The sequence below is a fragment of the Anomaloglossus baeobatrachus genome, chromosome 2 (assembly GCF_048569485.1).
Source record: "Anomaloglossus baeobatrachus isolate aAnoBae1 chromosome 2, aAnoBae1.hap1, whole genome shotgun sequence".
NCBI lineage: Eukaryota > Metazoa > Chordata > Amphibia > Anura > Aromobatidae > Anomaloglossus > Anomaloglossus baeobatrachus.
The window spans coordinates 221,261,147-221,331,320 of NC_134354.1; the positions used below are offsets into that span (position 1 = coordinate 221,261,147).

The 70,174-nt window shown below is 46.1% G+C and overlaps 1 protein-coding gene across 2 annotated transcripts; it reads right to left on the reverse strand.

Annotated features, from left to right (window-relative positions):
- Window positions 1–1,802: 1,802 nt before the first annotated feature.
- Window positions 1,803–58,631, reverse strand: LOC142289718 (omega-hydroxyceramide transacylase-like). 2 transcript variants are annotated; one of them, XM_075333643.1, is made up of 5 exons: window positions 58,311–58,631; window positions 34,296–34,528; window positions 24,526–24,591; window positions 16,658–16,867; window positions 1,803–2,360 (listed from the first exon to the last, which is right to left on the reverse strand). In XM_075333643.1, the coding sequence occupies exons 1-5, from the start codon at window positions 58,507–58,509 to the stop codon at window positions 2,169–2,171; spliced, it is 900 nt and encodes a 299-aa protein (XP_075189758.1). In that variant the 5' UTR covers window positions 58,510–58,631; the 3' UTR covers window positions 1,803–2,168. The 2 variants fall into 2 exon arrangements, with proteins under 2 accessions (XP_075189758.1, XP_075189759.1); XM_075333644.1 differs by lacking the exon at window positions 58,311–58,631 and adding an exon at window positions 43,096–43,227.
- Between the last annotated feature and the right edge of the window lie 11,543 nt (window positions 58,632–70,174).

Sequence of the window (70,174 nt, forward strand, 5' to 3'; positions counted from 1 at the left end):
ATCTGAACTTTAGATGTAGCAGAGCTGGAATCCTCATGGGACCTCATGTGGATTACATTGGATCTGGGTGGTTTGAGAGGTTAATAAAGGGGTGAAAGAGGGTGTGGTTTTTTGTATTTCATTTCAAATAAAGGATTTTTTGGTTGTTTGTGCTTATTTCTTTTAACTTACAGATTAGTAATGGGGGTCTCATAGACACCTCTCATTACTAGTCTAGGGCTTTGTGGCACCTGTGAGTTGTCTTTAATCATTTATTACCTTGATTGCCTCCGCACCAGGGCAATCGGAAAGAACTGGGTAAACTTCAATGATTGTCGCATCTAATGGATGCGTCAATTCTGGGAAGCTGCAGGCTGCTATTTTTAGGCTGGGGGGCAATAACCATGGGTCTCCACAGCTAGAGAATACCAGACTCCAGCTATCAGGCTTTATCATGGCTGGGTATCAAAACTGGAAGGGGACCGCAGTCCATTTTTTAAAATTATTTATTTAAATAATGTTTTTTTAAAAGCCACAGGCGCTTCCTCTTATGTGTTCTGGGTGTCATAATATAGGGGACCCTACGACAATTTTTTTTTATTGATTTAGTTTTACACCACGCCACAATTATAAACCCGTAGACAAGGTCTGTGATTGGTTGCTGTCAGACACACTCTTACTCAAGGTGGGGGTGCATCTGACTACAACCAATCAAAGAAAGAGGGGAGCCAGCACGATCTGAAATTGGCGTGCATCATATAAAAAGTGAAAATTCACAGATTTATTCCAACTGTACTACAATAAAAAAAATGAGATTTTTAGCAAATAATTGATCAATTTTTTGAGCCACCCCTGCCAACGTCACGGCAAATCTCAATAGGGGGGTCCTACTCTACATTCTGTATTTCATGTGCCATGCGGCCTCCTAGATAAAGTTAAAAGCAGAACCATAATAGAGCACACATACCTGTAACCTGTATATAACTGCTTCTATGTTGCAAAAAAGGCACTTATGGATAGAGACCAGCCCAGGTCCCAGCATGTGGAGCAAGCTTTGCACCATACCAGGACTATATCAGAACTGATCCTCCCAGTGCCAAACAGCAACCATTGATAAAGGCGGACCAGATCCAAGATGGTGCTTAATTAGCATTGCCTGTGGAAAGGGGTGAGGTAACTGAATCTGAACAGCCACCAACAGGAGGAATACATAGCAAACCAAAATCAGGCGTGCATGGCATGGTGGTGACCGGCCACCAGAATTTGTAGCATAACTACGACCAAACAGAGAGAGAGGGGAGCCAGCACGATCTGAAATTGGCATGCATCATATAAAAAGTGAAAATTCACAGATTTATTCCAACTGTACTACAATAAAAAAAAATGAGATTTTTAGCAAATAATTGATCAATTTTTTGAGCCACCCCTGCCAACGTCACGGCAAATCTCAATAGGGGGGTCCTACTCTACATTCTGTATTTCATGTGCCATGCGGCCTCCTAGATAAAGTTAAAAGCAGAACAATAATAGAGCACACATACCTGTAACCTGTATATAACTGCTTCTATGTTGCAAAAAAGGCACTTATGGATAGAGACCAGCCCAGGTCCCAGCATGTGGAGCAAGCTCTGCACCATACCAGGACTATATCAGAACTGATCCTCCCAGTGCCAAACAGCAACCATTGATAAAGGCGGACCAGATCCAAGATGGTGCTTAATTAGCATTGCCTGTGGAAAGGGGTGAGGTAACTGAATCTGAACAGCCACCAACAGGAGGAATACATAGCAAACCAAAATTTATTAAAATTTAATTTATACTCAGTGCTGTCATAATAATATCATATAGTCCTCGTACTTTGGTGTCATAAGGAACATAGAACACAGTTTCTAAGTATCCAAAATTACAATGGATTGCCTTGAATTTTGTTGTAATAATTTCAAATTTTTCCCACAAGACAACTATAAAACAGTTAACTTTCAGTTAAATACCTTGGGGTATATGATAGAAGTGTCTAGTTGTATTAAAAAGCAATATAATTGGACCACTTCATGAGGTGCATAGAAAATAGGCAGACGATAGTAGCACAGGTTGGATAGAAAATACAGTAACACCTGACTAGATGATCGTTGGTTAGAGATTTTGTATGATGCTGTAGGCACATCTCGAACTTTAGTTTTGGTAGCTTCTTATATACAAAGTCCAATTGGCAGCTTTCTCATAGTCATCTCTTGTTGTCTTCTTTTAGATTTCTTAGGTTTCTTAGGTTTTGTGAAGCAATTATCATATATCGGGTATGCAGGGTGGAGATGCAGTATTCCATTAGAAAGGAGATAAAGAACAGCATCTTTATAACCTTCGCAATAAAAATTATGGAGTGCCTGTGCGTGCAAGATAAAAATGAAAAACAGCATAAACCATGTATTCACATCTTCATTAAAGACTCTTTTAATATATCCAATCACCCAACTACATTTGCATATGCATGTGTATATATATATATATATATATATATATATAGTGTATATATGTGTAGATATATATACAGTGTGTGTATATATCTATATATATATTTGCCTTATTCTGTCTGTCTGTCTGTCTTGCTCCAAAATTGTGTCCTTACGGTGACACAAAGCTGATTGGCCGCTGGGCTCGCCATGGCCCCACCCCCCCGCACGGATTGGCCGCTCGCCCAGGCTGCGCCCCCCACTCGGATTGGCCGGCCGCTCGCCCAGGCTCCGCCCCCCCACAGATTGGCCTCTCGCCCCGGCACCCTGCAGGCATTGGCAACTCGGCCACGCCCCGCCCCCCTCACGCAATGCACGCTAGCTCTGGCCCCGCCACGACTACCAGGTGAGTACTGTACCCCTGGGAGCCCACATCAGCGTACGCCGCCAAACCAGCCGACACATACCCTCGCATTGCTGGGGCTGGCCGGTGTATGCTGGTGTGGGCTCCCATGCGAGCGGGGGACAAGATACGCTGGTAACCATGGTAGCATAGTTACCAGCGCATCAAGTTCCTGCAGCGGCGGAACATACACACACGCACACACATAACAGCACACACACACACATACACACACACACATCAGATCACACTCACTCTCACACACACATCACATCGCATCCACACACTCACAACATCCTGGGATATCGCTTGCTTCTCAGCGGCGATACTGTGCTGTGAGCTTCCAGGACCTGCCGGAGGATCACATGGCCAGAAGCATGTGGTATCTCCGGATGCTGTGAGTATGAGCGCGTATGTGCAATATCGTCAATGTGTGTGTGTGTGAGTGTATGCGATCGGGTGTGCGTGAGTGTATGCGATCGGGTGTGTGTGAGTGTATGCGATCGGGTGTGTGTGAGTGTATGCGATCGGGTGTGTGTGAGTGTATGCGATCGGGTGTGTGTGAGTGTATGCGATCGGGTGTGTGTGGGTGTGTGTGAGTGTATGCGATCGGATCTGTGAGTATCGGCAGAGGAGCACGGCGTGCTGGAGGAGGCTGGGAGGAGGGAGGCTGATCCTGGGGAAGGCTGAGGCTGGGGTAGGCTGGGAGGAGAGAGGCTGATGCTGGGGACCGAAAAGGCTGATGTTGGGAGGAGAGAGGCTGATGCTGGGGGAGGGAGGCTGATGCTGGGAGGAGAGAGGCTGATGCTGGGGGAGGCTGACGCTGGGGTAGGCTGGGAGGAGAGAGGCTGATGCTGGAGGAGAGAGGCTGATGCTGGGAGGAGAGAGGCTGATGCTGGGGGAGGCTGACGCTGGGGTAGGCTGGGAGGAGAGAGGCTGATGCTGGGAAGAGAGACCTCCCCCCAACACACACACACACGCGCGCACTGCACAACACACCACACACACACACTGGGAACCACAGACAACTGCCCTACACAGACACCCACACACACAGACAACGCTGCACACACACAACACCCCAACACACAAACACCGCGGCACACACAAATATACGCACATACCGAACAACACACACATTGCACAAAACATACCTTCCCCCAAAACACACCACACACACACAAACCGCGCAACACACACACACACACAACGCTACAGACACACAGCGCTCCACAAACAACGCAACACACATACAACACCGCTCTCACCCCCCGTCACACCCAGACAACACCCAGAACATGTACAGCGCCCTACACAAACACTTGGTAACTACACACAACAACATCTATATATATATATATATATATATATATATATATATATATATATATATATATATAACAAAAATCATACATGAACTACACAATACGTAAATTCTAGAATACCCGATGCGTAGAATCGGGCCACCTTCTAGTATATATATATTTATATATATATATATATATATATATATACAGTTAGGTCCGGAAATATTTGGACAGTGACACAATTTTCGCGAGTTGGGCTCTGCATTCTGCATGCCACCACATTGGATTTGAAATGAAACCTCTACAACAGAATTCAAGTGCAGATTGTAACGTTTAATTTGAAGGTTTGAACAAAAATGTCTGATAGAAATTGTAGGAATTGTACACATTTCTTTACAAACACTCCACATTTTAGGAGGTCAAAAGTAATTGGACAAATAAACCAAACCCAAACAAAATATTTTTATTTTCAATATTTTGTTGCGAATCCTTTGGAGGCAATCACTGCCTTAAGTCTGGAACCCATGGACATCACCAAACGCTGGGTTTCCTCCTTCTTAATGCTTTGCCAGGCCTTTACAGCCGCAGCCTTCAGGTCTTGCTTGTTTGTGGGTCTTTCCGTCTTAAGTCTGGATTTGAGCAAGTGAAATGCATGCTCAATTGGGTTAAGATCTGGTGATTGACTTGGCCATTGCAGAATGTTCCACTTTTTTGCACTCATGAACTCCTGGGTAGCTTTGGCTGTATGCTTGGGGTCATTGTCCATCTGTACTATGAAGCGCCGTCCGATCAACTTTGCGGCATTTGGCTGAATCTGGGCTGAAAGTATATCCCGGTACACTTCAGAATTCATCTGGCTACTCTTGTCTGCTGTTATGTCATCAATAAACACAAGTGACCCAGTGCCATTGAAAGCCATGCATGCCCATGCCATCACGTTGCCCCCACCATGTTTTACAGAGGATGTGGTGTGCCTTGGATCATGTGCCGTTCCCTTTCTTCTCCAAACTTTTTTCTTCCCATCATTCTGGTACAGGTTGATCTTTGTGTCCTCTGTCCATAGAATACTTTTCCAGAACTGAGCTGGCTTCATGAGGTGTTTTTCAGCAAATTTAACTCTGGCCTGTCTATTTTTGGAATTGATGAATGGTTTGCATCTAGATGTGAACCCTTTGTATTTACTTTCATGGAGTCTTCTCTTTACTGTTGACTTAGAGACAGATACACCTACTTCACTGAGAGTGTTCTGGACTTCAGTTGATGTTGTGAACGGGTTCTTCTTCACCAAAGAAAGTATGCGGCGATCATCCACCACTGTTGTCATCCGTGGACGCCCAGGCCTTTTTGAGTTCCCAAGCTCACTAGTCAATTCCTTTTTTCTCAGAATGTACCCGACTGTTGATTTTGCTACTCCAAGCATGTCTGCTATCTCTCTGATGGATTTTTTCTTTTTTTTCAGCCTCAGGATGTTCTGCTTCACCTCAATTGAGAGTTCCTTAGACCGCATGTTGTCTGGTCACAGCAACAGCTTCCAAATGCAAAACCACACACCTGTAATCAACCCCAGACCTTTTAACTACTTCATTGATTACAGGTTAATTAGGGAGACGCCTTCAGAGTTAATTGCAACCCTTAGAGTCCCTTGTCCAATTACTTTTGGTCCCTTTAAAAAGAGGAGGCTATGCATTACAGAGCTATGATTCCTAAACCCTTTCTCCGATTTGGATGTGAAAACTCTCATATTGCAGCTGGGAGTGTGCACTTTCAGCCCATATTATATATATAATTGTATTTCTGAACATGTTTTTATAAACAGCTAAAATAACAAAACTTGTGTCACTGTCCAAATATTTCTGGACCGAACTGTATATATATATATATATATATATATATATATATATATATATATATATGTGTGTGTGTGTGTGTGTATACAGTACAGACCAAAAGTTTGGACACACTTTCTCATTCAAAGAGTTTTCTTTATCTTCATGACTCTGAAAATTGTAGATTCACATTGAAGGCATCAAAACTATGAATTAACACATGTGGAATGAAATACTTAACAAAAAAAGTGTGAAACAACTGAAAATATGTCTTATATTGTAGATTCTTCAAAGTAGCCACCTTTTGCTGTGATTACTGCTTTGCACACTCTTGACATTCTCTTGATGAGCTTCAAGAGGTAGTCACTAGAAATGGTTTTGACTTCATAGATGTGCCCTGTCAGGTTTAATAAGTGGGATTTATTGCCTTATAAATGGGGTTGGGTCCATCAGTTGTGTTGTGCAGAAGTTTGGTGGATACACAGCTGATAGTCCTACTGAATAGACTGTTATAATTTGTATTATGGCAAGAAAAAAGCAGCTAAGTAAAGAAAAAGGAGTGCCCATCAGTACTTTAAGAAATGAAGGTCCGTCAGTCCAAAAATTTTGGAAAACTTTGAAAGTGTCCCCAAGTGCAGTGGCAAAAACCATCAAACGCTACAAAGAAACTGGCTCACATGAGGACTGCCCCGGGAAAATAAGACCAAGAGTCACCTCTGCTGCGGAGGATAAGTTTATCCGAGTCACCAGCCTCAGAAATCGCAGGTTAACAGCAGCTCAGATTAGAGACCAGGTCAATGCCACACAGAGTTCTAGCAGAAGACACATCTCTAGAACAACTGTTAAGAGGAGACTTTGTGCAGCAGGTCTTCATGGTAAAATAGCTGCTAGGAAACCACTGGTAAGAACAGGCAACAAGCAGAAGAGACTTGTTTGGGCTAAAGAACACAAGGAATGAACATTAGACCAGTGGAAATCTGTGCTTTGGTCTGATGAGTCCAAATTTGAGATCTTTGGATCCAACCATCATGTCTTTGTGTGATGCAGAAAAGGTGAATGGATGGACTCTACATGCCCGGTTCCCATCATGAAGCATGGAGGAGGAGGTGTGATGGTGTGGGGGTGCTTTGCTGGTGACACTGTTGGGGATTTATTCAAAATTGAAGGCATACTGAACCAGCATGGCTACCACAACATCTTGCAGTGGCATGCTATTCCATCCAGTTTGCGTTTAGTTGGACCATCATTTATTTTTCAACGGGACAATGACCCCAAACACACCTCCAGGCTGTGTAAGGGCTATTTAACTAAGAAGGAAAGTGATGGGGTGCTACGCCATATGACCTGGCCTTCACAGTCACCAGACCTGAACCCAATCGAGATGGTTTGGGGTGAGCTGGACTGCAGAGTGAAGGCAAAAGGGCCAACAAAGTGCTAAGTATCTCTGGGAACTCCTTCAAGACTGTTCAAGACCATTTCCGGTGACTACCTCTTGAAGCTCATCAAGAGAATGCCAAGAGTGTGCAAAGCAGTAATCAACGAAAAAGGTGGCTACTTTGAAGAACTTAGAATATAAGACATATTTTCAGTTGTTTCACACTTTTTGTCAAGTATTTTATTCCACATGTGTTAATTCATAGTTTTGATGCCTTCAATGTGAATATACAATTTTCAGAGTCATGAAAATAAAGAAAACTCTTTGAATGAGAAAGTGTGTCCAAACTTTTGCTCTGTACTGATATATATATATATATATATATATATAGTACAGACCAAAAATTAAGAGACCACTGCAAAATTGTTAGTTTTTCTGATTTTTCTCTTTAGGTATATATTTGGAGTAAAATGTAAATTGTTTTATTCTAGAAACTACTGATATGTCTCCGAATTTCCAAGCAATAAAGTTTGTATTTATTTTCTGAAAATGAGAAATGGTCAAAATAACAAAACAATGATTGCTTTCAGACACCTCAAATAATGCAAAGAAAACAAGTTCCTAATTATTTAGAAACAACAATACTAATAATGTTTTAACTCGGGAAGGAAGAGTTCAGAAATCACATTTACATTTCACGCAAAAACATACCGTACCTGTAAAGAGAAAAATCAGAAGAACTGAAAATTTCACAGTGGTCTCTTAATTTTTGCCAGAGCTATATATATATATATATATATATATATATATATATATACATACATACATACATACATACATTATATAAATATATATATATATATATATATATATATATACACACACACACACACAGTCATGGCAAAAAGTGTTAACATCCGTGTAATTGTTCCAGATAATGAAGTATTTCTCCCAGAAATTTATTGCAATTGCATACTTTTTATTATACACAAGCTTATTTTCTTGGTGTGTATTGGAACAGCACAAAAAAAGCAGAGAAAATAAGGCAAATTGAACATATATTCACACCAAACTCCCAAAATGTGGCAGACAAAATTGTTGGCACCTGTCCAAAACTGTATGTAAACAACTTTATTTCAAGCACACAAATCTCGTCCAAACTCCCCTGTGGCAAGTGGTAGGTGTGGGCAATATGAAAATCACATCTGAAACCAGATAAAAAAGGGAGACGTTGACTCAATCTTTGCATTATGTGTGTGTGTGCCACGCTAACCATGGAGAATAGAAAGAGAAGAAAACTGTCTGAGGACTTGAGAACTAAAATTGTTGAAAAATATCACCAATCTCACGGTTATAAGTCCATCTCTAGAGATCCTGATCTTCCTTTGCCCATGGGGCACAACCTAATCAAGAAGTTTACAACCCATTGCACTGTGGCTAATCTCCCTGCAAGTAGATGGCAGAGAAAAATTGATGATAAGTTGCAACGCCAGGTAATCTGGATGGTGGATAAGCAATCCCAAGCAAGTTCCAAAGAAATTCAAGAGCTGTCCTGCAGGCTCAGGGTGCATCAGTGTCAATGCAAACTGTTGGTTCACATTTGAATGAAATGAAACGCTATGGCAGGAGAACCAGGAGGCATAAAAAACCTAAACATTTATGTCAAAGGGTGTTCAGCCAAATATTATGTTGAGTGTGATAACAATTTTGTTCAGCCCATTTTTGGAGTTTTGTGTGAAATTATGTCCAATTTGCCTTTTTTCTTTTTCTGTGTGTTTTTCCAAAGACTTGCACAGTTGCTAGATTTCAATACATTAGAGAACCATTGGAGACATTTTGGTTATGCTGTCCTAACAGTAATAATGTTGCAGGTAATTTCCCTCCCATTTGCCATTAATGCAGCAGCACTGAATAAACATACATATATGATGATGATCTTTGTGGAACCAGTAGAGATGATCGAATCAATGCAAATTTAATTTGTTGACTTATTATATTTACAGGTTCTGGAGAATATGAACAATTTCAATTCACAAAAAAATGCCCTCTCCACATACAACACATTGTATCAGTCACAAAAGTCTGACATAACCTCAGGCACCACAAAGCAGGCTTATTTATAATGCCTTGTAGCTATCATATCACATGGTATAGCTCAGCCAATCAGGAGGGACTGCAATAGTCTGTATGAAAACCTAAGTAGTGAATGCAGCAGCCATTTGAGGATGATTATAAGATAATGGGAGGATGACAGAGCTCACAACTCTGAAATAGAGACAGGAAAAGAAAGCTCTAAAACATTTGACAGATATTCAAGATGGTAATGTATTAATTTGCTGCAGCACTAAAGAAAATGAGATTAGTAGTTTGGGAATAATAAAAAGATTCAATTAATAGGAGTAGATAAATATAGAGGAGGTGCTAGCCACATTGTGATTTAGCGTGATATGGTATAGGTGGCATGTGACCTGCCGCATTTGAATTACAATTACACATTTTTTCTTCCTTCTTACTGCACTAAAAAGCAGACGCAACACAGCACAATAATTTTTCCAGAAAAAAAGAAATCTGAAATCTGTGTCAGATGCTGTGCATGCTTGTCACAAGCGACTGTACTGATATTTTGCTTTTCTTGAGCAAGCATTTTTATGAAGAGTAGGAAATCATTCTTTGTTTAAAAAAATAAGAATTATTCTTACCGATAATTCGGTTTCTAGGACCTTCCACGACAGCATAGGAGGTTGTCTCTCCACGCCCTAATTGGGACAGGAAGTTCAAGAGGTTTAAAAGGACCCTCCCACCTCCCACAGCCAGTGTCTTACAAAGAATCCATAGCATATGAGAAGTACCACACATTCAGGAATATATGAATACAAAGGGGAGGGAATTACCTGCTGTTGTGGAAGGTCCTAGAAACCGAATTATCGGTAAGAATAATTCTTATTTCTCTAGTCCCTTCCACAACAGCATAGGAGGAATACCAAAGAATTGATACCTAGGGGGAGACCACAGCCTGCAGGACCCTCCTGCCAAAGGCCAAATCCCTGTTGGAATCCAGATCCAACCGATAATGCTTCGTGAAAGTATGGAGCGAAGACCACGTAGCCGCCTTGCAGATCTGCTCAGGGGAGGCCCCTGCCCGTTCAGCCCAGGAGACAGAGGTAGCCCTAGTGGAGTGCGCCGTGAATCCAGTAGGTGGAGAGAGATGCTGAGCGAGGTAGGCATCTCTAATTGCCCGCACAATCCAGTTGGCGACGGTACTCTTAGCCACCTTCTTGCCCTTATTGCGGCCAAAGGGCTGGATGAACAGGTTAGAATCAAGGCGCCAAGAAGCAGTAACCTCCAGGTAGTGCAACACTATCCGACGGACATCCAAAGAATGAAACACTTCCTCACCCGGAGTCCGAGGATTCTGACAGAAGGAAGGCAGGACGATGGACTGAGAACGGTGAAAATCCGAAACCACCTTGGGAAGGAAGGAAGGGTCCAGCTGAAAAACAATGCTGTCATCTCTGACGGTCAGGTAAGGTTCCCTAATAGACAAAGCCTGAAGTTCTCCGACTCTGCGAGCAGACGTAATAGCCACAAGAAAAGCAGTCTTGTGAGAAAGAGAACGAATGCTACAAGAGCACAGAGGTTCAAATGGTGACTGAGATAGTCCGGTAAGGACCACATTGAGATCCCAGCGAGGCGTCAGGACCCTCTGACGTGGACAGAGTCTACTAGCGGACACAAAGAACCGACGGATCCAACGATGATCTGCCAGAGCCGTGTCAAAGACTGCACTGAGGGCTGACACCTGAACCTTCAGGGTGCTAGGCCGAAGGCCTAAGTCCAATCCACTCTGGAGGAAGTCCAGAATCTGCGCAATATTAGGCCGAAGTGGGTCAGGAGGCCGAGAACCACACCAGGAGGAAAATCTCTTCCAGATTTTGTTGTAAATACTATTAGTCACAGGTTTACGGTTCTTGTGTAGGGTAGCCACAACTTTGTCAGAAAGCCCTTGGGCCTTCAGTGCCCGGGCCTCAGAAGCCAGGCAGCCAAGTTGAGTTTCTGGGGAGCCGGATGGAAAATCGGACCATGTGACAGTAAGCTGGGGTCCGAACCTAAGAGGACTGGGCCGTCGATTCCTAGCGTCATGACCAGGCTGTACCAACTCCTCCGAGGCCACAGCGGGGCTACCAGTATAGTTGGGACCCCCTCGTCTCTGATCTTCCTCAGGGCCCTTGCGAGAAGAGGAAGAGGGGGGAACGCGTAAGCGAGGCGAAAGGACCACTTGTGGCAGAAAGCGTCTACCCCTAACGCCTCGTCCCGTGGGTTCAGGGAGAAATATGTTGCGACCTTGCGATTCCCTGCCGAAGCAAAGAGGTCCACCTCTGGAGCACCCCACCTTGCCACCAGAGAGCAGAACACCGCCTGATCCAGACTCCATTCCCCTGGATGAACATCCCGACGACTCAGGAAATCCGCCTGAATATTTAGGGAGCCCTTCAGATGGACCGCAGAAAGGGAGAGCAGAGATTGTTCCGCCCACTGAAAGATTCGGGAGGACACTGACTTCAGGGCGCCTGAGCGTGTACTGCCCTGATGGCGGAGATGTGCCACTGTTGTGACATTGTCTGAATACACCAGGACGTGAGAGTCCCGGACGAGGTCCTGAGCCGCAAGGAGGGCTTCCTTGACTGCCCTGAGCTCTCGGTAGTTGGAGGATTGGGAGCTGACGTAAGGACTCCAGACCCCTTGAAATGGGGAGTTTGCCACCATTGCCCCCCATCCTCGTAGGCTGGCATCTGTGGTCAGTGTAACCAGGGGTGTCTGAGTCCAGGCAACCCTCACCTGCAGGTTGGCGGGACACAGCCACCAGAGAAGGGATGAGGAGACGGACCCCGAGAGGCGAAACCGTCTGTTTAGGGATGACGGGAGTCTGTCCCAATGTGCCAGGATATGATCCTGGAGACACCGAGAATGGGCCTGAGCCCACCTGACTGAGGGAATGCAGGACGTCATGGAACCCAGAGCTGACATAGCCGCTCGAAGCGTCGGGCGAGCCTGCCTGCGAAGCTTTGATATTTTGGCTAACAGAGCTACCCTGTGGCCCTCTGGGAGAAAAGATGCCTGTCTGTCGGAGTCCAGCAGCACTCCGAGAAACTGCCGAGTGGAGGAGGGGGTTAACTGTGATTTTTTGAGATTGGGAATCCATCCCAGGGACCGAAGGATTCCCAAAGACCTTTCCACATGGCTCCGGAGGGTTGGAGCAGATGGAGCCATGAGAAGAAAGTCGTCCAAATATGGAACCAGACAGATACCCTGCAATCTGATGAAGGTGACCACCTCTGCCATGATCTTCGAAAAGATCCTTGGAGCCGAGGAGATCCCGAAGGGAAGTACATTGAATTGGAAAATGAAGCACTTCCTCCCCGTGTAGCACCGCAAACCTGAGGTACTGCCTGTGCCCCGGATGGACGGGTACATGGAAGTAGGCGTCTTTCAGATCTATAGAGGCCATCTGGTGGTGTAGACCTATCAGGGGAATAGCTGATTTTACTGACTCCATCTTGAACCGCCGGTACCTGACCTGACGGTTTAGACGTTTTAAATTGATAATTATTCGGACGTCGCCAGACGGCTTCTTGACAAGGAAGAGGCAGGAGTAGTGTCCTACCCCTTCTTCCTGACTCGGGACTGGGGAAACGACCCCCGAGTGCAATAGCTCTATAATCTTTGTGTACAACAGAGCCTGTGAAACCTGCGACGCCAGAGCAGTGACTCGGAGACCCGGACGAGGGGGGGAGAGGAATTCTATGAGGAGACCCTCCGAGACGATCTTCAGAACCCATTGGCAAGTGGTTATGGACCGCCACTGGGGAAGAAACGCCGAGAGTCGTCCCCCCACCCGGGCCGAGTCACTGTTTGTCCTGCTGAGGACGTTGCTGATGGGGAGGGATGAGGATGTTTCTCCCTCTACCCTTGGGATAGCGCCACCTGCCTGCCTTCCCTTTCCCTCTGGGCTGGGAGGCCTGAGGCATCGAGGGACGAAAGGACCGCTTCCTGTTGGGTCTAGGATCGGGCAAGGCCTTACGATCGGTCACCTTGTCCAGAATATCATCCAGGGCAGGCCCAAACACCAAATCCCCTTTAAACGGAAGGGAGCAAAGCCTCATTTTGGAGGTGGAGTCTCCACTCCAGGCCTTAAGCCAGAGGGCACGTCTGGCAGAGTTAGAGAGGACCGAGGTCCTGGCCGCCAGGCGGACAGATTCCACCGAGGTATCTGCCAAAAAACTGGTAGCCTTCCTAAGCAAGGGAAGGGATTCCAGTAATTCCTCCCTAGGGGTCCCCTGGGAAATATGAGCCTCCAACTGGTCTAACCACCTAATTAGGGACCTGGATACACAGGTGGAGGCAATGTTAGCCTGAATAGAAGAAGACGATGCCTCCCAGGACCGCTTCATCAGGCCTTCTACCTTCCTATCCATCTGATCCTTCAGTTGGGAAGTATCTTCAAAGGGAAGAGCCGTTTGCTTAGCTACCCTAGCCACCTGAACGTCTACTCTTGGGACCTCCCAATGTAATCCAGAAGGTTCCAGAGGAAACCGGCGTCTAGGGTCACTCCGTACCCGCCTCTCAGGAAATTCCCATTCTTGAGAGACAATATCCAAAATATTGGCATGAACTGGGAATCCTAACTGTTTGACTGACTTCAGGCCAGCAAACATTTCGTCCTGGATTGAGGGAAGAGACTGCACTTCCTCTAATCCCATAGTGCTCCGAACTGCCCCAATAAGATCCCCCAAATCTTCTGAGGGAAACAGAAAGGACTGGTCAGACCCCCCAGAGGGAAATCCTTCATCAGGACCCTCAGAGGTGGAATCAGCGTCCTCCTGATCAGACGGGGTCGACTGGAGTCTCCTCTTTTTTGGAGGAGAGGGTCCAGGAGCAGGGCCAGGAGCAGGGCCAGGAGCAGGAAGGGAGACCAGTGAGGCCCTAATCTCCTGTTTCATCATGGACCGCAACTCGTCTATCAGGGACGGTTGTTCGGCCCTAATAATCTGGTCCGTACATTATTGGCAAAGCTTTTTATCCCATACTGCAGGGAGCTTCTTTATACAGATAGGACATTTTTTAATTTTTTTCCATTCTGTCAGGTCTATCAGGCTTATCGGACTTGTCAGCCTTTTCTGACTTCTCAGGCTTCTCTGACTTTTCATTTCTGTCAGTTTTCTTGGTGGCCTTGTCCTCCTAGAAAACACAGACCAGAGAGCCATAAATCATCTGACTGATACCTATGTCCGAGGGACCATTCCCCTCCATACTTACAGTAGCAGGGGGCACACTGGGTTCTGCAGATGCAGCTGCAGCGGAAGACATGACAGGGAGCACGGTTGCTTACCATGATCTGACGTCTTCACGGCAGCCCTTATGCAAAAGGGCCTGCCCCCCCAGTGACGGTAGACGTTCCCCGCCTCCCGCATCCGGTCCTGGACAGGCCGTGTCACCGTCGGCGTGTCCTCCACGCTGCCTCCGCAAACCGGAAGCGCTCGACCGGAAGTCCGCAAGACCGGAAGTCCCGCCCCCGGGAGCACTTCCGGATCGCTCCAGCAGCGTGCATGCAGGAAGCGGCCGGCGGCTCAGGGAGGACGCCGGCCGGGGAGCTCAACAGCCTGCATCACCCCTAAGGAGGCTCCGGAAGGCTGGAGCAGCGGTCCCCCACAGCGTGAGGGAACAGCAAGGGAGGAGCGGTGAAGGCCCGACCGATGCTGTCCGGCTGAAGGTAACAGGGGAAGAAAAAAACAAAAATTATATTATACTGTAGTTCGCCGGCCACCACAGCATAGGAGAAAAAACAAAACCTCTCCATGCCCCATGGGGACAGGAAAGACACTGGCTGTGGGAGGTGGGAGGGTCCTTTTAAACCTCTTGAACTTCCTGTCCCAATTAGGGCGTGGAGAGACAACCTCCTATGCTGTCGTGGAAGGGACTAGAGAAAAATACAAAATAAAATTCCCCAAAATGCAGATATTTAACAAATTGTGTTTCACAAATAATTTTTTTGCACTTCTGTTTCATTAGTAAAATTTTTCATCCATACACGCCATACTAACACACTGACCACTTGTAGGTGCTGGCTTTTGGTCATATACTTGGTATTTTTTATTTTGCCATTTTTAGTAGTTATATTCGACAACCATAGATGCCACAACTATACTGCAGTCTACTGCCACATTTTGCTTTCAAAATTGATTTTTAGCATTGCAAAATGTATGGTATCAGAACAAATTATTATTATTTATTATTATAGCGCTGTTTATTCCATGGCACTTTACAAGTGACAATAACAATGGACAGGGAAGTGTAAAAGAAAAATAAATCACATCGTGGCTAAGAATGTGGGAGCCGATAGTAGGAGATGCACCATTGGCACCAGCTGTCCGGTGGTAGTACTACCAAACACTGACCACAATGGCTTCCTTTGCAGGTAGGAATAGAGGTTGCTATGGAATATATAAATATGTGAATACACGGTACATCACTCATCTCAGCCATAGCAGGATGATGTTATCTCTAATAGCCAGATCGATACAGGTAAAATATATCTTTGTACCATGCTAGCCAGTAGATATAAAAAAATTGTTTCAAAGAACTGAGAGTCCTCAGTGGTTGTGTTATACTGAGCCTGATGAAGAGACCTGAGTAGTCTGGAAAGCTTTCTATTACTACCATCTTTTTCAGTTAGCCATTAAAAGATATCAACCACTGAGGACTTCAGTTCTTTTAAACAATTTGTTTAATAGCAAGATCATCAGTTTGAGTCGGTATTCTGCACAGAACAGTCTGCCTTATCACAAATGACAATGAGGGATAATTTTTGGAATTTTTTTGTATTAAAAAAAAGCAAAACAAAACATGAAAAGCGCATTCATTCACTGTGTCATTAAATGTGCTATTGGCTATTACCATCCATTTCTACATTGAGGTCACTTTGACACTGCGAAAGCTGTGTTTGAATTAAAGAGATTGAAAGTGGCTATATGCAGTTTTAGGAGACCTCAGTGTGTTATATACGTTTTCAGGGCAACTGAAGAATCTGTAAATTATAGAGAATTTGTTGAGGATAGAATTTTGGTAAACATTCAACAAACCTGGAAAATGCAAATTTCAAAAGATTCGATCATCTTTAGGAACCAGAGCTATAGAAGATCATATTAGGAATATAATTCTACACTATCTGTAAAGTCTCAGGTTATCTAATGATGAAGGACAACATTGGTCTAAAATTTTCAGTGCTACGTATAGATATAACAATGATAAAAAAAAATACTTACATGGGTTGTTGGTGGAAATAAAGAATAGTACACTCTACACACATTTTGGACCGAGAGCTGGAAGCTGGTATTAAAAACCTGAAAGCATAGATGGCTGACAGGGCAATCTCTGGGACAAATGTCAATCTCTCCAGTGAAGGGGGATACAGTTATCATAGACTTTAAGCCGAACAATGGTTGGAAGTTTGTGAGTCCACCATCAATATATCTCTATAATAAGGAAAAGTAGGGATTGAAAAATTATTTACCATGTATGAACCATTGTGCCTCATTACTAATATTGTAACAGACGCCTCCTCTCATGTGACATTATCATTGGTGTGTTCATATGTGGCAAAGGTTTAAATTATTATTGGTCCTGTAGAGGAAGCTCTGCTACACTGGTATATAGGTGCTCAGAGGTAAATAATAGATAATAGTAGAGGATAACCTCGGCACACTAAAACTCCCAAAATGAGTCAAGAAGTCACATTAAATGGTGACAAAAAACACTCTTTATTGGTCCATAATTTGAAAAAGTACTTTTTAAGGCATATATGTTTCTGTCCAAAAAAATAGCTAATTGACGTTTTGGCCTGAGCCTTCGTCAGATTGGACACACAGTGCACACAGGAGCGCGCTAGTACTGAACACATGTCCACCAGCGGCGAGGACCTTGGCCTGATAAAAAAAACCTTCCCGGTGCTACCGGCAGCAATAATACTTGGCCTTCAACTTAGAGGTACCTCTATCTCATAACAAACTTACCATAAGGCATTATCTGTGGGAAACGTCCCAGGAATACTATACAGCTCCTGTGACAGTGCTATACTAACAAGGCTGACATACAGGTACATATGGGTGTTGTATACACCTTATCTATCAGTAGAGATTTACCTAAACGTCTGATGTTCACCTGTCTATCACATTTTTTTCATTATAGCTTGATCCATATTAGACGCTCCTACTGTGTCTTTCCCAGCACTCCTATGCTGAGTAGCTGTAGCACCTGATAGGTGCCTCTTGATTCATGTTACCCTGTAACGGTTTCTAAGCAACAGTGATACGCACAACAATATAAGTGCTTTACGTTGTCCGGTCCTCTTGTTTGATGTACCTATCAAGACTATATGTGTTCTTGATAAGTCCAATCTGACAAAGGCTCAGGCCGAAACGTCAATTAGTTTTTTTTTTGGACAGAAACATATATGCCTTAAAAAGTACTTTTTCAAATTATGGACCAATAAAGAGTGTTTTTTATCACCATTCATTGTGACTTCTTGACTCATTTTGAGAGTTTTAGTGTGCCGAGGTTATCTTCTACTAGTAATTATTATTGGTGGCTTCCCCACTTAAAGGGAATTTGTCATAAGAACAATGACCTATTGTTTAAAATCAAGAATTTTTATTAAGGTTTTGGACTTTTTTTCACATATTACAATCTATATTAAAAATAAAGAATAGAAATCCTGCAAATTTTTACACTGGGTATTGGAGCTATTCCACATATACTTTCTGTTTTAGAAAATTCACATGTACATTAGTAGCAACAAACATACTCTGATCTTTCCTTTTATATCTCAGTACACAAACCTGAGGATGGTATATACTCAGATTATATGTATGTGTGTTGTGATAATAATTAACTGTTTGTTTGTTTTTTTTTAAATTTAATACTATTTTGTGTCATATATTCTGAGGATGCACCATCCTCGAAGCTTGGTGCCATAGGGGATTCCACTTTCCCCCAAAAGTTTAGGACTTCATTTGTACTGAATACTTTTCTTTTGTATAGAAGCATCTAATGAGCACGTGCAATGGTCAATGTGTAGGGAGAGGGAGCAGGAGCAGCTGTTGTGATGGGGTTACCTGTGTTATCAGCTATATACACTGGTGTTATCGGTCATTTTAATCCTGCCCGTGACAAGGAAACTAGTGTAAAAGCTTCCTTCCTGAAAGGATAAGAAGTATGAGTCTAAAATAGTCTCATGGCGTGGGAGTAATTTGCAAGATTACCAATTTTGTTTCTTAATAAAGATCGCGATATGGGAAAAAAAATGCCAAAAATGTTTAAAAAAATGCCAGTAACAGAAAACCCTGATTAAGGCTCTGTGCGCACTGGGAAATGAAATTTCCTTGAGAAAATTCCGCATGCTCTCAAAGATTACCGCACCCGCGGTAAAAAACCGCGGGAAACCGCACCCGAAAACCGCATGCGGTTTGCCGCAGTTTGCTGCGGTTTTACCGCGGTATTATTCGCGGTATTGCCGCGGTTTTGCCGCGTGCGGGTTGGGATGTGCTTTATTGCATTCAATGCAATAAAGCACATTGAAAAAAAAAAAGAAAAAAAAAAGTCATTTAATTCTGAGATAGTAGATAGATAGATAGATAGATAGATAGATAGATAAAGAGACAGAAGAATAGATAGAGGGATAGATAGAGGGATAGATAGATGACAGATCGCTGCATTTCCCACGGTCGGCAGTGAGTTCACATTACCGGCCGTGGGAAATGACCGGTAATTACCTCTGCTGTCTGCTGCATTCAGCCTGTGTCTGTGACAGTCGCGGCTGGATGTCAGCAGTGCATCATGTCAGCTGTCACATAGACGCTGCCATGATCAAGCCTGGGGTTAATGGCGGTGATCCCCCATCACCATTAACCCCTTGTTATATTACCCTGACCGCCACTGCTACACGGCGGCAGGAAGAGCCGAGGACATTCCCGGTGCTGCCGCATAATGGATGCGACAGTGCCGGGGCAGCTGCGGCTGATATTCTCGGCTGCCGGAGGAGGAGTGAGGCGGGGGACATTACCCCTGCCCCTCTCCCTCCCCAGCCTGAGAATACCGGGCCGCCGCTGTGTGCTTACCTCGGCTGGAAGGTAAATATGCAGCGGAGCCCACGTTCTTTTTTTTCTATATTTCCGTTTTCTTTCTATGTGTGTTCTATGTGTCTGTGTCTATGTGTTCTATGTCTGTGATGTGTGTGTGTCTGTGATGTGTGTGTTTAGTCTCTGCACGGCTTCCTCTTCCTGTAATGACATCACTTCCCTGCAAAACCGCAAGCAAGTGATGTACATTACCGGAGGTAAACCGCAAAATACCGCAGGGAATAACGCAGGAAAACGCAGTGAACCGCACAGAATTTGCTGCCTGCGTTATTCCCTTCGGGATTTCACGATTACATTGGAGTCAATGGAGTGAAATCCCGCAGCAATGTGCGGAAAAGAAGTGACATGCACTTGTTTTTGCTGCGGGATTCCCGCAGCAAAACATGCAGCTGTCAAATTCCGCCCAGTGCGCACAGGATTTTTTTTCTCCATAGGATTTGCTGGTGATTCACTGCAGAGATGTTATGAACATTTTCTGCAGCGAAACATGCAGCAAATCCGCGAAAAATCCGCGGCAAAATCCGGTAAGTGCGCACATAGCCTTAAAGAATAGGTAATTTTCTGACAACACTTTGCCTTTAGTGAGAACCTGTCAGTTACCAAAATATGTATTTTTTTTACCTGATCCAAATACGGCTTCTCTGTAACTAGCATTTTTTCTATGTTTTAATTGGTTGTGGTTTTTTTTTATATTTTTGTTATTTTATTTTTGTTTCTGTACTTTTCTATTTGAATCCCTCTTTCTTTTCTGCAAAAAGTATGTAAATGTAGTCTAGTTAAAGGAAATCTGTCAGGAGGAGTTTGCAATGTAGGCTGAGGACAGCATGCTGAAAGTGTTAAAAAGAGAATACAACTGTGCTTCTCTTATCTGTGTGTGAGCTATTATTTATCTAATCTAAAGGGTTTATTGCTCTGTGATTAACATTGGTGTGACTCCATGGCTCATACAGAGCAGTCCTATATACCCCCGGCTGTGATTGACACCTCCCAGTCAATGCACAATCTCTATTGAGAGTCTGGTGTGGGCAGGGTCACTTCCCAGCTCTGCTAAACTCAATTCTGAGATAAAGTCACAATGGCTGCACACAGCAATCTAAGTTATACATATTTCAGAATCTCTTTGCTTACAATATGCTGCTCTCAGATGAAGTAGCAAAAACTTGCTGACAGATTCCCTTTAAAGGGTTGTGATTCCCAACTCTTATGTTGGTGTCTTCATGAGGAACCCTTTGACTAACAAAGCTGGATTTACATACAAGGTGCAAAAAGATATATGTCAGGCTCACATGAGCACGGAATAAACAAAATAAGAATAAAAAAAATTATGAAATGGAGAAGTAATAGGGTTATATCAGGTAATATTACATATTTATGGCAAGTGCTGTGTCTGCTAACATATTGTGTGTTGCTTTTTAACTCACAGCTTAGTTGTGCTATATGGACCCTAGTTTGATAGATTTCCAATACTTGAAATCATTATCAAATGTACATTAAAAACAGCATTGGAAAAAGTAGATATAATATAATTAAGACCAAGAATAGGAGTCTCAAGGAGTTGTGCAGGTGTTTCAGTTTTCATATATTAATGTGAGCAGCTTATTTTCGAGGGGCTGCTGATAAGTCATTGGCTTTGTGATCTTTTTTTGTTTCTATAGTAATGAATGTTACATCACATGAAAGCCTTATGTGTCTAATATATGTTTTCAAAATTTTGTGTTTGTTGCTTATGGCAACAGTGTTCTACGCACGCAGGAAAACAAAATGGTGGAGTCTAAAGCCTGCTTTACATGCTGCAATGTATCTTACAATGTGTCGGCGAGGTCACGTCGTAAGTGACACGCATCCAGCATCGTAAGTTACATTGCAGTGTGTGACAGGTACGTGCGATTGCGATTGAACATTAAAACGTTCATCGCATACACATCGTACCTTTCTCTAGAATTGCACGTCAGATTGTTTATCGTACCCGTGGTAGCACACATTGCAGTGTGTGACACCCCGGGAACGATGAACAGATCTTACCTACGTCCTGCGGCTCCCGGCCCACAATGCAGAAGGAAGGAGGTGGGCGGGATGTTTACATACCGGTCAGCTCCGCCCCTCTGCTTGTATTGGCCGGCTGCCGTGTGACGTCGATGTGACGCCGAACGTCCCTCCCACTCCAGGAAGTGGACGTTCGCCACCCACATCGAGGTCGTATGGAAGATAAGTACGTGTGACGGGGGTTAATCGTTTGTGTGGCACGTTCAACAAATTGAACGTGCCACACATACGATGGGGGCGTTGCAAATCGCATACGATATTGTATGCGAAATTGCAACGTGTAAAGCAGGCTTAATGCGATATTCACAGCAACTGAGAGCAGAGGAGTGATAAAATTCTTGTTTCTGCAAGGAAAGTCCCCAAAGAATATTCATGGCGATATGTTGCAGACATTGGCTGATCAACGCCCTTCATATTCCACAGTTACCAAATTTAAAACGGTCCACTTCAGCACCAATGAAGCAGAACGTCCTGGACGACCGAGAGTGGCTGTGGTTCTGGAGATCGTTGATGCTGTGCACAACCTGATACTGGAGAATCAATGAATTTCAGCTAAAGCAATATCAGACATCATGGGGATTTCCTGTGAACGTGTTTGTGTCATTATCCATGAACATTTGGACATGAGGAAGCTATCTGCAAAGTGGGTCCCCAAATGTTTGACAACAGATCAGAAAAGCATGTGAGTGAAAACTTCCCGATCCATTTGTCAGCGTTTCTGGACTGATAAGAACTTCTTGAATCGACTGGTCACTATGAATGAGACCTGGATTTATTTGTATGACCCTGAAAACAAGGAGCAGTGAAAAGAGTGGAGGCACAGTGGTTCTCCTCGTTCAAAGGAGTTCAGGGTACAAAAATCAGCCACTAAGGTGATGGCGTCTGTGTTCTGGGATAAGGAGGGTGTGCTGCTAGTGGACTACCTTCAAAAGGGTTCCACCATCAATGCAAGGTATAACATTGAACCTTTTGACCAACTGAAGGCAGCTCTGAAAGCCAAAAGGTGCGGCAATCTGTCCAAAGGAATCTGGTTCCTGCAAGACAACGCCTCCACTCACACTGCACAAGTTACCATGGCAAAACCTGCAGAGCTGGGCTTCCAGCTGGTTGACCATCCACCTTATTCACCAGAACTAGCTCCCTCTGATTATCAACTGTTTCCAAACCTGGAGAAACACCTCAAGGGTACCAAATTGCACACCATTTATGATGCCATGGCTGCTACGGATGCCTGGTTTGAGGCTCAACCAAAATCCTTCTTTTTGCTAGGCTTACAGAACTTGGAATACCGATGTAAGAAGTGTATTGACATAAGTGGAGAGTATGTGGAATAGATATAAAGTTTCAGCATCCTATCTCGTTTCTTTCTGGGTAAATCCAAAGACTTATCAGTAGCCCCTCGTATTATGTACAGTGGTATGAAAAGGTGTTTGCCCCCTTCTTGGTTTATTTTGCATGTTTGTCACACTTAAATGTTTCAGATCACCAAACAAATTTAAATATTAGACAAAGATAACACAAGTAAACACAAAATGCAATTTATAAATAAAGGTCTAATAGAAAAAGAAATCCAAACCTACAGGGCCCTACATGAAAAAGTGATTGCTCCCTAAACCTAATAACTGGTTGGGCCACCCTTTGCAGCAACAACTGCAATAAAGCATGGGCTTTTACAATGCTCTTGAGGAATTTTGGCCCACTCATCTTTGCAGAATTGTTGTAATTCAGCCACACTGGTGGTTTCTACACTCTCGTTCTACAGAAGATACCATGACTGATTGTAAGTAAAGGCTGTTTTTTTAAGATGCACATTGGTGCTCTGTTTTTGATCAGAGATAACATTTAGTAAGGTTACTTAGGGTTACTCTTCGCTGAGCGGGGACACCACATTGTCTCCATTAAGATGCCAACCTCAGCAGATAGGCAGGGTCAGTCTAGGAAGCCACTAGGGACAATAAGGCTTGCACTGCCTTACCAGAGCATCTACATACCTCCTTGAGACTCCTATCTTTGGTCTTTATTACATTATATTTTATTTTTGGAGTGCTGTTTTTAATGTATATTTAATAATGATATCCTTTTAGGGTTTTGTTTGCTAGGTTGGTAATTGATTCAGGACCCCTTACTTCAACACATTTTTTCAGGTTGTTTTTCATTGTTTGAAATCAACCTTTATTACTCTTTTACAATCAGATCACGTAAAATTAACCTATATTACCTAAAAAATATTATAATATATATATATATATATATATATATATATATATAAATAATATAATATATTTAATTAGATTTATTTATATATTCTTAGTATAATTTATAGATTTAAACAACAGGTCCTTTTCTGATGGCACATCCCCTTTATGATAGTTAGGTTTGCATGAGAAGGTATGAGTTGTTTATTAAATGAGTTGTACATGGTTGGACATAATTGATTTCTTCCTATCAGGTTATAATACTCCTATTCTCCATAGCTGTGAACTGCAAACAGACACAACCAACACATCTGTCTTGCACGGTATGCGAAAAACATAGTTATGAACCTGATGCATTGTCAATCAACAACAGAGGGTGCTGTCATGGAGCATAAAAGTAATTAAATAGTGAGCAATTCCTAAAAGTAGTGTTATCGTCAGAATTACTCAGTAGAGACAGGAACAGCCCTGAATTACCCTGTAGGGCAGTCAGACATTGTGCGGCTACCTCACCGGTGCCGACAGCATTATACAAATACCACTTCTCATAAATTATGGGAATTATTCTTACATTATCTCACTTAAGACTGAATAATTATTCATTGAGTTTAATCCAATTCCCTAATACAACTTCATTTTAAAACAAATTTCTAAAACCACTTGATGAATCAATAATAGAATATGTAGTCAGCATATTAAATATAATAACAGATATATATGTTACCATATGTTTTAGATTAAAAAGACAGCTTCACTTACCACTCCCTGGAATGTTGGTGGCACAAACCCACAATAAATAGGAACAAAACAACTGCAAATAAGAGCCTGTGAAAACAAAAGATTTGACTGAACATCATACTATATGTTTGACTTTTTCCCATTATTAAGAAGTAGGCCTTCTAGATTAGTACAGCCTATACACTAATGCACTTTGTGCATGTGCTACCAAAACTTACAAGGAAGAGAGACTCCGATACACCCTGGAAGACAAATAGAGGAGTGCATCAGAATACAGTACAATTTTTTTTTCATTATTAAGAAGTGGAAATCCTTAACTAGTAAAGCCACTGGCACCATGTGCCAGGGCTGCCAAAAATTAGAAGGAAGAGAGACTCCGAAAAAACCTGAAAAACACGTACAGGAGGGTCTCAGAATAAATTTTTTTCCATTATTAAGGAGTGGAAGGACTAGTAAAGCCTATGAACTATGTGCAAGGGCTGTCATAAGTTAGAAGGAGGGACTCAAATACACGCTGCAAGACACGTAGAGGAGGGCCTCAGAATAGAATACAATTTTTTCCCATTATTTAGGAGTGGGATTCCTTGACTAGTTGAGCCTTTACACTATGTGCCTGGGGTGCCAAAATTAGGAGAGACTTCAATACACCCTGAAAGACACATAAAGGAGGGCCTCAGAATACACTTTTTTTTCCCATTATTAAGGAGTCGGATACTTAGACTAGTAAAGCCTATGCACTATCTGCAAAGGGTGCCAAAAATTAGAAGGAAGAGCGACTCCAATATACCCTGGAAGATATGTAGAGGAAGGCCTCAGAATATAATTTTTCCAATTATTAAGCAGAAGATTATTATTAAGAACTCCTTAACTAGTAAAGCATATCCACTATGTGCAAGAGCTGCCACAAGTTAGAAGGAGGGACTCAAATACACGCTGAAAGACATGTAGAGGAGGGACTCAGAATATTTTTTTCCATTATTAAGGAGTGTGACTCCTAGACTAGTAAAGCCCATGTACTATGTGCAAGGGCTGCCAAAAGTTAGAAGGAAGAGGGACTCTGATACAAACTGGAAGACATGTAGAGGAGGGCCTCAGAATACAATTTTTTTCCATTATTAAGGAATGGAACTACTAGACCAGTAAAACCTATGCACTATGTGCAAGGACTGCCAAGAGTTAGAAGGAGGGACTCAAATACATGCTGCAATATACGTAGAGGAGGGCCTCAGAATACAATTTTTCCAATTATTAGGGATTCAGACTCCTTGATTAGTAAAACTGATGCATTATGTGCACAGGCAAAAATTCAGAAGGAAGGACTCGTGGATAGGGACTTGTGGAAGATAGGTCTCGTGGATGAACATGTTTTTTGTGCTCCCGCAGAATGTGCAGTTTGAACTGGCCCACGGCCTAGGTCTCTGCTTAAACCATCACGAACACATCAACTTCCTCATCGCTTACCGTATGCCTTGCACATATTAAATTAGGTACATGATGTATGCCTATAAATTTACAGTATTAAAATTGAATATAATAGATATAGCCCTAACCAAGAACTTTTGATTTTAGGTTGCAGCAGCAAGGACTGTAAGGCAGTAATCCATGCCTGTATGCCTGTAATCCAAAAGTATCCCTCCTACAGCAGCTCTCCTTACACTAAATGCATAAAACAGCGGTATTAATAGGGAATAGAATAGCTGTAGACTTAAAAAAAATACTCTCTGTTTTAGGGTGCAGAAGCAAAGACTGTAAGGTTAAAATCCCTGCCTATTTGCCTGTAATCCAAACCTATCCCTCCTGCAGAAGCTCTCCCTACACTAAATGCAGCAAACAGCAGTATTATTAGGAAATAGAATAGAGGTAGCCCTGACAAGGGACTTTTGGTTTTAGCATGCAGCAGCAATGACTGTAAGGAAATAATCCCTAGTGAAGTGATACTGTGCTTCTGCACTGATAAGCATTCTACTGAAGTAATTTTGTACCGCTGGTGGTTCTGGTGATGTATTTCTGTACTTCTGGTGGTTCTGTTGATGATTTCTTGTATTGATGGCGGTTTTAATGATGTATTTCAGTACTGTTGGTGGTTCTGGTTATGTATTCATGTGCTGTTATTACTTATGATTCTGTACACATGTAACAATTCATACCTTATATGAGTACGTGATACATGGCTATGTAAATATGTGACTGCAGACTACGGAAATCCTCAAAGCACTCATCCTCTTTGCAATATGGGCAAGTATTGGGAACTATCTGTGTTTGTTGTATCTTGTATCACACTGTATATGTATGTCTATATTGTCTGTGTATATATACAGTATATATATATATATATATCCAAAGGAGAAAGAAAGTCGCACTCCAGATGATCAACATATCACTCCGTCTTTATTGCTTATTGCTGGTTTATTACTTAGCTTCCTCTGGACCCGTGGAAGCTAAGTTCTAGCGAAACGGCACGCCGTCGTCCGGCGTTGTATGGCTTGTCTCACGCTCCCCACCGCTTGTACCTTCATGTTTCCCCTGCAATAAAGACGGAGTGATATGGTGATCATCCGGAGTGCGACTTTCTTTCTCCTTTGGATTTATCTTGGTCTTCACCGCAAGTCTGCACCATGATCCCCTCCATGGCTCAGTAGGGCTCAAGTAGCTGAACGTGTAGTAACACGCGGAGTAGGTGGTGCACCGGGACTCTTACCTCTTTCATATATATATATATATATATATATATATATATATATATATATATATATATATATATATATATGGTCTCTGGTAGATTATATTTGTTTCTTTAGCCTCATGATGAACCGTACTTACGGGGAAATGTGTCGAGACGAACCATAAGGCAAATCATCCATACTTCACAGCGGCCATATTGCACAGAGGACTGACTATATAATACACTTTTCACCAGCAGTACGACAATTTTTGTCCTGGCTATTTTTGCTTATGTGAAATATCTTCATTAAAAGCACTCTTTGGCTTATTATAAGCTAAGTATAGCTTGGAAGATCTAACGCCATATTTACAGTGCCTACAAGTAGTATTCAACCCCCTGCAGATTTAGCAGGTTTACACATTCGGAATTAACTTGGCATTGTGACATTTGGACTGTAGATCAGCCTGGAAGTGTGAAATGCACTGCAGCAAAAAAGAATGTTATTTCTTTTTTTATTTTTTTTTTAAATTGTGAAAAGTTTATTCAGAGGGTCATTTATTATTCAACCCCTCAAACCACAAGAATTCTGTTTGGTTCCCCTAAAGTATTAAGAAGTATTTCAGGCACAAAGAACAATGAGCTTCACATGTTTGGATTAATGATGTCTTTTTCCAGCCTTTTCTGACTAATTAAGACCCTCCCCAAACTTATGAACAGCACTCATACTTGGACAACATGGGAAAGATAAAGGAGCATTCCAAGGCCATCGGAGACAAGATCGTGGAGGGTCACAAGGCTGGCAAGGGGTACAAAACCCTTTCCAAGGAGTTGGGCCTACCTGTCTCCACTGTTGGGAGCATCATCCGGAAGTGGAAGGCTTATGGAACTACTGTTAGCCTTCCACGGCCTGGACAGCCTTTGAAAGTTTCCACCCGTGCCGAGGCCAGGCTTGTCCGAAGAGTCAAGGCTAACCCAAGGACAACAAGGAAGGAGCTCCGGGAAGATCTCATGGCAGTGGGGACATTGGTTTCAGTCAATACCATAAGTAACGTACTCCACCGCAATGGTCTCCGCTCCAGACGAGCCCGTAAGGTACCTTTACTTTCAAAGCATCATGTCAAGGCTCGTCAACAGTTTGCTCATGATCACTTGGAGGACTCTGAGACAGACTGGTTCAAGGTTCTCTGGTCTGATGAGACCAAGATCGAGATCTTTGGTGCCAACCACACACGTGACGTTTGGAGACTGGATGGCACTGCATATGACCCCAAGAATACCATCCCTACAGTCAAGCATGGTGGTGGCAGCATCATGCTGTAGGGCTGTTTCTCAGCCAAGGGGCCTGGCCATCTGGTCCGCATCCATGGGAAGATGGATAGCACGGCCTACCTGGAGATTTTGGCCAAGAACCTCCGCTCCTCTATCAAGGATCTTAAGATGGGTCGTCATTTCATCTTCCAACAAGACAATGACCCAAAGCACACAGCCAAGAAAACCAAGGCCTGGTTCAAGAGGGAAAAAATCAAGGTGTTGCAGTGGCCTAGTCAGTCTCCTGACCTTAACCCAATTGAAAACTTGTGGAAGGAGCTCAAGATTAAAGTCCACATGAGACACCCAAAGAACCTAGATAACTTGGAGAAGATCTGCATGGAGGAGTGGGCCAAGATAACTCCAGAGACCTATGCCGGCCTGATCAGGTCCTATAAAAGACGATTATTAGCTGTAATTGCAAACAAGGGTTATTCCACAAAATATTAAACCTAGGGGTTGAATAATAATTGACCCACACTTTTATCTTGAAAATGTATTAAAATTTAACTGAGCAACATAACTTGTTGGTTTGTAAGATTTATGCATCTGTTAATAAATCCTGCTCTTGTTTGAAGTTTGCAGGCTCTAACTTATTTGCATCTTATCAAACCTGCTAAATCTGCAGGGGGTTGAATACTACTTGAAGGCACTGTATACTGTGTAATTTTACACATATAGCCGTTGTTTGTATGTGATTATTTTTTTGTCCCATTAAGTCCTTTGGTATTTATTCTTACCGTCTTGCTTCTGGTATCCAGGGGCAGATGGGAGGAATTTTGGGAATATATCATATATATGGACTTGTAATGGTCATCCTGTAATTGAGGACAAAATTTTGAGGATACGGATATTTTATCCTGGGGTATGCACTAATTTGCCAGTGTGGCATTTGTGTGTGTTTTTTGCACTTTTATAGTATTTTGTAAGAAAAATTGATATTTGGGAATATTTCTGAGTTTTTATGCATATATTATATTCCCGACCTTTGGTCATATTTATAAAACCCCTTTAACCCCTTCATGACAGATGACATACTGGTACGTCATTGGTCGTGTCGCAGTAATCACCACCGGCTGCTTTGGTGAGTTGGTGGTGATCCCTGGATCCGCAATCCTCCTGCGCTTGCTTGCCACTTAGACCATGATGTCAAAATGTGACAGAAGAATTTAAATGGCCGCAGCGAGCATCACCCCGTTACCCGAGGCCCTGTGACGTGATCACGAGGAGCTGATAGTTGTTATGGTAGATCGGGGTCATGTGATGACTCCTGACGCGACCATGACGTACTTCCTGTAAGAGCCGGCAGAGCGGCGGCTATGAAAGGAACAGTGCATTTTTGCTGATTAGAGCTGTGCAGCTCTGATCAATAGAAATGCACAAGCAATCAGACTGCTGATCCATAAAGTCTCCTAGGGGTACGAGTAAAGTAAATAAAAAATGGAACAACAAAAAAGTTTTTAAAAATATGAAAAAAAAATAAAAAATTAAAAGTTCAAATCACCCCCCATTTACCCCACTAAAAATAGAATAGTTAAAGAATAAAATACAGTATATGTACATATTTGATATCACCACATTCACAAATCCCCGATCTATCAAAACATAAAATCAGTTAATCTGATTGCTACACAGCATTGCGAGAAAAAATTCCAATTACCAAAATTACGGTTTTTGGTCACCGCAATTTATATTTAAAATGCAATAACAAGCAATCAAAACAGCATCCACACAAAAATGGTATAATTAAAAATGTCAGCTCAAGACGCAAAAAATAAGCCATCACTGAGCCCCAGATACAGATAAATGAGAATGTTACGGGTCTCAGAAAATGGTGCCAAAAGCGCTACTTTTTTTGGACAAACTTTTAAAATAATTTTAACTCCTTAGATAAAAGTATACGTTTGGTCTCTACGAACTCATACCGACCTGAGGCATCATACCAACACATCAGTATTACTTTATAGTGAACGTGGTGAATAAAATACTCAAGACACAATCGTGCAATTGTATTTATTTTGCAATTTCACCACGCTTTGAATTTTTTTTACGTTTTCCAGTACACTATAAGGTAAAACTAATGGTTTTGGTTTCGTATTCATGTATTGCTGATGGTTCTGGTGATGAAAACAGTCCCAGATCCATCATCACTATGTGAATACATCATCGGAGCCATAAACAGTATATGAATATAACACCAGAACAACAAACACTATATGAAGGTGTCACCCCAGCCACCATCAGTACAGAAATACTAGACCAGAACTACCATAAATACATGAATACGTCAGCAGTGCCATTATCCATACAGGAACATGACACAAGTGCCTTCATCAGTTTTGTTGCAAACTGTATTTGTTTCATGATGGATATAAAAACCATCATACGTATCCCTTTATAATGGGGTTTGTTTAGCTCCTAGTGGTGTATCCAACAAATGCTGCACACCTTAATTGCAACCAAATGGCCCCATTATATTTAAATAATATTAGTTTCCATGACTGTCCTTGGGTTTGACATTTAAAACATAATGCTATTTTTCCATGGTAATGTGTAAAAGGTCTGCAAGTAATGAATAATTCCATATTCAACTATGAAAACACACAAAAAGAGGATTGAGCAAATGACCGAACGCAAAATGTACGTCGAGATCTGAGGTCTATACTTTGAGAATTTTGTGGGCACCTTAGGATCTACCTTGAGACGAATTACTTATATTTTAAAGCACTCAGCACTTTGGTATGTATTTCTGAATTCCCTCAATAAGTTTATGTATTTACTTCCACTTAAAGGAAACTAATTTGTACTAGGGATACAGATTTTTTATGTATTATTAGTATGTCTCTTTAGGGTATATTACCTGGGTGCCTGTACCCACCATACAATTCTATGCACCGTATCTGTATGTTTTGTTTGTTACAGTGTTTCAGTCCATTTTAGATTTTTTATGACTGTACAAATTAAATTGTATGTTTTACTTGACCCTTAACTCCTTGTTCTTTGGTTTACATATTCTATTGAGTGGTCGTGTGTGTGTGGCGCCCCTGACCTGGTCAGGCACCACTGAGTACTGCACCCATGCTGGGGGCAGAACAATACAGGTAATCCAGAAGGCTGACCAGGGTGTGGTTACACAGGCGCATAGTAACCAGGTCTCCCATATGGACCTTTGAAGGGACCCCTGGGGAATCCAGGAGGGGGCGTGGCATACATTTTTACTCAAGGGGTGTGGTAGAGAGTCTGGTTGCTAAGTTGCGGAGGCAGACACAGAGGGGTAGTAGTGAGCCGAGTCAGTCAGTGAAGCTCACTAGAAATATCAAAAAACTGACCCGCACATCCAACAAATGTGAACAGGTGCTAACTGAAAAAACATAGTAACTATAAATGCAAACAGTTGCACACTGAAAAAGCCAAAAATGTACTAGGGAAAATATGGCACTGCATTACTGCAAAAGAGAGATATTTAGCTTATGTATTGGCCAATGCATGGAAGCCCGGAAACCAAACGGCAAGGTATATCTCTGTATTCCGGGAACCTAACTTAAATGCCACTATCTAGGTTAAAAACATCCATATCTGGGAAAAATGCCACTATTTGGACTGCAAACCTTCATGTATGGGCAGCTAGGCTCCTGCTATAATGGTTATGAACAGCCAGTGTTACAAGGGGAATGGAAGGAGGGTAGCGGGGTTCCTGAGGAGCTTGACATCGCTCTCCCCCAGGAAACGGTACGGGACGGGGACGGGGGATGCTTGCAGCGCTACCTGTGGTTTGCGGCCAGGTGTTCAGTCGCCGCTGCGCAGTCTCTCTCCGGGGCAGGTGTTACAGGCAGCCGGATGGAATCGCTCACCACGGGTGGAGCGGGGAAGCCCCGGGAGGTTTATGAGACCCAAGGCAACAGTCCTCAGGGACACTGGGGGCACAGGGACAGGGCGGCGGCATTACTCACACCAGTCATGGAGTGTGGTTCCAGTTGTTCTTTATTTAAAGTCCGTTCCACATCGCACTTGGGTGCTGGTCCTCGCCGTCTGTAGCCTTTGGTCGGTCCCGGGCAGGTAGGAGGAAGGGGGGTCCGGTGAGGTGTTCTGGGGGTCTCTCCCGTTCATGTGCTTTAGTGCCGTCCCCGTGGCATGGAGCATCTTGGGAACTCGCCGCCTCTCTGTCTCCCTCATCCCGGTCGCGTACCACACCGCCACCAGGTACAACTTTCTCCAGGGATCCCCAGTCCTCAACTCCATTCCCTTCCTCTAGATGTTATCAGCCCTGGTCTCCTGGCATCTCCTCAACAGGAGCTGTCCTGTGTAAGTCTGCACTCTCCTGCAGCCTCTGATGTTCTGCCTAAAACTTCTGTGTGCTCTGCACTAAACTCACTCCTATTCAGGCCCCCCTCCCCTTGAGTTGTCATGGAAACCTGCCTGTGTGCAGCCACCTGCTCATTAAGGAGACAGGATGAGTCATAAGCTCAAAACTACATTCTGCAAAAGCTATTAACTCCTTCCTGCCAGTGTGATGTGAGTGTGCGTGTGGACTTCACTCCTGCCTGGGAAAAAATGGGGTAACATTTAATACCCTGTAACGACCCAGTTGCAGGGGCGTTACACAGGCACATATAGGGTTATTATGGAGTTTGGGCAGGAAGGGGTTAGCAAGGAATTGGTGCGCTGCTTGTCAGTATAGGGGGAGCAATGGGGATTTGAATAGTCACGTGGTGAGGAGTCAGATAAGGGATTGGAAGGAAGTTTGTAGGAAGAGGTGGGGAATTAGGGTGAGGGAGCACCTTTATAAGAGGAGGAATAGCTGTTGTGACATCCTGTCATTTGGATCCAGGACCACCTGCCCACCCGCCCCTTATTAAGTGGTTAATAAAGAATTTATAAACAAAAAAAAGTATATATATATATATATATGTTAATATAATTATACTCATGTGTGAGGGTTTTGATTGTAGGTTGCATTTATGTCATGGCAGCTGAGGTGAGGAGGTCAGGGATAGCCTTGGTTAATGGAGTAAGGGCTAACATCAGAGGTATGCTGACCCTTCATACTTGGTTATGGTTAAGTTCCGGCCGGGACGGTTCCTGGGGAACAGGTTAAAAATTTGGAAGGAACAGCACTGTGACAATGGTCAGACCCGAGTTGGAGTGGTTCGACTGGGGATGGTTTCTGGTGCTGTTTTTTCAGTGGTTTAGGCCAATCAGGATCTCCTCAAGGAAAAGGTTATGGTTATGACGGTTTAACATTTTTGAGTATGTTCGTAATTGTAATTAATAAAGGCTGCTGTATACTTGCATCGTCACTCAGCGTTGGTGTTGTTATTTGTGCATGGGGACAATTTACAATACCCTGGTCATTTGTCTTTTGAAATTTTTGTGTTTAGGTGCCATTATAATGTTGCAATAGATGTCTAATATATACTCTATAAGTAATTTACACAGATATACGGTCCCTCTCCAAGCATGTTTTTATCTCTTTATTTTTTGCTGCAATAACCACTTTGCTGTTATTTGTTACTAAAAACTCTTTTGTATGATGAATAAAGATTTCTTGATGATTTTTTATACATTATTTACTCCAGTTCTCGTTTCTCTACAGTGAGGACAATGTCGGTAAAGTGCTGTAGAATCATACGTAAGCACTCTAGAAACAAGCATGATATATTGTCTTTTGTCTACACGAGTGCAAACCGCTGTAACTATAGCATGTACAGCTACACAAGTAAACAAACAAGCAAATATTCTTCATCTGGTGGAGTCATATCATACAAAACTAGATTGCGCAAGAGAATGTATTTTACATCAGTGACAAGATTCAATCTTCTACCTGTATGACCTCCTCTTTGGACTTGAAATCAGAAACCAATATATTTTTTCCATCTGACAGACGTGTGAGAGCGACGTTGAGTCTTCCTGTTGCAACCAGATGTGCGTTGTCAGGCAAAAAATTCAGGAGAGCTTTCTGTAATATTGTTACCAAATTAAAGGTTCCAAAAAATGGGCCAAATATGGGTTTCCGAGCTTCAATGGCTGCATCTAAGATTATGTTCTGTAACTCATCTGTAAGGATAAAAGAAAACAAATCACACAACAAATAAATGTATCATTTTAGAAAAATAATCAAAAAATATAAGAAATGAAAGGAAACAAATTTATCTAAGATTAATCCCTTCTCATTTGCTTTTGTTTTTTCCCCTCAAGAAGGCACATCAGCTTCTAAAACTAATACATGTTTCTATAGGGTTTTCTGGTTTCATACAAACGTTACTTGTTGCTCTCTCTAGAACCCTACAGCTGATCATACTCTTCCCATAGTTCATTTAGTTAATGGATATTCCTCAGGATTATTGATGAATGAACCAAAACTGTAAAATTCAGGGGTCGTACAGAACACTTTGAGTCCAGTGCTCGAACTCGAACTTCTCATTGAAGTCCATGTCCAAATTCAGAGTTCAGATGCTGAATAAAGTTTGTTCAAAGGCTGCAGCACAGCCAATCAACAAGCTTTTCAGCTCTGGGAACTTCCAAAGCCGTCATTGCCATGCCAGGTATTGGCATGGCTATGATTGGCCAGTGCACCATGTGACCCAGCCTTTATAAAGGCCGAATTACGGGTGACACCATGATTCTATTCTCAGCCTGGTGCACAGTACCCTAACAGAGCCTGGTGCATAGTGCCCAGTGGAGCCTAGTACAGAGTGCCCTAACAGAGCCTGGTGCAGAATGCCCTAACAGAGCCTGGTGTAGAGTGTCCTAACAGAGTCTGGTGCAGACTTCACTAACAAAGCTTGGTGTACAGTGCCCTAAGAGAGCCTGGTTTACAGTGCCCTGACAGAGTCTCGTGCACAGTTTCGTAATAGAGCCTAGTACACAGTGCCCTAACAGAGTAGAGTAGAGCACCCTATTAGAGCCTGGTGCAGAGTGCCCTAGTAGAGCCTGATGTAGAGTGGCCTAATAAAGCCTGGTGCACAGTACCCTAATTGAGCATGGTCCACAGTACCTAATAAAGCCTGATGCAGAGTGCCCTAATATAGTCTGGTGCAGGGTGCCCTAACAGATCCTGGTGCACAGTTCCCTTAATAAAGCCTGGTGCACAGTACCCTAATACTGCCTGGTGCAGGGTGTCCTAACAGAGCCGGTTGCAGGGTTGAATAACAGAGCCTGGTGCACAGAACCCTAATAGAACCTGTTGCCTGGTGCCCTAACACAGCCTGGTGAACAGTAGCCCCCGGAAGAAGGATCAATACGAAACCTATAGGTCGGGGCTCATCCCCCATCCCACACTCAGGTATGCTAGTCTGCTTAGTATTGTGACCTTACAAATCGTTTGTACACGGTTACATGGCTTATTGAACTTACTATATGGTCACGGTGGGACATTGTGTGTTTATCAGCACATTTCTATCTCTGGAACACCTCTGTCTTTTCACGGGCAGCTGTCAGCTGGGCTGTCATTAGTGTCGGCTTATTTCAGAGCGGACTTACATGCCTATGTGGTATGAGGGCGCCATCTGCTGGTGTTTACCGTTTATTTCACGACTTTTACATTTCTATGTATTTTTTGTATTTGCTGTAATGCCTTTATAATATCTAATAAAACTATTTGCACCTTTAGTAATCAAGCTGTTGTACAGAATTTTCTTTTCTTTTTCATCTTCATTTCTGTATATGGCTTTTTCCATATTGAAAAAATGACACGGTTATGTCCGTGTCTGTTGGTATCATTCACCTAATTGAGCCTGATGCAGAGTGCCCTAACACAGCTTGGTGCAGGGTGCCCAAATAGAGCCTGGTGCAGAGTTCCCTAGCAGAGCCTCGTTCACAGTACCCTAATAAAGCCTGGTACAGAGTGTCCTAACAGAGCCTGGTGCAGAGTGCTGTAACAGAGCCTGGTGCAGAGTGCTCTATATGGCCTGGTGCACAGCACCCCAATCGAGCCTATTGCAGAGTGCCCTAGTAGAGCCTGATGCAGAGTATCTGAACAGTGCAATAATCTGCTGGGAACTCTCTCTCTTCCCTACTATGTACTTTTTGCAGTACAAAGAATGAGGAGAGCATCAAATTGGGGATGTAGACGTGGCCATAGTGCTGCTGATGGTAGTGTTGTAGCTGTCCTAGACCTCACATGGAGTGAAGCAAATCCGAGTGATGTGCGCAGTTCACAGAGATAGTGGTCACACTGCCTCAGCTTCACAGCAAAAGATGAAGCAGGGCGCAAAAGCACAGCGGTCAGCCCCTAGCCAGTATGTCGGCTGCTATTGCCCACCGTTTGATGAACTGAGCATACCAAAGCCAGCTAAAAGGAGCTTCCTGGCATGGCATTTGTTCAGCCAATGTGCTGATAAACAAGACACGGGTAGTTTGCATGTTGTGCCACCTGAGCCTGCAGTGAGGCATACAGTAAATGTTCTTAACCTGAGCACCATCTGCATGACGAGGCATCTGAATGCAAAACTTGAGTTGCAGTAGCATAGACACTTGAAAAACTGGGAAAGATCTGAGGCTCCTACTGCTCCCTTTTCTGCTGCGGTTTGGCCTCTTCCTCCCCCTCTTGAGCAAAAGGACCACCTTACTCCCTACAAAGAGAGATTATGACAGCACCACCACCAGCAGCAGTGTCATTTAGCTTCTCCACAATGTCCCATGGAAACGTTCAGCTGTCCATCCCCCAAACACTGGAGAGAAAGAGAAAATACCTTCTCACCCACAAGCCCTGGTCCTGAATTACAGAATTAAAAATTCCTGGCCTTTTAAATGCTGCCACTCTGGCTGGTGCAGATGGACTCTTTTAAAAAACGAATGGCGATGGCTGTCCCACAGTATGTAGTGATTGATATACTTTCCACTGCCGTTTGTGAGTTCTATGTGCCATTCATAATGTCTTGGGGCTTCCCCAAATAAAAAAAATTTGCCTCTTCCACCTACACCGCCACATCCACCTCTACTTCCTCCTTGACCTCTTCTCCAGTTGGACCTCCACCTCCTCATTGAAGATTATTTTTTACTTTATGTCATTTTATTTATATTTTGTTCTGTTATTTTTAGTCATTTCCACATCTACATTTGTTTGCAGGACAATTGTCCTGTTTTTACCTCTATTTTGCTTCCTTTTGCTGCCCCCTACCCCTTACTACCAACATTTTACAGTACAAAAATTTGAGCCACCATTGACTTGTTTGGGGTTCAGCGTTCGGGTACCGAACTGAACTTTTGAGTACAGTTCGGTCAAACCTGGCGTACCCGAACATCCATGGGTCCATTAATTCCTACTCAGGATGTATGCACAAACTGCTAAGACCCAAAACCGCAACAATATCACATGTCCGAATAAAGAGACACAAATAGCATAAACCAAAACTGAACTTTGATAGAGAGATATCTCTGGGGTTGGTTACGGCTTGGGATAACAAGTGATCAAGGCCCAATTAGTTAACTGGAAAACATTTGAAACAAGGCGTAATGCTGGGCCGGACTCCCGGAGCAATCAGCCTTCGATCATCTACCACCGTTTCTCAATATTGACTGCCATGAAGGAGCAAGGTTGCTAGACTTCACTCTGCCCCCCCTCCCATGAAAAACAGGGCCTGCTCAATCCTGTCCTGGAGACCCGATAAAAAAATATCCAGACCTATATCCGTTAAATGGACACCATTTGGTAACATAAGACCCAAATTGTCCCCCTCCAGCTGCCTATGCCTTACAACCACCCCAGCCTTGAAGTGCACAAAAAGGGACATGCGTACATTGAGCGTGCATCGATACCGCTCAACCACCGCAGCCTCCCGCGGCCCCTGCCACGCGATCCGGGTAATGACCTCCAACTAGACCAGCATGAGCTCTGGGAAAAAACGTTAAATTTATCCACATCAGACCTCATGGTGGTAAGTAGCTCTGCAAGCCGGCAGGAACACAGGTCATTGCCCCCCGCATGAAGGACCAGGATCACAGGAGACAAGATTTCTTCCACCTGGTCGATGAACAGCTCTCTGACTAGCCCATAAGATGTTAAGATATAAGAGTGGCCCAACAGCCATAGTACCGCCTATGTAAAAGCAAAATATAGTAAAGCAAAATCGGGCCTGATATATGGCACAAAACAAGTAGAAAGTGATCTACTAATGTGCCGGATGTCAGCGTTGGACAAACCAGCTTGTGCTGCCTCTGTAGCAGCACCTATCCTAAAAGAGTGCATACCAAACTTAGAAGGGGACAGGCTGATGGACCAAAGGCACTTACAAAACAGCAACAGAAACTGGAACTTCATCAGCGGGGAACCAGCCTCATGGGACAAGAAGGACTCACCAGAGCGGCATACTGACATATAGTCATTGACCACAGTGATGGGACATACAGGACCAGGCATAGAAGACAACGGAATCCAAGAGCCAGTGCTGGAGGGGGTCAATTTTTAACTTGCGAATTAAAATATGCAAACCACCATTGCAAAGGGTAACATCATTGTAACGAAGGCCACCGGACCATCCTGCACCCACCCTGGACAGCCTGGTGGATAATGAAAAATTTTGTTATATCTGACTAGCCACGTAGCTTAAAATGAAATGCCAGCCCAGTTAAACGGTCCTGAGCAACAAAGGCGGAGAAATCCATGTCATGCAAATGAAACAAATATTGGACATTAACCGCCATATGAGCAGAATCTCAATCAGCAACGGGCTATGTCCAACAAAGCAAAGCCACTACGCCCACACCTTACCATAAGCCCGCCATGTCGCTGGAGCCACAGTAGCTCTCACCAAGGGGATCAGATGTTGGCTAGCAGGTCACGCATACTGGTTGGGCAAGGCAAACCCTCTGCCTGGGCATGAGGGCAAAGCTCTTGAAACCTCTGGAAATCAAAACGGGAAAGGGCAACAGCAACAACATTATGGGTTACTGAAATATGGCAGGCGTGAAACCAGATGTTAAACCCTAGCCACTCAAGTACTAATGATCTAATAACCGGAGGAGAAGATGAAGACAAGTGGTTAATGGCATAAACGACACTCATGTTGTCAGTCGAAAACAAAATACGCTTATTCTGGAGGACAAGGCCCCAATTGCATCTGTGGCCAAGAAAGGAAAAAGCTCGAGGAGGTTTAAATTTGAAACCCAACCCTCAGCATGCCATGAATCTGGCCAATATCCACCGCTGCTCACCAAAGATGACACCAAAATCGAGGGACCCCGAGGTGTCGGAAAAAAGGATAGCTCCTCATTAGTCATTTTAGTATCCTGAAACCACGTATGACCATTGTATATGACTGATTCTGATACACTACGCACAGAATCAAAACCCTAAGTAAGGAAAGCAATTTTGAAACTTTGTCAGGTGGATGGTGATAGACCATGGACACGAAATCAATTTCAATGCCCAAAAGGATAGAGTGGAAATGGGGCCAACTGTTTTGTCATTCGACAAAAGGAAAGAACACCGAATTGAGCCATGAGGTGACAAAAGATGTCTAATAAAACTTGGCAATTGGTGGAATCACGTGGGCCAACAAAAAGAAAATCATCCAAATAGTGAATAAAGGAATGGGAGCAAGATTCACATTTTATAACCCATTCCAAAAAAAAGAGCTAAAAAGCTCTAAATACTAGCAGTTAATATAGCAGCCCATAGGAAGGCTTGTATCAATAATCATCGATGAACCATTCCAGAAAATGATGGCAATTATTCGGGTGGACCGGCAGAAGCCAGAAAGCCATCAATGCTCCCGGGGTGGCCTGACTAACTAATAGGACAGCCCTATCAAACAAAACATAAGTGACTGAGACATCCGCCTCAGATATGCTGTTGTTTACAGATAAGCTTTTGGGGTAGGATAGGTGTTGAATCAGGCGGAACTTGCCCAGTTCCTCTTTGAGGACAACTCCCAAAGGAGATACACGCAGATTGAAAAAGGCGGAGGAAGCAAATGGGCCTTGGAACTTGCCTTTTGGCAAATCAACTTTCAGCTTTTGAATCTAAATGTGGTGGAACTTTATGGCCGATTTAAGGTTCGAGGCGAAAGTTGAAGGGAATGGAGAAAACTAAAGTACCGATCAAGCCACGATCCCATCACGAAGACGCTTACTGGTGTCCTTATGCTCCGATGGGTTGGCTGGTTTCGCCCGAAGCGTAGCGGACGGGCGAGGACACTTCGCGGCTGCATGCAGACCTCTGCAAGTGGAGCACTCCTGTTTGTACTTGCAGAGGCCAAAGAAGTGGTAGTGGCCTTCATTGAATAACCAATATGTGTCGGGTCTATGAACGGCCATTGAGCTGGAGTCGGCGGAGGTGCTAGGGGCCGCTGCCTGAAAGGGGTTGTCAACTTTTTGGGCCATCATTAAATGCGGCCAGGTGTCCGTGGCTTTGACTTACCAACCCAACTGGGGTTGGAGGGCCAGGCGGCACCGAAACTCCTCATTCTTACACCACACTGATCTCCCATGTGCCTTGTAGGAATTATAAATGGTGTCAAGAAAGATAAATATCTCAGAACAGCGCTCAGGGTGTTTCTTCCCATGATGCATCCCATAACGAAAAAGGTTTGTAGCCAATTGTTAATGGAAGAGGAGGGTCAGGGGACCCTTGCTGGCCAATTAATAAAGAGGGCAATCTGGTCACTTGTTAGGAGCTCTAGACTCCGGGGGTCGCCTGGCCAGATTGCACTCATCACAAATAGCATGCCGGGCAGACAGCAATCCCCCCGCTCCGCACAGTGCAGGCAGCAAAACACAGGTTCTCCCCTGTGCTCACAGCCCGGTACTTTCTCTGTGACACAGGCGTGCACACCTTGATGACATCAGCATGTTGTGCGCGCCTGTATCATTTGAAAAATTCCCAAAGGAGAAGATGCGGTGATGTGGGGCCTGTACGGAGAGGTCAGTGGGGACTTTTTTTTTTTAATAGACTGAAAAGAGGACAATAAGGAGGGGAGGATTGGGATCAGAAGAGGGTGGAAGAGGGGCTTCAGGGCCTTATGGTGCATGCAGGGGAAAGAGGTGAGGTTAGAGAGGGGGAGGAGCACATTATATATGAATTTCAAGGCAACCTGACAGGTCACCCTATACCCTCCAGCAGCATTCATATCTGTATATCAAAATGCCCTGCCTAACCAGCCCTGTGTAATAATTTTCACTAAAATGACTGTTTAAAAAAAAAGGATTTATAAACTTCACTGCTTCCATGCTAATTAGGCACTCGACTAGTCGATGGGGCAGACTAATCGGCCCTCATTCCATGCTATTATACCGTTGTGGGCTTGACAACATGATTTACATGAGCAAGCCTCACCGCCAGCCCCTGGAAATTTTGTGCATGCGCGTGACTGTGTTCACTCACATTTAATCTCATCTGAAGTCAGGAATACATGTCCCAGCTTCAGAGAAGTATTCACACGCACATTCCACGTGCTGCGAGCACATCGAGGGAGGAACTGTATTAATCCGGTGATGTCGGTAACAGTGGCGTGAATGCCTATAGGACGACCGAGGGTCATAGGAAACCAGCGTAATAGATGGAGAACGCCACCTAGGTGACCAAGAACGGCGACTTCTCCAAAAGGATCTGGAATGGCGAGATGAATGGCTGCTACGTCTGCTATTACTCCAGCACCCTGATGTATGGCGGAAGAGATGACTGTGAGGGAGCTGCAGTTAAGAGGACATCCCATACTAATTGGTGGTTGGTGGGCACAGGGGTCAATATTAATTGGTGGTTGGTGGGTGCAGGGGTTAATAACCTCCGGCCACAGCTCTATGTTGCGATGGGACAGTAGCAACGTGCGTCAGCTGTGGTCGGAAGCTGAGAGGAAGTGGGGGGGGCTAAGCACAGGGTGAGCGAACAGATAGTGCGCATGCCCTGTGACGTCATCTGTGCGGGATTTAAGAGCTTTGTTGGGTGCATTCACCTAGCGGACCATCGTAATTCACCGCCTGAGCCTCAGGAGGGACAGGATGCTACTCAGCCAGGATGGCGGTAAGGAACGCATCCCCTTGCCTCCCGAAACTGTCGATGATGGCAGCAGCCAATGAATAGGCCATCTCTTACCTGCAGCGCTACAGTGTCCAGGTAGCCAGCAGCACAGCATCTCACGATGAGGAAACGCCAGATCCAGGAAGAATGAGAAATAGAGAGGGGAACAGTGGGAGGAAAAATTACCATGATTGGACAGCACACAGAAAGAACGCGGGTTTGGACATGGGTGAAAGCTTAATCCCCACAGTACTGTGCACAGAAGTCAGAGTACATCCAGTTTACTCACTGACATGCCCTACAGTAGACGTAGACTCTTCCAGAGATCTTATCTCAGGAGAAAACTTTGGAGAGTCAGCATGTTGAAGTTTACACGCTCTTTGTGCATACAGTCTTATGCCCGATATACTGCCTGTAAATAACTCCTAGCTGTGTAATCAGCCTTCACTGCTGATTTTATCATAGTAGATTAGTAGGAGTGATCTCTATATTACACCATAGAGTCTCTGTTTTCAGGTAATATGTCTATGCACATTTATTAGAAAAAAAAACCCTCTACTTTTCATAGATTTGCTCCATGATATTCATTTGCTTAATGTGCTACGATGTGAAGCCATTAAAGGGGTGGTCCACCCATTTTTTTTTTCCCCCAATGATTTTCACTTACCATTGTCTGCATCTTCTTCAATAGCCTCTATTTCCATTTCTGGCACTGAGCGGCGCTATCCTGCACGCTCAGTGCCTGTCACATGACCCCCTGGAGCTGTGGCCGCCGGCATCCTCTGACGTCCCGGCATTTCCGGGCTCTCAAACAAGACGGGTACGTCACAGGAGGCCGGCGCCACTCACACTGACTGACAGGGCTGTGGGCGGTGACTACCGCACGTCACAGCACAGCATCGAGGGGAGGAGCCGGAGAACTTTACTGTGGAGCGGTGAAAGCAGACGCTTTCCAGCATTCAGCTGTGGCAGGTACGGGCTCCAGTCTGGAGTACAGGGGGGGTTTCCTCCACTGAAATCCCCCCTGTCACGCAAGTATCTGATCACACTGTCCACCCGCCCGCTCTGCTCAGCTGTCAGGAGAACGGGCGGTGTCGGCAGTGTGATCATATACTCCCACCAGCAGCACAGCTGCATGGGACCAATCTGCTCCACTCTGTCACCTGCACTACAAGTTCCAGAGTGGAGACAGTGACATGCTCTGCTCTGATACATAGTTTGCTGCATGTCACTAATTGTCTCCACTATGGGACTTGTAGTGCAGGTGACCGGATGATACATGTCACTGTCTCTACTCTGTGATTTCTGCTGCATACTACCAACTGTATACACTCTCACCTGCACAACAAGTCCCACAGTGGAGACAGTGACATGCAGCACACTATGTGTCAGAGCAGAGCATGTCACTGTCTCCACTGTGGGACTTGTAGTGCAGGTGAGAGTGTATACAGTTGGTACTATGCAGCAGAAATCACAGAGAGGGGCAGTTAGTGACATGTATCATCCGGTCACCTGCACTACAAGTCCCAGAGTGGAGACAGATAGTGACATGCAGCACAGAAAGACCAAAGGATAAAAGCTCTATTACCATGATTAGGCAGTGCACACAGGAAGGAGGGGAGGGAACTGTTGTGGTGGAGATCTGAGGGGAGGGAACAGTCAGAATGGGTTGGGAGATAGATTGCTAGTTACTGCAAAGGATTATGGAAGTTGTAGTAACTGAACACAGGAAGTTAAGAGAGAGATTAACTCCATCAGAGCTGGAGCCAGAAATGAAGATGTTATGCTAGACCATGATAAAAGATAATATTGGTAAAATAACGTGATAGATGTGTTTAGAGGCACATAATAGCAAGATTTATCAAAAAAAAAACAAAACAGTTTTGGTAACTGGACAACTTCTTTAATTTCCTAACTAAGTTTTTGCTTTGTTTGCACATTCAGGTCAATGACACGGGGTCATTTGTATAATTGGCTGAATGAACATAACAGGAAGTAAATATTTTAGAATAACGTGGATATTTGTAGTTGATATAACATTACTAAATAGTACAGGGGTCTCAAACTCAGATGGGTGTCGCACATAGAAAAAAAAAACAATTTAGGGGCCTCGCTGATTGCAGGACAAAGTGACGTTTTTATTGATACCATATTTTTTTTCTCTACACCTTTGGATCACTGTTTTTGAACATTTTTTGCTTGTTTATTATAAGAAAAGTGCACTTTTTTTAAAAAAAAAATTATATAAAAAAACAGTTTTGATGTTAAAAAAAATGTCATGCTATATTTTGTTTTGTTTACATTTTATCCCTTTCTTGTAAGTAATATCGTTTTACAATTACCACCATATAGTAATATTGGCAAACATCTTTTAGTAATGTCCCCCCCATCCTGTTCCCCTTCTTGAAGTAATGTTCCCATCCTGGTCCCCATTCTGTAGTAATGTACCCATCATGTAGTAATGTGCCCCATCCTTGTCACCATCCTGTAATAATGTGCCTATCCTGTAGTAATGTGCCCATCCATGCCCCAATCCTGTAATAATGTGCCCATCCTGTAGTAATGTGCCCATCCAATCCTCTTTTACAAATGTGCCCCATTCTTGTCCCGATCCTGTAGTAATATGCCCATCCTGTAGTAATGGGCACCATCCTTTTCCCCATTCTGTAGTAATGTGTTCCAGCCTTGTCCCCTTTAACTAATGTGCCCCATACTTCTCCCCATCCTGTAGTAATGTGTCGATCCTGTAGTAATGTGCACAAACTTGTCCCCTTTAACTAATGTGCCCCATCCTTGTCCCCATCCTGTAGTAATGTGCCCATCCTGTAGTAATGTGCACCCTCCTTAACCCCATCTTGTAGTAATGTTTCCACGTACCTCAGTGCTGTATACCCCCAGTACAATCTGTCCCACGCACCCCAGAGCTGTATACCCCCAGTACTATCTGTCCCACGCACCCCAGAGCTGTATACCCCCAGTACTATCTGTCCCATGCACCCCAGAGCTATATACCCCCAATACTATCTGTCCCACGCACCACAGTGCTGTATACCCCCCCAAGTTCTATTTTCCCCACGCACCCCAGAGCTGTATACCCCCAGTACTATTTTCCCCACGCACTCCAGAGCTGTATACCCCCAGTACTATCTGTCCCATGCACCCCAGATCTACATACCCCAGTAATACTTGCCCCATGCACCCCAGAGCTGTATACCCCCAGTACTATCTGTCCCACGCCCCCGAGTGCTGTATACCCCCAGTACTATCTGTCCCACGCACCCCAGAGTTGTATACCCCCAATACTATCTGTCCCACGCACCACAGTGCTGTATACCCCCAGTACTATCTGTTCCACGCACCCCAGAGTTGTATACCCCCAATACTATCTGTCCCACGCACCACAGTGCTGTATACCCCCAGTACTATCTGTTCCACACACCCGTGCTGTATACCCCCAGTACTATCCGTCTCATGCACCCCAGAGCTGTATACCTCCAGTACTATCGGTCCTACATACCCCAGAGCTGTATACCTCCAGAACTGTCTGTCCCCCCACCCCAGTGCTGTATGCTCCCAGAACTGTCTGTTCCCTGACACCAGTGCTGTATACCCCCCAGAAGTGTCTGACTCTCCACTCCAGTGCGCTATACCCCCAGAGCTGTATGTCCCCCCACCCCAGTGCGGTATACCACCCTACAGCTGTATACCCCCCAGAGCTGTATCTCCCCCACCCCAGTGCTGTACACCCCAAGAGCTGTATATCCCCCCACCCCAGTGCTGTTTGCCACTTCAGAGCTGTATGCCCCCCTCTGGAGCTGTACGTGCCCCCATTGCAAGGGGGGGTATGTGCTTTTGGGCCGCAAGAAGCAGCCTGAGGGGTCGCATGCGGCTTTCGGGCTGCATGTTTGAGACCTCTGTATATGTCAATGCTTAGTATATCCTATTTACTGACGCACAGACATAACCTCCATAACCTCCATACATACACATCTGAAGGCATTCTGTACCAGATAGCGTGTGTTTTCTTGGTGGCTTTTAGAATGGAATTTTGCAAGTTGTTTTTTTTTGCACATGCAATACTTTGCGGTCAATTTGTGGAAATTTCCCCAAAAGGAAAATTTCTGGCTCTGACAGAGCTTGATTTAATAAGACTGATGTTGTACACGCCAATCTTACTGAAGTGTCATTTTCTAATCAAATTGATTAAGAAGCGCATGCTACTTAATTATTTTGGGGCAGCTTATCAGTGCCTCCTTGCACCTCGCCAGCAATGGGACTAAAGTAAAATTTTTGGAGTAAAAAATGTCACTATTATTCATTAATTTAATTTGACAGACAAGCGTTGTAATGCCCCTTTTCACTCCAGTACCTCCCAAGCTCTGCCCATTTTAATAGAGCGACCCAAAAATGGGGTAAAAACACCAAAAGCTGCTACATTTGTGCAAAAAAATGTGACTTTTCAAAGTTTTTAACCCCAGTTTTCTGGTGGAAACACTTTGATGGATGGGGCCACAGTGATTGCAGCTGAGTTTTTATCTTAAAAACACTGCAATGATGACATGGTACCTTAATCCCTTCCCTCTGTGGCCAATTTTCATTTTTGCACTTTTATATTTTTGTTCCCTTTCTTCCAATAGGCATAACTATTTTTCTTATTTCTCCACTGACATAGGTAAATGGGGGCTTTTATTTTAGTGGGACAAGTTGGAGAAAACAATTCTATTATATAATTTACCAATGCAAAGGAAAAAAAAAAGAACAAAAATTGCAGGTGCTTGAAATAGTAAAAATAAAAATGCACTTTATTTTTTTTTCTAGCTTTTGTTCTTACAGTGATTATTGACTTGGCAACACGATTCTCCAGGTCAGTGCAATTACAGGGATACCAGGCTTTTATACGGAGTGTCAAAACCTCACTCGTAGCGAGCTTTGGACGCACCGGGTAGTGGTAGATGCTAGCTGTATAACACAGCTGGAACCCATACTGTGTAGAACAGGCTTAAGACCACTTTACACGCTGCGATCTCGCTGCCCGTGGTGCACAACATTGCTCGGACCCGTCACACGTACTTACCTGCCTAGCGACATTGCTGTGACCGGCAAACCGCCTCCTTTCTAAGGGGGCGGTTAGTTCGCCATCACAGCGACGTCACTAAGCGGCCGCCCAATAGAAGTGGAGGGGCGGAGATGAGCGGCCGGAATATCCCGCCCACCTCCTTCCTTCCTCATTGCGGGCGGCCGCAGGTAAGGTGAGGTTCCTCGTTCCTGGGGTGTCACACATAGCGATGTGTGCTGCCGCAGGAACGACGAACAACCTGCATCCTGCAACAGCAACGATATTTGGTAAATGGACAGCGTGTCAACGATCAACAATAAGGTGAGTATTTTTGATAGTTAGCGGTCGCTCGTACGTGTCACACGCAACGACGTCGCTAACGACAACGGATGTACGTCACAAATTCCGTGACCTTAACGACATCTCCTTAGCAATGTCGTTGCGTGTAAAGCGGCCTTTAGTTCTTTCGATTGTTACATCCTCATCCATTATATTACGTACTATTAGTGGATGAAACGTTTGGTGCTGCTTTATGTAACTTTACATAACCCATAACCTTTTGCTTGGCTTTGTATACACAAACATTTTGTGAATGTTCAGTTGTCGAGACTATCTCTGTGCATACCATAAAAAGGAAAGTAGTACAGAATAGCAACACGCAGCATCAGTATTCTACTGCACAGACTATGTGCCATGCTCGTAAGACCTAAGCATTCTATATACTGTATTTCCCCGAAAATAAGTCCTACTCCAAAAATAGGCCCAGGCAGGAATTTTCGGCAAAAGGCTTAAATATAAGCCCAGCCCTACCCCGAAAATAAGCCCTTCTCCAAAATTAAGCTCAGACAGCATTTTTCGGCGAAAGGCTTAACTATAAAAGCCCTACCCCGAAAATAAACCCTAGTTGTGGTTCAATAATGATGTGTCCATGCAGCTAAAAAAGTTAAAGTATATTGCAGGACACTTCATTATAGAAAGCAGACAACCCCAAAAGAGAGAAGAAAGAAGACCCTGCAATCATACTCACCAGACCCCAAATGGGAGGACCTGCGGTGGAACGCACACCCAGACACATCATATCGCGCACACACAATCACACATCAGATTACACACACACCACCAGGTGATAAATATTGCTTCTGGCTGGCAGGGGAACCTGGGACGCAGTGCAATGGAGTGCGAGGACCTCCAGTGGAACACATTGAGGACCTGCGGTGGAACATGCACACACATACACATCATATCGCACACACAATCACACATTATTTCGCACACACAATCACACATTATTTCGCACACACACATCAAATCATGCACACACACATCAGATTGCACACAAACACACAACATCTGGTGATACATATTGCTTTCGGCCAGCAGGGGACCCTGGAACGCAGTGAAGTGGAGTGCGAGAACCTGCGGTGAAACACATTGAGGACCTGCTGTGGAATGTGCACACACAATCACACATCAGATCACACCCACACACATCAAATCGCGCACACACAATCATACATCTGAACACACACACACACACACACACAAACATCCAGTGATACCTATTGCTCTGGCCAGCAAGGGAACCTGGGACGCAGTGCAGTGCTGCGATGACCTGCGGTGGAACACATGGAGGACCTGAGGTGAAACACATCGATGCGCTCCAACAAAGGTCCTCGGGCTCCACTGCACTGCGTCCCAGGTTCCCCTGCTGGCTGTAGCAAAAGGTATCACTGGATGTTGTGTGTTTGCGATCTGATGTATGATTGTGTGTGCGATTTCACGTGTGTGTATCCAATCTCGTGTGTGTGTGTGTGTGTGTGTCCCGGAAGGAAGCAGGTGAGGACCGCTATGGAGCATACCTGCTGGGAGCGCCCGTCGAAGATTGTAGGAGGACCTGGGAATATGATTCTCCTGGTGGGGTCTCCTGGCGGGGTCCTCCTTTTTTTGGGTGGTAAACTTTCCCTGAGAATAAGCCCTGCCACTGAAAATAAGCCAAGCACATTTTTCGAGGCAAAAAATAATATAATACGATGTCTTATTTTCAGGCAAACATGGTAGTATCACATAACAGTGTTATTTTGTTTGTATGTATATATTTTATGTGGATTTTATGTTTCAATAGTAGATAGTAACTCATCACCAAACAATGTTACAAATTAAGCAATATTTGATCTACTATTAGGCTATGTGCGCACGTGTGTGTATTACATGCAGTTACGCTGCGATCTGCAGCGCAGCGTAACTGCATGCGTCCTGCGTCCCCTGCACAATCTATGGCGATTGTGCAGGAGCCGTGCGCACGTGGCGTATTAGAATGTAGCAATTCGGCTGCTGCCCGAATCGCTGCGTTCTAAGAAGTGACATGTCACTTCTTTCGTGCGGTTTGCATGCTGTCTATAGGGAGAGGCAGCATGCAGAGCGCACGTTCTCTGCCGGCACCATGCGCTTCAGAACGGAGCTTTTCAGCTGCGCTCTGAAGCGCACCTAAAAGGTGCGGTGCAGAGCGCACACGTGCGCACATAGCCTAATCCTGAATAATCAGATATGCACCACTTTAAAGGGAATCTGTCACCAGGTTTTTGCTACCTCATGTGAGAGCGGCATGATTTAGAAACAGAGACCCTGATTCCAGCGATGTATCATTTACTGAGCGGTTTGCTGTGATTTTGATAAAATTAATGTCTCTGCTGCAGATCTGTCAGTTTATACAGAACTCATGAATATGTTGGACTACCTGGCAGCACACCTAGTAGTCTTGTAATGATAATCTACTGATGATTAAACAATTATTTTATTAAAACTACACTAAGCAGCCCAGTAAGTGACACATCACTGGAATCAGGATATCTGCCTCTACGTTATGCTGCTCTCAAAGCCTGGTGACAGATTCCCTTTAAAAATCAAAGCTTACATTGTTATTCCCATCTCCAAAATCCTATCCCAATATGTACAGTAGTAGGTGTAATGAAGGGAATTTTGTTTACTTACCGTAAATTCCTTTTTTTCTAGCTCCTATTGGGAGACCCAGACAATTGGGTGTATAGCTTCTGCCTCCGGAGGCCACACAAAGTATTACACTTTAAAAGTGTAACCCCTCCCCTCTGCCTATACACCCTCCCGTGCATCACGGGCTCCTCAGTTTTGGTGCAAAAGCAGGAAGGAGGAAACTTATAAATTGGTCTAAGGTAAATTCAATCCGAAGGATGTTCGGAGAACTGAAGACCATGAACCATAAGAACAAATCAACAACAACAACATGTGTACACAAAAGAAGAACCAGCCCGAAGGGCACAGGGGCGGGTGCTGGGTCTCCCAATAGGAGCTAGAAGAAAAGGAATTTACGGTAAGTAAACAAAATTCCCTTCTTCTTTGTCGCTCCATTGGGAGACCCAGACAATTGGGACGTCCAAAAGCAGTCCCTGGGTGGGTAAAAGAATACCTCGATAAAAAGAGCCGAAACGGCCCCCTCTTACAGGTGGGCAACCGCCGCCTGAAGGACTCGCCTACCTAGACTGGCGTCTGCCGAAGCATAGGTATGCACCTGATAGTGTTTCGTGAAAGTGTGCAGACTAGACCAGGTAGCTGCCTGACACACCTGCTGAGCCGTAGCCCGGTGCCGCAATGCCCAGGACGCACCCACGGCTCTGGTAGAATGGGCTTTCAGCCCTGAAGGAAGCAGAAGCCCAGAAGAACGGTAGGCTTCAAGAATCGGTTCCTTGATCCACCGAGCCAAGGTTGACTTGGAAGCCTGCGAACCCTTACGCTGGCCAGCGACAAGGACAAAGAGCACATCTGAACGGCGCAGGGGCGCCGTGCGATACACGTAGAACCGGATTGCCCTCACTAGATCTAATGAGTGCAAATCCTTTTCACATTGGTGAATTGGATTAGGGCAAAATGAAGGTAAGGAGATATCCTGATTGAGATGAAAAGGAGATACCACCTTAGGGAGAAATTCCGGGACAGGACTCAGAACCACCTTATCCTGGTGAAAAACCAGGAAGGGGGCTTTGCATGACAGCGCTGCAAGCTCCAACACTCTTCGGAGTGATGTAACTGCCACTAGAAATGCCACCTTCTGCGAAAGACGTGATAAAGAAACATCCCGCAGCGGCTCGAAAGGTGGTTTCTGAAGAGCCGTTAGCACCCTGTTAAGGTCCCAGGGTTCCAGCGGACGCTTGTAAGGTGGGACTATGTGGCAAACTCCCTGCAGGAACGTGCGGACCTGCGGAAGCCTGGCCAGGCGCTTTTGAAAAAATACGGAGAGCGCCGATACTTGTCCCTTGAGAGAGCAGAGTGACAAACCCTTGTCCATTCCGGATTGAAGGAATGAAAGAAAAGTGGGTAAGGCAAACGGCCAGGGAGTAAACCCATTATCAGAGCACCAGGATAAGAAGATCCGCCAAGATCTGTAATAGATCTTGGCGGACGTTGGTTTCCTGGCCTGTCTCATAGTGGCAATGACATCCTGAGATAATCCTGAAGACGCTAGGAGCCAGGGCTCAATGGCCACACAGTCAGGTTGAGGGCCACAGAATTCAGATGGAAAAACGGCCCTTGTGACAGCAAGTCTGGGCGGTCTGGAAGCGCCCACGGTTGACCCACCGTGAGATGCCACAGATCCGGGTACCACGATCGCCTCGGCCAATCTGGAGCGACGACAGTTGGACCTGATCTTGCGTAACACTCTGGGCAGCATCGCCAGAGGAGGAAATACATAAGGCAGTCGAAACTGCGACCAATCCTGAACTAATGCGTCCGCCGCCAGAGCTCTGTGATCTTGGGAACGGGCCATGAATGCCGGGACTTTGTTGTTGTGTCGTGACGCCATGAGATCGACGTCCGGCGTTCCCCAGCGGGGACAGATCTCTCGAAACACGTCTGGGTGAAGAGACCATTCCCCCGCGTCCATGCCCTGACGACTGAGAAAATCTGCTTCCCAGTTTTCTACGCCCGGGATGTAAACTGCGGAGATCGTGGAGGCTGTGGCTTCCACCCACTGCAGAATCCGCCTGACTTCCTGGAAGGCCTGACGACTGCGCGTGCCGCCCTGGTGGTTGATGTATGCGACGGCAGTGGCGTTGTCCGACTGGATACGGATCTGCCTGCCCTCCAGCCACCGATGGAAAGCCAATAGGGCTAGATACACTGCCCTTATCTCCAGAACATTGATCTGAAGGGAAGACTCTACCGGAGTCCAGGTTCCCCGAGCCCTGTGGTGGAGGAAAACCGCTCCCCACCCTGACAGGCTCGCGTCCGTGGTGACCACAGCCCAGGTTGGGGGCAGGAAGGATTTTCCTTGCGATAGAGAATTGGGAAGGAGCCACCACTGAAGAGACTTCTTGGTTGTAAGGGACAGAGACGTTCCTGTCGAGGGAAGTCGACCTCCTGTCCCATTTGCGGAGAATGTCCCATTGGAGTTGCCGCAGATGGAATTGCGCGAATGGCACTGCCTCCATCGCTGCCACCATCTTCCCCAGGAAGTGCATGAGGCGCCTCAAGGGGTGTGACTGACCCCGAAGAAGAGAATGCACCCCTGCCTGCAGAGAAAGCTGTTTGTCCAGCGGTAGCTTGACTACCACTGACTGTGTATGAAACTCCATCCCGAGGTAAGTCAGTGATTGGGTCGGTGTCAACTTGGATTTTGGGAAGTTGATTATCCACCCAAACTGCTGGAGAGTCGCCAGAGCGACGGTAAGGCTGTGTTGACACGCCACCCGAGAAGGTGCCCTGACTAGGAGATCGTCTAAGTAGGGAATCACCGAGTGGCCCTGAGAGTGTAGGACCGCCACAACGGATGCCATGACTTTGGTGAACACCCGTGGGGCTGTCGCCAGGCCGAAAGGCAATGCCACGAACTGAAGGCGAAACGCAAGAAGCGTTGATGTTCGGGTGCGATCGGCACATGGAGATAAGCATCTTTGATGTCGATCGATGCTAGGAAGTCTCCTTGTGACATCGAGGCGATGACCGAGCGGAGAGATTCCATCCGAAACAGTCTGGTGCTCACATGTCTGTTGAGTAGTTTGAGGTCCAGAACGGGACCGGAATGATCCGTCCTTCTTTGGCACCACGAACAAGTTGGAGTAAAAGCCGCGACCATGTTCCTGAGGGGGAACAGGGATCACAACTCCTTCTGTCTTCAGAGCGTCCACTGCCTGAAAAAGTGCGTCGGCCCGAGCGGGGGGCGGAGAGGTTCTGAAGAAACGAGTCGGAGGACGAGAGCTGAACTCTATCCTGTAACCGTGAGACAGAATGTCTCTCACCCATCGGTCTTGAACATGTGGCCACCAGGCGTCGCAAAAGCGGGAGAGCCTGCCACCGACCGAGGATGCGGTTCGGGGACGCCGAGAGTAATGAGGAGGCCGCCTTGGAGGCAGTGCCTCCGGCGGCCTTTTGGGGGCGTGACTTAGACCGCCACGCATAGGAGTTCCTCTGGCCTTTCTCCGGCCTGCTGGACGAAGAGGATTGGGACTTGGCGGAGGGACGAAAGGACCGAAACCTCGATTGAATTTTCCGTTGCTGAGGTCTCTTAGGTTTGGACTGGGGTAAGGAGGAGTCCTTTCCCTTGGATTCCTTAATAATCTCATCCAATCGTTCGCCAAACAATCGGTCGCCAGAAAACGGCAAACCGGTTAAGAACCTCTTGGAGGCAGAGTCTGCCTTCCATTCGCGCAGCCACATGGCCCTGCGGACTGCCACAGAATTAGCGGACGCCACCGCTGTACGGCTAGCAGAGTCTAGGACTGCGTTCATGGCGTAGGAAGAAAAAGCTGACGCTTGAGAAGTCAGAGACGCAACCTGCGGAGCAGAATTACGTGTGACTGCATTAATCTCAGCCAGACAAGCTGAGATAGCTTGGAGTGCCCACACGGCTGCAAAGGCCGGGGCAAAAGACGCGCCCTTGGCTTCATAGATGGATTTCACCAGGAGCTCTATCTGCCTGTCAGTGGCATCTTTTAGCGATGAACCATCTGCAACCGAGACCACAGATCTAGCCGCCAATCCTTCAGGTGTATCAAGATTGAGGGCAACGTCAGGTTCAGAGCCCTGAGCTGCGACGTCCGCCTCGTCCTCCAGAGAGTCCTCAAGCTGGGAACCCGAGCAGCGTGAAGAAGTCGGGGAAGATTCCCAGCGAGCCCGCTTAGCCGGTCTGGGACTGTGGTCCGGGCAGGAGTCCTCCGCGTGGGACCTAGGGCCCAACCTGGGAGCGCGCTGCGGCGCGGACCGAGAGGGGCCTGGAGGCGACGATCCAACAGGGACCGGGGCCTGTGTAAGGACCGGTCTGGACTGCAAAGCTTCTAGCAGCTTGGCAGACCATTTGTCCATAGACTGAGCCATGGATTGTGAAAGTGACACAGAGTTTCTCAGCAAAAGCAGCAAACTCTGTCCCTGCCGCCTGGACAGGGGGAGCAGGGGGGGTCTACCTGAGCCGAGGGGCCCACTAGTGACCGAGGCTCCGGCTGAGCAAGCGAAACAGGGGCCGAGCATTGCTCACAGTGAGGGTAGGTGGAACCCGCAGGTAACATAGCCCCACAAGAGGTACAGGTCGCAAAAAAACCCTGTGCCTTAGCACCTTTGCTCCTTGTGGACGACATGCTGTTGTCTCCTAGGAGAGTGATCACTGAGGGTATATGGGAAAGGGTATACAGCCCGACTAATATATATACAGTTAGGTCCAGAAATATTTGGACAGTGACACAAGTTTTGTTATTTTATCTGTTTACAAAAACATGTTCAGAAATACAATTATATATATAATATGGGCTGAAAGTGCACACTCCCAGATGCAATATGAGAGTTTTCACATCCAAATCGGAGAAAGGGTTTAGGAATCATAGCTCTGTAATGCATAGCCTCCTCTTTTTCAAGGGACCAAAAGTAATTGGACAAGGGACTCTAAGGGCTGCAATTAACTCTGAAGGCGTCTCCCTCGTTAACCTGTAATCAATGAAGTAGTTAAAACGTCTGGGGTTGATTACAGGTGTGTGGTTTTGCATTTGGAAGCTGTTGCTGTGACCAGACAACATGCGGTCTAAGGAACTCTCAATTGAGGGGAAGCAGAACATCCTGAGGCTGAAAAAAAAGAAAAAATCCATCAGAGAGATAGCAGACATGCTTGGAGTAGCAAAATCAACAGTCGGGTACATTTTGAGAAAAAAGGAATTGACTGGTGAGCTTGGTAACTCAAAAAGGCCTGGGCGTCCACGGATGACAACAGTGGTGGATGATCACCGCATACTTTCTTTGGTGAAGAAGAACCCGTTCACAACATCAACTGAAGTCCAGAACACTCTCAGTGAAGTAGGTGTATCTGTCTCTAAGTCAACAGTAAAGAGAAAACTCCATGAAAGTAAATAAAAAGGGTTCACATCTAGATGCAAACCATTCATCAATTCCAAAAATAGACAGGCCAGAGTTAAATTTGCTGAAAAACACCTCATGAAGCCAGCTCAGTTCTGGAAAAGTATTCTATGGACAGATGAGACAAAGATCAACCTGTACCACAATGATGGGAAGAAAAAAGTTTGGAGAAGAAAGGGAACGGCACATGATCCAAGGCACACCACATCCTCTGTAAAACATGGTGGAGGCAACGTGATGGCATGGGCATGCATGACTTTCAATGGCACTGGGTCACTTGTGTTTATTGATGACATAATAGCAGACAAGAGTAGCCGGATGAATTCTGAAGTGTACCGGGATATACTTTCAGCCCAGATTCAGCCAAATGCCGCAAAGTTGATCGGACGGCGCTTCATAGTACAGATGGACAATGACCCCAAGCATACAGCCAAAGCTACCCAGGAGTTCATGAGTGCAAAAAAGTGGAACATTCTGCAATGGCCAAGTCAATCACCAGATCTTAACCCAATTGAGCATGCATTTCACTTGCTCAAATCCAGACTTAAGATGGAAAGACCCACAGACAAGCAAGACCTGAAGGCTGCGGCTGTAAAGGCCTGGCAAAGCATTAAGAAGGAGGAAACCCAGCGTTTGGTGATGTCCATGGGTTCCAGACTTAAGGCAGTGATTGCCTCCAAAGGATTCGCAACAAAATATTGAAAAAAAAAATATTTTGTTTGGGTTTGGTTTATTTGTCCAATTACTTTTGACCTCCTAAAATGTGGAGTGTTTGTAAAGAAATGTGTACAATTCCTACAATTTCTATCAGATATTTTTGTTCAAACCTTCAAATTAAACGTTACAATCTGCACTTGAATTCTGTTGTAGAGGTTTCATTTCAAATCCAATGTGGTGGCATGCAGAGCCCAACTCGCGAAAGTTGTGTCACTGTCCAAATATTTCTGGACCTAACTGTATATTATATATTCCGGCACCCTATGGGGGACCAGCACCGGGTGACCGGTGTGGCTTACCGACCGCTAAAAAGCGGAGTGTGTGTCCTCCAGATTCCCTGCCTTAGGTCTCCCAGAGCTGCAGAGCTCTTCCCTGATAACCCTCCACCGGCAGAATGCCAAAAACATGGCTGCCGGAGCTCTCAGGGAAGGAGTGGAGCCGTGGGCGGTGCTAGAAAAAGTGCGGGAATCTGGGGTCCCCACAGTGATCAGTGAGGGGGGAGGAAACATACAGGATGCTCCGTCCCTCACATCCGACGTCAGGTCGGCAGTCCCGCCCTTACCCCTGACAGGCAGGCCCGGGGGCGGGATTTTTGCTACTAGGCCGCGATGAAGCCGGGGACTAAATTTAAGACCGCGGCCGACAAGCAGGCGCGGTCGGCGCGGAAGTCTGCCGGTCTTCACAAATCAGCAGCTGCTGCAGCGTCCGGGAAGAAGGCGCTCCATGCACAGTCCCCCATGGGGACACAGAGTACCTTAGAGATGCAGGGCCCGGTCCCTGAGGATGAATAGACTCCTGTCCGGCAGATTCCCACAGGGGCTGCGGAGGGAGCCCGGTCCCAGTGAATGGATGACCGGTCAGGATCCCACTTCTCCCAGAGCCACTAAGGGATGGTGAAGGAAAACGGCATGAGGCTCCGGCATTTGTACCCGCAATGGGTACCTCAACCTTAACAGCACCGCCAACATAGTGGGGTGAGAAGGGAACATGCCGGGGGCCCCGTGGGGGTCCTCTTTTCTTCCAACCGATATAACTAATCTGAGAATGCATGAGTGGATGTGTGCCTCCTTCCACACAAAGCATAAAACTGAGGAGCCCGTGATGCGCGGGAGGGTGTATAGGCAGAGGGGAGGGGTTACACTTTTAAAGTGTAATACTTTGTGTGGCCTCCGGAGGCAGAAGCTATACACCCAATTGTCTGGGTCTCCCAATGGAGCGACAAAGAAAAGAACAATATTAGCACATACCTCCAATTAGATATATATATGGTATAGTCCTGCTGATATAGCCATAACTCTTACCTCATGCGCAGTACATTGCAGCTTAGGTATCCATGGTTACATCTACTTATATAGTGCCAGTTAGTCAGCTGCTGCTGGACGTAACCATGGATACCTAAGCTGCAAAGCCTTGCACATAAAGTAAGAAACATGGTTATATCAGGAGAACTATACTACATTTCTAATTGGAGGTATTTGCTCTTATTATTATTATTATTATTATTCCTACATCATATTGGGATAGGATCTTGGAGATGTAAATACATGGCTTTAAAGGGGTATTCCCAATATGTTCTTCCTCTGTATATGTCACATATGCAGATATGTAGAATTTTTTTTTTTTTAAAGTAAAAAATGGTATGTGTACAATAATAAAATTGACAGAATAAGGCCCAACAGAATAACAAAGCTGTAGATTTGTGTAACTTGAATCACGGGTACAAAGTAAGTAACTGCATTACTTACCAAGATTGACTTGGAAGACTACCGCAGCTGCGACAAGAGACCCCGCCGAGGCTCCATACACCTTGGGTGCTGACTTCAGTATGTCTGGGGCAAGGTCAAGCAAGGCTTTGACTGCTCCAATCTGGTATAAAGAGAGAAAGCCACTGCCAGAGAATGAGAGGGACGGGGGGCTCCTTCCAGAGACGGTCTCATGTTCCATGACCTGAGGACAGCAGAGATTTCTTTGCCTGTGTATACAGGAAACACGCTCCTGTTTGCTTCTTCATGAAATCATTCTGCAGAGGATTTACATAATGAAATAGAAAGTAGCGGTCCCTTCACAGACCCTCTGCCGGATTAGGATCCAGAGACAGTCCACAAAGGGTCTCTTTGTAGTAACCGATCACTGCTGGGCTTGGTCTGCATGTTACATAAACTGATTGGCAGGCAGAGTTTCTAGTTACATATTGCTGACATTGGTGTCATCCGCTGCATACTGAGCACCATAATGTCAGATGATTACCGCAATCTAGATTGGGCAAGCTGATTCTTCCAGTGTTCACATTGGGTAACTTTCTGCTATAATACACTCAAACTATTACTTCATGGTTTTTATGACTAAATGTTAAGCTGCAAATTCCACACTTCCCCTCACTGGCTTCCCATTGCCCAAAGACTCCAGTTCAAAACTCTAACCATGACATACAAAGCCATCCACAACCTGTCTCCTGCATACATCTGTGACCTAGTCTCCCAGTACCTACCCGCTACCTCAGATCCTCACAAAATCACCTTCTTTACTCTACTCTTACCTCCTCTTCTCACAATCGCATACAAGATTTCTCCCGTGCCTTCCCCATACTGTGGAACGTTCTACCCCAGCATATCAGACTCTCAGCTACCGTGGAAAGCTTCAAAAGTTACCTGAAAACCCACCTCTTCCGACAAGCCTACAACCAACTCTGTCCTCACCTACTGCATCCGCACCCATCCCTTGTAGACTGTGAGCCCTCGTGGGCAGAGTCCTCTCTCCTCCTGTACCAGTCTGTGTCCTGTATTGTTCATGATTATTGTACTTGTCCCTACTATATATACCCCTTTTCACTTATAAAACGGAATAAATGGTGCTAATAATAATAAATAATAATAATAATAATAATGGGGGCAGTACACAATTGTACAAAGTAACATACCCTTTTTAAATCACAAAAAATATAGAGGTTAAATCGGGTGTACAAGCAGAAATAAATCGCAATTAAACCTATTATATTCATGGGGTATGCATTAAAAATACTCCAAATGCGAAATAAGACAAAATCAATATTCAATATTAAAAATGGTACAGATCAGGATATCACCAATATAAGTCAAGGGAGGTCCAAGGGGAACAGTACATTGGATATTGATAGAGAAGTCGCACTGACCCTACCTGACCGCGGAGATTGGCACCCTAGTAGAAAAAGCGCAAGTGATAACGCCATCTCTCAGCATCGTCTAACTCTGGTTTATAGTCACCAAGATACACGTAATATGTAGCTTATCAAGAAATGAAAATTATAGCAGATACAGAGCCGTTAATTGAAATGATACTGGTAGACTACCATATTACCCTTAATAAACTGCCATAATATCAAAATGAGCCAGAGAACTAGTCATGAAGAAGAGGTCAAAATTCCCTTTGGTTGACGCCTTACAGCTAAGGATGGATATGGTTGATATTAAGAGAGTACAGATTATGGCTTATCTGTCCGAGGGGGAGCGTGATAGGGGCATCGGTTCGTTACTGATCTTAAAGGGAACCCATCACCACTTTTTTGGACTATAAGCTGCGGCCTCCACCACTGGGCTCTTATATACAGCATTTTAACATGCTGTATATAAGAGCCCAGGCCGCTGTGACAACATAAAAAACAATTTATAATACTTTCCTAACTGTCGCTCTGCGGTGGATGAGGGCCTAATGGGCGTCTCCGTTGTCTGGTGCGGGTGCCTCCCCTTTTGGCCATCTTCGTCCTCTTTCTGAAGCCTGTGTGCATGACGCAGCTACGTCATACACACTCACCGGTCCTGCGCAGGCGCACTACAATACTTTGATCTGCCCTGCTCAAGGCAGATCAAAGTGCGCCTGATCAGGACTGGAATGCCGGCGAGTGTGTATGACTTAGCCGCGTCATGCACACAGGCTTCAGAAAGAGGACGAAGATGGCCGAAAGGGAAGCCGCCCACACTGGACAACGGAGACGCCCATTAGGCCGTATTACACCACAGTGCGACAGTTAGGTAAGTATTATAAAGGTGGTGGAGAATGAGTTAATGAAGATACACGGACAGAATTTTAATAACCTCTGATAAAGGGGTTAACTAGGTCATCTTAAACAACAAATTGTACAGTTCAATGTATTATGCACTTTTGGAGAATAAGGATACCTATAGGATCTACGACCACCACCTTTGGGGATATGTTGACTGATTTATTAGTGGAGGGACTTGATATGGAATTAAAGGGGTGGTTCACCCATATTTTTTATTGTCTTATTGTCTAGATCGATATTATATTGAGAAACAATGTTTCTCTCAAATACCTTGTGTTGTCAATAGTGCCTGTGAGAGGCGCTATTGCAGACCGCTGTTCCCAGTCCAGTGACGTACCCGTCAAATGCTGCCTCGTCACATCCGTGCAGCCGGCTACAGTCTTCCAGACTCTGAGCTGTGAGCGGTCTTTCACTGCTGTCACAGCCCATTTGCTCCCCCCTCCTAGCACAGCGTGGCGTGTCTCCTGCTCCCCCCTCCCTCCTCGCAGAACGCTGCAAGCAAGAGACGTGCTGTGAGGGAGGAGGAGCAGGGAGCAGATGGGCTCAGAATGCAGCTGGCTGCACGGATGTGACGAGGCAGCATTGGACGGGTACGTCACTGGACGGGGAGCAGCGGTCTGCAATAGCGCCTCTCACAGGCACTATTGACAACACAAGGTATTTGAGAGAAACATTGTTTCTCAATATAATATCGATCTAGACAAAAAATATGGGTGAACCACCCCTTTAAGATCTAAAGAAGGGAATTTTGTTTACTTACCGTAAATTCCTTTTCTTCTAGCTCCAATTGGGAGACCCAGACAATTGGGTGTATAGGCTATGCCTCCGGAGGCCGCACAAAGTATTACACTAAAAGTGTAAAGCCCCTCCCCTTCTGCCTATACACCCCCCGTGCTCCCACGGGCTCCTCAGTTTTGGTGCAAAAGCAAGAAGGAGGAAAGAAATTATAAACTGGTTTAAAGTAAATTCAATCCGAAGGAATATCGGAGAACTGAAACCATTCAACATGAACAACATGTGTACACAAAAAAACAGGGGCGGGTGCTGGGTCTCCCAATTGGAGCTAGAAGAAAAGGAATTTACGGTAAGTAAACAAAATTCCCTTCTTCTTTGTCGCTCCATTGGGAGACCCAGACAATTGGGACGTCCAAAAGCAGTCCCTGGGTGGGTAAATAATACCTCATAATAGAGCCGTAACGGCTCCGTCCTACAGGTGGGCAACCGCCGCCTGAAGGACTCGTCTACCTAGGCTGGCATCCGCCGAAGCATAGGTATGCACCTGATAGTGTTTCGTGAAAGTGTGCAGGCTCGACCAGGTAGCTGCCTGACACACCTGCTGAGCCGTAGCCTGGTGCCGCAAGGCCCAGGACGCTCCCACGGCCCTGGTAGAATGGGCCTTCAGCCCTGAGGGAACCGGAAGCCCCGAGGAACGATAAGCTTCGAGAATTGGTTCCTTGATCCACCGAGCCAGGGTTGATTTGGAAGCTTGTGTCCCTTTACGCGGTCCAGCGACAAGGACGACAAAGAGTGCATCCGAGCGGCGCAGGGGCGCCGTACGAGAAATGTAGAATCTGAGTGCTCTCACCAGATCTAACAAGTGCAAATCCTTTTCACATTGGTGAACTGGATGAGGATAAAAAGAGGGTAAGGAGATGAAGGGAATTTTGTTACTTACCGTAAATTCCTTTTCTTCTAGCTCCAATTGGGAGACCCAGACGATTGGGTGTATAGCTACTGCCTCCGGAGGCCACACAAAGCATTACACTAAAAAGTGTAAGGCCCCTCCCCTTCTGGCTATACACCCCCCGTGGGATCACGGGCTGATCAGTTTTAGTGCAAAAGCAAGAAGGAGGAAAGCCAATAACTGGTTAAACAAATTCAATCCGAAGGAACATCGGAGAACTGAAACCATTCAACATGAACAACATGTGTACCCGAACAAACCAAAAATCCCGAAGGAAACAGGGGCGGGTGCTGGGTCTCCCAATTGGAGCTAGAAGAAAAGGAATTTACGGTAAGTAACAAAATTCCCTTCTTCTTCGGCGCTCCATTGGGAGACCCAGACGATTGGGACGTCCAAAAGCAATCCCTGGGTGGGTAAATGAATACCTCAAGTTTGGACTGTAAAAACAGCCCTTCCCTACATGGAGGCAACCTCCGCCTGCAGGACTCATCTACTTAGGCTGGCATCCGCCTAAGCGTAGGCATGCACCTGAAAATGCTTGGTGAAGGTGTGCAGACTCGACCAGGTAGCCGCCTGGCACCCCTGCTGAGCCGTAGCCTGGTGCCGTAATGCCCAGGACGCACCCACGGCTCTGGTAGAATGGGCCTTCAGCCCTGATGGAACCGGAAGCCCAGTAGAACGGTAGGCTTCAAGGATTGGTTCCTTGATCCATCGAGCCAGGGTGGATTTTGCAGCCTGCGACCCCTTGCGCTGACCAGTGACCAGGACAAAGAGTGCATCCGAGCGGCGCAAGGGCGCCGTGCGGGAATGTAGATTCTGGGTGCTCTACACCAGATCCAACAATGCAAAGCCATTACATATCGATGAAATGGATAAAAGGAAGATAAGGAGATATCCTGATTGTTATAAAAAGGGGATACCACCTTAGGGAGAAACTCTGGGATCGGGCGCAGCACTACCTTATCTTGGTGAACACCAGGAAGGGAGCTTTGGATGACCGCGCTGCTAGTTCGGACACTCTCCGAAGAGACGTGACCGCTACCAGAAAGGCCACTTTCTTGAAAGTGAAACATCCCTCAGAGGCTCGAAGGGCGGCTCCTGGAGAGCAATTAATACCCTGTTCAGATCCCATGGGTCTAACGGCCTCTTGTACGGAGGGACAATGTGATAACCCCCCTGCAGGAACGTGCGTACCTGAGGAAGTCGTACTAGGCGCTTCTGAAAGAATACCGACAGCGCTGCGACTTGTCCTTTAAGGGAGCCGAGCGACCAACCTTTTCCCAATCCAGATGCAGGAAGGGAGGAAAAAGGAGACAATGCAAATGGCCAGGGAGACACTCCCTAAGCAGAGCACCAAGATAAGAATAACTTCCACGTCTTGTGGTAGATCTTGGCAGACGTCGGCTTCCTAGCCCGTCTCATGGTGGCAATGACGTCTTGAGATAATCCTGAAGACGCTAGGATCTCGGACTCGATGGCCACACAGTCAGGTTCAGGGCCGTAGAATTCAGTGGAAAAAACGACCCTTGGGACAGTAAGTCTGGCCGGCTGAGAGTGCCCACGGTTGGCCGACCGTGAGATGCCACAGATCCGGGAACCACGACCTCCTCGGCCAGTCTGGGACGACGAGGATGGCGCGGCGGCAAGCGGAGCTGAGCTTGCGTAGCACTCTGGGCAACAGTGCCAGAGGTGGAAACACATAGGGTAGCTGGAACTGCGACTAATCCTGAACTAGGGCGCCTGCCGTCAGAGCTCTTTGCTCGTGAGACCGCGCCATGAAAATCGGGACATTGTTGTTGTGCCGAGACGCCATTAGGTCGACGTCCGGCATCCCCCAGCGGCTACAGATTTCCTGACACCATTCTGGGTGCAGAGGCCATTCCCCTGCGTCCATGCCCTGGAGACTGAGGAAGTCTGCTTCCCAATTTTCTACGCCCGGGATGTGAACTGCGGATATGGTGGATGCTCTGTCTCCCACCCACATCAGAATCCGCCGGATTGCCTGGTAGGCTTGGCGATGCGTGTTCCGCCTTGGTGGGTGATGTATGCCACCGCTGTGGAATTGTCCGACTGAATTCGGATCTGTTTTCCTTCCAGCCACTGCTGGAAGGCTTGCAGGGCAAGATACACTGCCCAGATTTCCAGAACATTGATCTGAAGGATGGACTCCTCTGAAGAGAGTCCTTGACCGTCTGAGAAGGGAGACGTTCCTGTCTAGGGACGTCGACTCCCCAACCCATTGGCAAAGCCTGTCCCATTGAAGTGGACGCAGATGAAACTGCGCGAAAGTGACTGCCTCTGCATGAGGCGTCTTAAGGGGTGTGACTGGCCTTGAAGGAGAGACTGCACCCCCGTCTGTAGTGAACGCTGCTTGTCCAGCGGAAGCTTCACTATCGCTGAGGGAGTGTGAAACTCCATGCCCAGATATGTCAGCGATTGGGTCGGTGCCCGATTTAACCTTGAAAAGTTGATGATCCACCCGAAACTCTGGAGAGTCTCTAGCGCGACGTTCAGGCTGTGTTGGCATGCCTCTGGAGAGGGTGCCTTGACAAGTGGATCGTCCCAGTAAGGATCACAGAGTGACCCTGAGAGTGCAGGACTGCTCCCACTGCTGCCCTGAACTTGGTGAAAACCCGTAGGGCTGTCGCCAGACCAAAGGGCAGGGCTACGAACTGAAGATGCTCGTCTTCAATAACGAAACGTAGCAAACGCTGGTGCTCTGGAGCAATCGGCACGTGGAGATAAGCATCCTGATGTCTATTGATGCTAGGAAATCTCCTTGAGACATTGAGGCAATGACGGAGCGGAGGGTTACATCCGGGACCGCCTGGCCTTCACGTGCTTGGTGAGCAGTTTTAGGTCCAGAACGGAACGGAAAGAGCCACCCTTTTTTGGCACCCCAATCAGATTGGAGGAAAAAACCGTGTCTTGTTCCTGAAGAGGAACAGGGATTACCACTCCTTCTGCCTGCAGAAGAGCATCGGCTCGGTGGGGGGGGGGGGGGGGGGGGGGGAGAACTGAAGAATCGAGCCGGAGGACGAGAACAGAGCTCTATCCTGTACACGTGAGACACAATGTCTCTCACCCACCGGTCTGTGACCTGTGGCAGCTAAATGTCGCCAAGCGGGAGAGTCTGCCACCAACCGCGGATGCGGAGAGAGAGAGCTGAAAGTCATGAGGAGACCGCCTTGGTAGCGGTTCCTCCGGCTGCCTTCCTTGGGCGTGATTGAGCCCGGCTGGAATCTGAGCCCCTCTGAGCCTTTTGAGCCCTTTTGGACGAGGACAATTGGGACCTGCCCGAGCCTGGGAAGGACCGAAATCTCGACTGTCCCCCCAGGACAGCATTACTAGGGTAAGTCGCAATGCAGACATTGCGAGGTTAAGGACACCACCTGCGGCACAGATGTACATGTGCTCAGGACCAGCTGCGCAAGACCAGCTGAAATAGCTTAGAGTGCCCCTACGGCTGCGAATGCCGGAGCAACCGACACGCTGATAGCTTCACAGACAGATTTCAACCAGAGGTCCATCTGTCTGTCAATGGCATCTTTAAGTGAAGTCCCATCTCCACTGCAACTATGGATCTAGCCGCAAGCCTGGAGATTGGGGGATCCACCTTTGGACCCTGGGTCCAGCGCTTTACCACGTCAGGGGGAAGGGATAACGTGTATCCTTAATACGTTTGGAGAAAACGCTTATCTGGTAAGCGTGGTGTTTCTGAACTGCTTCACTGAAGTCAGCGTGGCCAGAAAAGTACTCAATATACGCATGAGATACTGAAAAAGGATTTCTCCTGCTGTGAAGCTGACTCCTCCACTGGGGGAGCTGAGGGAGAAATATCCAACATTCCATTGATGGACGCTATAAGATCCTTCACTATGGCGTCACCATCCGGTGTATCCGGATTGAGAGCGGTGTCAGGACCAAAGCCCTGATCAGCTACGTCTGCCTCATCATACAGAGAGTCCTCCTGCTGGGACCCTGACCAGTGATGAAGCCGAGTGCCGCACCCAGCGAGCTAGCTTAGGCTGTCTGGGACTGTCGTCCGTGTCAGAGCCTTCACCCTGGAATGCCTGGGACCCCCCCAGAGCACTGATTATGTTCCAAATGAGGGTGGCCAGGGAGCATTAATCAAGATTGCCCATGGCCTGTCTGGACTGCAAAGTCTCTATCCCATGACAATCTATCAGCCGAAACTGCAACTCCGTCCCTGTCCCTGGACAGGGTTCACAGGTGGTTCCTTTGGCCACCTCTAGTAGAGACCCCGGCTGACCAAGTGCTACAGAGGAGCATTGCACACAATGGGGGTCAGTGGAACCTGCCGGTGGAACAGTATCACATGCAGTAAAAGCAGCATAGAAAGCCTGTGTTGCTTTTTTGCTGCTGTATTCTAACCATCTATGCAATGTATAGCATACAAGCATAAACACTTCAGCACATGCAATACAAGCAGCATAGAAAGCCTGTGCCTTGGCACCCTTGCTTTTTTGCTGCTGTTGTCCAGCCATCTAGGAGAATATAGAGCGACCGTACAGTGCAATGTATAGCATACAAGCATAAGTACAAATGAACACTTCAGCACATGCAATACGAGCAGCCTATAAAGCCTGTGCCTTGGCACCCATGCTTTTCTGCTGCTGTTGTCCAGCCCTCTAGGAGAATATAGCCAAGAGTAGCGACCGTACAGTGCAATGTATAGCATACAAGCATAAGTACAAATGAACACTTCAGCACATGCAATACAAGCAGCATAGAAAACCTGTGCCTTAGCACCCTTGCTTTTTTGCTGCTGTTATCTCGCCATCTAGGAGGGCATATAGCCAAAGATAGCGACCTACAGTGCAGTGTATAGCATACAAGCATAAAATACAAATGGACACTTCGGTATTTAGTGAGGTCAGCACTTCAGGTGCTGCTTACCGCCCGCCTATAACGCGGGTGTGTGGTCGCCAGAGCCCTGTGACTGGTTGCCCAGAGCATGTCTCCGTTCCCCAGCTCGGACTGCGTGCAGGAATGGCTGCCGGCGTCCTGTGAAGAGGGGCGGGCCGTGGGCGTGCCCCAGACAAGAGCGGGAAACTGGCGTCCCACTGTGTCCAGTGAAGGGGGCTGGAGAATGCAAAGCAGACTCCAGCCCTCGGCGCTGACTGTCTGTACAGCGTCCCGCCCCTCCCCTGACTGGCAGGGCTGGGGGCGGGAACGAAACGAAAACTAGGCCGCAAAGCCGGGGACTCGAATAATAAGCGCGGCCGTCCATGTGCACGGCCAGCGCGGAAGTCCCCGGCGCACCACAAGTCCCAGCCGCGCCACAATGTAAAAAACACCCAGCAGCGGCCGGCGCGGCAGTTCCCAATACATAAAGTCACTCAGCAAAGCTGTAGTGAATAATAGCACGAGCGCTCCGCGCTGTTGCCCCCGGCGCACTAACACTCCCAGCAATGCTGGTGTGTGTGTGCGCGCTTGCCCGGGGACACAGAGTACCTTAATGTAGCAGGGCCTGTCCCTGACGATACTCAGCTCCATATCCAGCAGGTTCTCTGGGTCTGTGGATGGAGCCCGGTCTCAGTGCCTGGAGACCTGTAAGATCCCACTTCGCCCAGAGCCCTGAGGGGGGATGGGGAAGGAAAACAGCATGTGGGCTCCAGCCTCCGTACCCGCAATGGGTACCTCAACCTTAAACACCCGACAAAAGTGGGGTGAGAAGGGAGCATGCTGGGGGCCCCATATGGGCCCACTTTTCTTCCAACCGACATAGTCAGCAGCTGCTGCTGACTAAAAACAGTGGAGCTATGCGTGGATGTCTGACCTCCTTCGCACAAAGCTTGAAAACTGATCAGCCCGTGATCCCACGGGGGGTGTATAGCCAGAAGGGGAGGGGCCTTACACTTTTTAGTGTAATGCTTTGTGTGGCCTCCGGAGGCAGTAGCTATACACCCAATCGTCTGGGTCTCCCAATGGAGCGCCGAAGAAATCCTGATTGAGATGAAAGGGGGATACCACCTTAGGGAGAAATTCCGGAACCGGACGCAGGACCACCTTGTCCTGGTGAAACACCAGGAAAGGGGCTTTGCATGACAACGCTGCTAGCTCAGACACTCTCCGAAGTGAAGTGACTGCAACTAGGAAAACCACTTTCTGCGAAAGGCGTGAGAGAGAAATATCCCTCATTGGCTCGAACGGTGGTTTCTGAAGAACCATCAGCACCCTGTTCAGATCCCAGGGTTCTAACGGACGTTTGTAAGGAGGGACGATGTGACAAACCCCCTGCAGGAACGTGCGTACCTGTGGAAGTCTGGCCAGGCGCTTCTGAAAAAACAGAGAGCGCAGAGACTTGTCCCTTAAGGGAGCCGAGCGACAAACCCTTTTCCAATCCGGATTGAAGAAAGGACAGAAAAGTGGGCAAGGCAAATGGCCAGGGAGAAAAACCCTGAGCAGAGCACCACGACAGGAATATTTTCCACGTCCTGTGGTAGATCTTGGCGGACGTTGGTTTCCTAGCCTGTCTCATAGTGGCAATGACCTCTTGAGATAATCCTGAAGACGCTAAGATCCAGGACTCAATGGCCACACAGTCAGGTTGAGGGCCGCAGAATTCAGATGGAAAAACGGCCCTTGAGACAGCAAGTCTGGTCGGTCTGGTAGTGCCCACGGTTGGCCGACCGTGAGATGCCACAGATCCGGATACCACGACCTCCTCGGCCAGTCTGGAGCGACGAGGATGGCGCGGCGGCAGTCGGCCCTGATCTTGCGTAACACTCTGGGCAACAGTGCCAGAGGAGGAAACACGTAAGGGAGTTGAAACTGCGACCAGTCCTGAACTAAGGCGTCTGCCGCCAGAGCTCTGTGATCGTGAGATCGTGCCATGAATGCCGTGACCTTGTTGTTGTGCCGGGACGCCATTAGGTCGACGTCCGGCATCCCCCAGCGGCAACAGATCCCCTGAAACACGTCCGGGTCCACGCCCGGGATGTGAACTGCGGAGATGGTGGAGGCCGTGGCTTCCACCCACATCAAAATCCGCCGGACTTCCTGGAAGGCTTGCCGACTGCGTGTTCCGCCTTGGTGGTTGATGTAAGCCACCGCTGTGGAGTTGTCCGACTGAATTCGGATCTGCTTGCCTTCCAGCCACTGCTGGAACGCTTTTAGGGCAAGATACACTGCCCTGATCTCCAGAACATTGATCTGAAGTGAGGACTCTTGCTGAGTCCACGTACCCTGAGCCCTGTGGTGGAGAAAGACTGCTCCCCACCCTGACAGACTCGCGTCCGTCGTGACCACCGCCCAGGATGGGGGTAGGAAGGATTTCCCCTTCGATAATGAAGTGGGAAGAAGCCACCACCGAAGGGAAGCTTTGGTTGCCTGAGAGAGGGAGACATTCCTGTCGAGGGACGTCTGCTTCCTGTCCCATTTGCGTAGGATGTCCCATTGAAGATGACGCAGGTGAAACTGCGCGAAAGGGACTGCCTCCATTGCTGCCACCATCTTCCTCAGGAAGTGCATGAGGCGCCTCAAGGGGTGTGACTGACCCTGAAGGAGAGATTGCACCCCCGTCTGTAGTGAACGCTGCTTGTTCAGCGGAAGCTTCACTATCGCTGAGAGGGTATGAAACTCCATGCCAAGATATGTCAGCGATTGGGCCGGTGTCAGATTTGACTTTGGAAAATTGATGATCCACCCGAAACTCTGGAGAGTCTCCAGAGTAGCGGTGAGGCTGTGCTGGCATGCCTCTTGAGAGGGAGCCTTGACCAGCAGATCGTCTAAGTAAGGGATCACCGAGTGACCCTGAGAGTGGAGGACCGCCACTACTGCAGCCATGACCTTGGTGAAAACCCGTGGGGCTGTCGCCAGGCCGAACGGCAGTGCCACGAACTGAAGGTGTTCGTCTCCTATAG

Bases quoted from the DNA above. Each gene is read 5' to 3' on its own strand.
- LOC142289718 (XM_075333643.1), bottom strand. From the start codon at position 58,509: ATGGAACATGAGACCGTCTCTGGAAGGAGCCCCCCGTCCCTCTCATTC. The intron at 34,529-58,310 runs GTAAGTAATGCA...TTATCCTTACAG, and splicing joins AGTCTTCCAAGTCAATCTTG to ATGAGTTACAGAACATAATC. The intron at 24,592-34,295 runs GTAGAAGATTGA...TTGTTTTCACAG, and splicing joins CCAAAGAGGAGGTCATACAG to GCTCTTATTTGCAGTTGTTT.